The sequence below is a fragment of the Misgurnus anguillicaudatus genome, chromosome 9 (assembly GCF_027580225.2).
Source record: "Misgurnus anguillicaudatus chromosome 9, ASM2758022v2, whole genome shotgun sequence".
NCBI lineage: Eukaryota > Metazoa > Chordata > Actinopteri > Cypriniformes > Cobitidae > Misgurnus > Misgurnus anguillicaudatus.
In genome coordinates, this window is record NC_073345.2 from 30,575,101 (window position 1) to 30,647,189 (window position 72,089).

Below are 72,089 nucleotides of genomic sequence, written 5' to 3' on the forward strand. Positions count from 1 at the left end.
TGCTTGAGTCTCTGATCTGTGTCGAGCGTTACCTGGCTGTGGTTCATCCTGTAACCTTTCTGAAGTACAAACCTCTTAGATACAGACTGATGTGCTCTTCTGTTGCCTGTGTGGCAACATTTGCCTTTGGTGGATTTAATGTTGTGATTTTCTTTTTTGTTAAAGAGATTTATTTTATTTTCTTGATTACACCATTCCTCATCTTCCTTTTCCTCAAGTTGTTTTGTCTTGTGGCTGTTCTGAGAGCTCTGAAGCAGTCAGGACCAGGAGAGAGAGGAAGAGAGAGAGAGGAGGAAAACCACATGAAGAGAAGAGCGTTTTCTTTCATTTTAATAACTACTGTCTGTATGCTTATTATATATTTTACCTATTTTATTTTAATAGTTCTAATTACAACAAAAAGTCCAATATTCATGGTTGTTGGTCAAATTTGTTTTACTTTGGCTAGTTTGGTGCAGCCCGTTCTCTTTCTGTACCGGGTGGTGAAATTAAACTTCATCAAATGTTAATAATTTTGCTTGCATCTTCTGCCATTCATAAACTAATAAGTTATGGAAAAAATAATTTGTCTATTTAGAATCACCAATTTTGACGGTTAAAATGATAACACAACTTTTCTTCAGCACTGTACTTTTGTAATGTAGTATTTTTGCTTATATTAATGTTGTTTTATAACACAGGTCTGTTGAGTGCTTTTTTCTGATGGCGTAGAAATGTTCCTTGGGTGTGCATTATTTTCTTATAATTGAATGACCCGTCGTCAATTACTCTTTACTTATTAGGGGTTGTGTACTAAAATACATTGTAGATTTTGCAGTTCTAGATTTTCTCATCTTCCTTGATTAAACAGGATTTTTTTTTTGTAAAAAGCCCTATATGATTCAACATCATGCATGCTGCTTGATCACCGGCATTCATTATTTTGAGATATCTCTCTTTAAACTTTAGAGAGAGTGCACTACTTAGTCTATACTATAAGTACTATACTAATACTATAATACTCATACTGTAGTCTATTAAAATACATTTGGTGAATCATTTTCACTTTATGTGAAGGGACTGTTTATGCTGCATCTGCTTCCCCAAGCGCCGGTTGGGATTTGCCCTCCGTCTATGTGTGTGCGCACGTTTAAGTGCACACAGAAGTGCATACAGGAAGAGACGCGTTTCAAAAAGCAAGCAAACCTAAAATTTTTCTGTTCTTGACCGGACACATACATACAAAATGATCTTGAAAAAACACAGTATTCTTTTTCTAATAAAAACATTTGTTTACATCTTAAGTGTGTATGTATAGAGTAGAGGCAGAAACCAGGTCCGTGCTCATTTTAAAGAGACAGTAACCTCAATTAACCTACTTAAGTCTGTATCATTAATGATAATCAAACAACCCAAGACAGAGAGAAAATCACTTCTGTAGCTCTGCAAAAATAAAAAATATATATATTTAATTTACACAATTAGGACAGTGTAATTATTCATTTGATTCAATATCTGTACCTAATGCTAATTTTAAACCTTACTTAATGTTTTAAGGGGCGGTTTCGCGGACAGGGATTAGACTAGTTCTAGACTAAAATAAATGTAAGAGCTGTCCAAACTGACAACAACTTGCACTAACATATATAAAAATACAACAGTGTCCTTAGTTTTTCCTCAAAATGCACAAAAGTAATGTTTTTAGTAAGGCATGTTCAGGGCCGCCTTAACCTAATGTGAGGCCCTGTAGTCCGGTGGCGTAGTGAAAATACCGTTACCGAGGTGACAAAAGCACCAAATTTTGCATGGTGCCACCTTAGGGTCTATAGTGTAATTCTGGCCTAGGAGCCCTCAGAGAATATCTTTGTAACATGTCATATTAGAAGTATACATTTATCAATAAAATATGCTTAAAAACACAGCAATTTCCAACTTCCTGCACAAGATAAAGAATTCAAATGAATCCTAAAGGTGAAATTTTATATATTTATTTAAGAGTGTATAAACTTTAGCTTCAATACATGTCAAAGTATTAGCAGTGTGATCTTTATTGGCCCTGTAATTGATAATTATGAGTTGTTACAGTTGCATTTGCAAAGAGGTGAGCAGTCTAGACTTGCTTTGCCACATTTGCAGGTGGAACAATCGCCCTTACAGCAACATTTGATAAGTTCTCTGCAGGCTGTGGGGAATTCTAGAAGTGTCATCCAAACAGGTTCCCAAGACCCTGATTCCTTGGTCCATCCATAGTCCCTTGGAGAAGGAATATCTTGCTGTGAGAGTGTGCTGGTCGCCCAGATTCCAGTCTGATAAACTGCCCATCTGATGTGCTGCAGCAGAGTATCTTGGATCAGTGGCAGTTTCTCCATTGTCCTACTCCCATGGCAAAAGAGTTCTTTCCTCTTCTGGACAATAGAGTTTGAAGGACTGGACTTGTCATACAAGATGACAGTCAGTCTCTCAAGCTTTTGGAACTGCCATGAAGCAGCATCTAATTTTTGGAACGGATTTCTGGCAAGGTAAGCAAATACTTCAGTGGCTTCATCATAGGCTTGCCAGGCCTGCCAAACTGACTTCTTACCCTTCCCAGTGAAAGCAGATGTTGTATCACACCCTGAATAGGCATGGAACATCAACAGTGCTTGAGACTTGTTCTTACCCAGACTTTTACATATGCAATTGATATGGTAAAATCTGTACTTTTTGCCCATGCCAAAAGCCACCCAGATGTCAGTCAAAGGTTGAATCACAAGCAAATCATGAAATAAACCTGCAAGAATCACAATGACATCAGTGTCCACAGTACGCACATGGACAGTTTTTGCTCCTATCTCCAGGGCATGCTATATGAACCACAATCCGGGTGTCTGCCTCTTCATGATTGCAACTGCTCATGGAGCTGCTGGACCCAAAGGAAGATACATCTTGCCCTGATGTGATAAAAAGAGATTTGCCTTGGGGCCAGTTGTACTCTTCAGTCTTAGATGTAAGAAAGGCAAAAAGCTCTTTTTTTATTTATTGGATCACGTAGGAAATCCATCCAATTGCCTGGCAGCTTTGTTTGGCCAGACACTTTCCTGCGTACACCTTGACCTCTCTTTTGACGCGTGGACTCCTTCAAACTGTCCGAGATGTATGTATCCCATACAATATCCAACCTCTGTGTGTCCTGTAGCTGGCTCTGCAGGTAAGGGATGAAAACATTACTTGCATATTCATTAAATGTGTTCACTGTATTAGTAGAGAGACTGTGGACAATGACCGCTCCATCCAAGATTTTGCAGTCAAAGCATGAGGGTGGCTGTGATTGCCCAGGATGCTCAAGGCATTGAAGTAAGTCAGACTTTGTGCCTGGCAGGTGAAGCTTTCCAAAATCAGAGAGGGAAGGAGGGAAGGACTGTACTTCATGTGCAAAGAATTCATCCAAATCACTCTCACGGCTTTGCATTGCAATATACAGCTGCCCAAAGAATGTCACATTGTTTTGGAGCATTTTAATCTTCTTCCCGTGTGTAGTTAATGTCTTGCGTCGAGTTTGCTTGAAGAGTTGCAACGAATTCCTCTTGATTGGATCATGGATGGATTGGCTGCGCTCAGTAAGCACCTTTGTGACAAACTGTTGATATTGTTTCTTGCCTGTGTCTTCTAAGATGAACACTGTTTTAGCCACAGATTCATCTGCACAATTACGGCTGTCAAGAGTGACTAGATCTTTAAAATAATCCAAAAAAGGGTTGCCCATTCTTTTAATAGTTTCAGATAGGTTGGCTACATGTCTTTGAAATGTCTTTTGTGTGGAAAGACACTGTTCATGATGCTGGAAGTTCTTAGGATTATCTTTGTCATTTTCAGGAAGAAGGTCCTCTTCAAATTCTTTCAGCAATCTTCCCAACTCTGGTCCAGAGATCATCCATCGTCTGAAAGCATTTGGGTTTTCTGTGAGACCAACTGCACCACCACAACCTTTCACAATCTTATTCTCTTGTTCATGAGCTTGGTCGAAAGGTATTGCAGAGAACTTGTTGTATGTCTTTGAGAGAACCCAGTGTGAATGCTTTTCAAATTCATCCTTGATGGTGCTGGGCAAAGACTTCATGTCCCTGATGTGGACAGACACCCATCTTGCATAGTTTGTATGGTCTAAGGCAAAAAATAGAGGGATGAGTTCTTCTAAAACTTCTACATATAGAAGGAAGTTCTTCTCTCTGTGAGCTCTGACAAAAATGAGAATGAGGGTTTCATATCTTAGTATTAGATCCCAATACATGAAAGTTGGACTCTTTGTCTTCATGTCATTTCTCCAAGAGATAAAGGTATCTTCATCTTTGGGGCCAGCAATAAGCCTAAAAGCTTCCTGCTGTAGATTGTGAAGTGACAGTAGAGTGACTTGGTGGGCATGCCTGGTGCGAGTTAGGTGTGCTGCTTTCAGAAATGAGTCAGCCTTTCCAGAAGATGCTACTTCTGCTTCAGTGAGTGCTGTCGTCCAACCAGAGCACTCTAAGAGGTCGCCAAGTGTATTCCAGAGGGCCATTTCTGTGTGTAATCCACCTAGCATAACTACATGAACTCTTTCACCATGTGTGTCTGGCCATTTCCATTGCACTAACTTTGCCAGAGCGAAAAGAGGCTGGTCCAATGTAGTGACTGGGATTTGTCCAGGATTGAGAAATTCAATAGCTTGTCTAAGAACATTCATGCCATGTTTAACCATGGCTGGAGTGGCAGATTTCTCATAAAACAGAGGAAGAAGTGCACATTTTGCTGGGGGGTCTTCCACCAGTGGTTGCAGAGAAGAATGATATGCAGACCATGCAATTGCATCATCACTGGCCAGTTCTGTCTTCTCTAGAAGTGGCAGTGCATGATTGACCCAGTTGTTTTCCTCTTCTCTTGCATGATCCAGTAAGCCATTAACTGTAACTACATTACACTCTGGAACTGAAACAGAAGTGTTTTTCAGAGCTACAGCGGGGACAGTGGCAAATGTGTCAAGAAGAGCTTTATTTTTATTTTCAAAAGGTGGTATCATAATAGGTGGTCTCGGTACACCACAGTCATCCTTAGTTGGTAACTGAAACATGCTGATTCCTGTACCATGAAAGGAGCCTACAGAAGTGGTTGAACTTGGGTCATAGTCAAGGTTATCAAGGGCACCAACTGTGAAGAGCCCTTTCCGGAGACAAGCTGGAACCACGACACCATCAACTTCAAAGCGTTCACATGAGGCCTTAGCAAGCCAGTCTTCAATTTGAATAACTCTGTCATATGAAATGCTAATACCCATTTGGTTTAATTGCTGAACCAGTTGCTTGCTTCTGGTTTGTACATGTACATTAAGACCTATGTAAATAGGGAGTGGTGGTTCACGTTCAAGGCTGTGTCTGGTCATCCTAGCAGTAGGTGTTGCCCTTTTCTTTGTGTTATAAAGAATGCCTTGTCCCATTGTGAGGCAAGCCTAAGACTCACATTTTTCTTGATCTTTCAAGTTGGAGCCATTCATTATCATCGAGATAAGAGACTTTAGGCTTGAAGGAAGTGAGGTTTCTTGACATCTTTCTGGGAAGGAGCCAGTGAATTTGAAGCCTGTATGGTTGAATATGTCATTTCTAATAATCTTTGCAGCTTTTGCCAGGATGAGAGCGTCTTCATCAAAATCTCTCTTCCTGAGAGCTTCCCGTAGGTATATTTCTCATGCCCTCCTTGAAAACAAGAACAGTATTCCTTCCATCAAATTGTTCTTATGCATCTGGAAAGCGTTGAAGCAAATGATTTTTCAATTTGGTTTTGTTGATTTGCTTCCTGACACCCAGTTCCTGAAGTCGATTTACATACAAAGAGTGGAGCTCAGATAGCATAAAGAGAAGGACTCCAGAATCAACACATTTTTCAACGTAGTCCTGAAGTTCAATGAAAGCACGAGACTCATTCATTTTTTCATCTATGTTTTCAGGACATTGGTCGCTCTTACTAACATGTCCACGGTAGCGATTTCTCAGCTTTACAAGGCATGGTAAATGGAATTTGGCCTCAATTGCAAGTAAATCTCCTCCAATTACCCTTGTCATAAGCCTTGTGTCCTTAAGTTCAGTGATCATGGTTCGGATATTCCTGTCAGCATCAAATGTTGATACTTCATGGAGAGCACCTTGATCTATACCACCCTCACAGAAGAAGCACTTTCAAACATCCAGTAGGTGGCGTTTCATTGGCTTTCCCCCTCCAGATTCAACAGGATTTCCCATGTTCTTCTTTGTCGCTTTCATAAGCTTTGAATTGTTAAACTTTAGGTGGCAAGATTTGTGCCAAGAAGCAGAATGTGATGCAAAATTGCTAGCAGTTTCATCATTCCCAAAATAGAGTTTAGTTGGAAGATTGTCAATCGCCCTGAATTGCTCGACATTAGCAAGAAATGATCTATAGGCATCAGATTTATCACCACTAGTCCCAGGTGTCTGCAAGGGACATCTCAGGGATTCAGAGGTGTCTTTCTGGCAAATAATACACAGAGCCCAGTTCAGCTCCATGTTGAAGTCTTAGAAACTAATGTTATTTAAGCATAAAAGAACAAACAATTCAAGATATTCTGACCTGTACGTCTACAATAGGAACCAAAATAACGTGATGCAGCCTAACATAAAACTAATGACCAGACTATGTACTCAGAAGATAGAGATATGAATGACCTAGCTGAATTGAAAAATTAAAGAGAAAACCAAGATCTCTTAACATTGAAGCATTTTTGCTGGCTTTTTTAATAATTCCGCTTATATTATACAGGGCTTTTTGAGGTTTTTTTAGGTATAAGGTGTCTCAGCACTCTATTTTACACTTATTATTTGGAAGATCTACTGGCCGGAGTACAAATTAACAAAATTAAGCTTATGCAGTGGTCTTAAAAGCCCATTACCCTGAAAGTTTTACTTGAGAGGAAAAAAACAAAAAAAACTTTTTTTATGAATATAGTTTTTTAAGTGCTTTGACACTAAATTTTAATATTTCAGCTGGGCTCCTAGGCTGAAATCATTCAGGAGGTCCTAAAGAAGCTTCATGCAAAATTTGGCGCTTTTATCACCTCGGTAACGGTATTACTTAATATGTGCACTACCCAACTGGACTACTGGGGCTGAGAGGTTTTGTAGGCCCCCCATACCCTCGATTTATAGTCTTATTTTTTTTAAGTGTAATATTTAGGTAATCTACATAACAAAATGCATTAGTTTCTTTCGAGACATACAACAGTGAGTTTTCCCTCTTTGACCCAGAAAACACCGTGATATCATTATTAAAACACAAGACATTTTATTTAACAACCATACACAGCAACTTGTGGTGATAATAAAACCAAAATGTGTGAAAGTATATATGTTTATAAGCTTTATGTTTATATAGTTTTTGGAATATACAAATTTGCAGAAAATTCATTGCCACTCACTAACCAAATGCTCAGCACAGTTTTAAAAATATAAAAAGTAAAGTTAGTTTTAAAGTGAAAATGCATTAATGATAACAAAAGATAAGCCTTTATAGACAAAATCTTATTTTTTAAAGTGTTATTTAGTTTTTAGAATATTGAAGATATAGACTGCATTGTACTTAGTATTTATGCATACATAAGCATGTAAAACGAACAAGCATGAAAATGCACAAAACAGACAGGGAACATACCTGTATATATCTTTAGATAAGGAGATTATAAATATGAATGGTGCTATCAGGGGATGATCATGGAGTCTGTTTTGAGATGGTCTTGTCTCTCTTTACTTTCTAAGACTTGCACCTTTACCGTTGCGTCTCTTTCTCGTCTTTCTAAACCAACAGATGTGTATACTGTGAGCTAACGTCGCGTCAAACTACATCGCTCCAGCTGCGCACGCGTCACTGATATAAACGCGAGTAAACTTAAACTTTATAACAACTAAGAGCATTATGTGCGGGAACGCCTTTCTCTATTTGGCGGCAGTTTCTTGCGCACGGTTGGAAAGACTTCTGAGACTCGAGCACAGAGAGAGAGAGAGGGCGAGCGTGCGCGCGAAAAAGGGAGAGAGCGAGCACGCGCGCGAAAGAGAGAGACCTGCACCTCACTGGTCTAACATGCAGGAATGCCAAGTTGACAACGGGCACTTAATACATTACGCGGAATAGAAAAATCTGACTGTTACGTCTGACATTTTATTTCACGGTAAGTTACCACGGACCAATCAGCAGATATGTAACGTGCAGAGTGATTGACAGAAAACCTGACAAGTTACAAAACAAAATGACATTTTCAGCTCATCATGAACGCGAACTTCGGAGGCCCCTGAACTTCGGAGGCCCCTGGGCTTCAGCCCAGGTAAGCCCGTGCATTAAGGCGGCCTTGGGCATGTTTGTTAAAACTAGTTATATTTCCTAATTAAACCAAGGCCTAGTCCTGGCTTAAGCTAATCCCTGTCCGGGAAACCACCCCTAAATCTTATACATTTTTGTAATTTTTATTAGATTTTTTTACACCCCGTGCATCAAAAAAAAAAAAAAAAAAAACATTGGTGATTTGTCTGGATAAAAATTAGGATACTAGCATTACATCTCGACACAAACATTTACACTAAATGCAAGGAATTTTTATTATATATTTACACTCTAAACATAAATTTACAAAACATCGGCTAATAAAAGTCTAAATACTTAACATCTAAACTTTTTAAATCTAAACTCTTAATGCACAGTATACACTGTTCATACATCTGTATATCTGTATTTGACAAGATTTCTTTTTCGGAAACAAAAAAGTCAAGTGAAAATGTTGTTCTGGAAACATTATTGTCACGAAACACTAGCAAGAATCAGTGAATCTGTTTTTTAAACTAGTTTATTACTAGTGTCTAAAGCTATGATTTATCAGTCACATCTGTTGTTTTGAATCCTTTAAAACCCATTTGTAAGATGAGTATGTGCTTTTATGAGTTTGAATAAATTTGTTTTTACTCGTCGTATGTGGTTTCTATCTCATCTCAGCTGACATTACATCATGTTGGCCAATATAACTTTTTGTGTTAAGATGTAAATTTGCTGCCATTAAGAGTTGAAGTCGGATAGATTCCTTATTCAATCTTTGACAGTACACAGTGAAGAGATGAACATCTCCAGTCAGATCTCCTCCTATAATGAATCAAATCCTTCTGATTAGTTCTCTACCATTAGCACTGAAGTGGAAACTGAATTTGAAGTGTCTTCAGTCATATATCATCTGAGTTCTGTTGAGTTTTCCTATCAAAGGTAGTTTGATTAATTTTGATTTATTGATTCATTTTATCTATAGCACACAGCGAAGGGATGAACATCTCCAGTCAGATCTCCTCCATTCAGGAATCAAATTTTTCTCATCATCTATTTTTTATCAATGGCACTGAAGAAGAAACTGACTTTGAAATGTTCTTTGTTGGATATTTCATCAGCATTCTCATGAGTTTTCCTATCAACTTCTATGTGATCTGGCTCATTGTAAGAGGAACTGGAAATGGACCTGCGGCAGAAATCTTCCTTCTCAATCTCTCTGTATGTGAGATACTCTTGTGTGTGCAAACTTTCTTTATTTTTCTCAACAATATATTTCAAATTCCCTGGGTTATTGTGACTTTTTTAGATGGAGTTTTTGTCATTGGACATCCTTTGTTTGAGTCTATGATCTGTGTTGAGCGTTACCTGGCTGTGCTTCATCCTGTAACCTTTCTGAAGTACAAACCTCTCAGATACAGACTGATGTGTTGTGCTGTTGCCTGGGTGGCAACATTCGCCTTTGGTGGATTTAATGTTGTGATCTTGTCTTTTGTTCTTGAGATTTACATTTTTTCCTTGATCATATCGTTCCTTATCTTTCTTCTCCTCAAGTCGTTTTGTCTTGTGGCTGTTCTGAGAGCTCTGAAGCAGTCAGGACCAGGAGAGAGAGGAAGAGAGAGAGAGGAGGAAAACCATATGAAGAGAAGAGCGTTTTATTTCATTTTAATAACTACTGTCAGTATGCTTATTATATATTTCCCCTATATTATTTTCATAGTCCTCATTACACCTGAGGATCCAATATTCATGTGTGTTGGTCAAATTTGTTTTATTTTGGCTGGTTTGGTGCAGCCCGTTCTCTTTTTCTACAGGGTGGGGAAACTGAACTTCATCAAATGTCAGTAATTTTGCTTTCATCTTCTGCCGTTCAGGTATAAACGAATAATATGTTACGTAAATAGTCACTTGTCTATTTAGAATCACTAAATCTCATATTTAAAATGATATCACAAACTTTTCTTCAGAATAGGGATGCAGCGATAGGATGTTTTTGGGCCGATACCGATACCGATTTAACAACCTGATCTCACGAATTTCCGTGGCATAGTCACAGAATTTTGTGCTAATTTTTCCGTGGCGTTCTCGCGGATCTCCGCGTTTTTCCGTGGCCCTGCTGCGGACTGTCTTTTTCGTGGCGTTCTCGTGGATTGGTTGCTCAACTGTTTTGTCCTATTTTCTTGCCATTTTCGCTTCGGTTTAGGGTTGGATTTACATGAAATGACATCCCTACCCAAACCCAACTCTAACCCCAACGCCAGGCAACAATTGTTTAAAGTTTAGAAAATATAAAAGAATAAGAGATCCGTGAGAATGCCACGGAAAAATGAGCACAAAATTCTGTGACTATCCCACGGAACTTTGTGAGATCATGTTGTTTCAAATTCATCAAAAATCGGCCGATAAATATCGGCGGCCGATACATCGGTGCATCACTACTTCAGCACTGTACTTTTGTAAAGTGTTTTTCCTTATGTTTATGATGTTTTATTAGGGTTTGCGTACTAAAATACATGATATATTTTGCAGTTCTGGCATCATCTTGCTTGCTGACATAATTAAACTGGATAAATATAAACTGAGGTTTTTTGTAAAAAGTCAGAGCACTGCCCCAAATACATGGTTAACAAAACAAACTGACTTCAATAAAAAAGTACACCCAATTGTCAAATGAGGTTTTAGTGTATTAAATGGTTTTGTTCATTCATAGAGATGTATTGGTCATTAACTCTTTATACACTGAAAAAATGATTCATTGAATTCACTAAATTTTTTTAAGGTAAGTGGTTGCAATCAATTTATTTAAGCTACATTTAATCAAAAAAGATTAATAAAGTAAAATAAAATATAAAACTTTTGTTTAAATGTAGCTTAAATAAATTGATTGCAACCACTTACCTTAAAAAAAATTATTAAATTCAATGAATCCTTTTTTTCAGTGTAGATCTACTTTATTGTGTTAACAACTTTGGACAACACAGTCTGTCGATTAAAAAAAATGTCCCTTATGCTGTCTGTATGTGTGTGTGCATGTGTGCACCATAAAAAAAAATAATAACATTATAAAATAATAATAAACATTTTTTTTCAAAAATGTAAAAAAATGGATTTATCTCGTTTTGCAACGAAACTCTTCATATTTTGGTTGTGGTTTGTTTATCCATCATCCTCATCAACTCTACCCCATATAAACTCTGTCTGTTCTCCCCAATGTTGTTCAATAAAGTCAATGTTATATTTGATTATTGTAATGGTTCTGTCATGTGTTGTTGTCTTTTTCATTGATCATGTATTTTAATTTGAAGTTCTCATGGTAATGTTTTTTATTTTGATATTTTTCACTGTCAGGTAATATTCCGTTACAATATTACACAGAATGTTCTTTATAGGTATGATGATTTATTTAGATAATAGCGGTGGGCAAAAATGTATCACAATTAATTGCATACAAAATAAAAGTTTTTTTTTTGCATATTATTTTGAGTGTGTGCTGGGTGTTATGTGTGTGTGTGTGTATATATATTAACTCATCCCCCCCAGCCTTTTTTTAAGATGCCCGCCAGCATTTTTTGTGATTTTCACCAGTTTCACACAATGCCTTCCAGGAAAATTTTCTTCAAAAAATATATAAACATTCAAATATATCAAATGAAAGACCCTCTGCTTTCAAACAAACAATAAGCAAACAAAACACTGCACCATCTAGTGGATAATTGATGTATTACAGATTTACATAAAACCTCATCATTTTCATGCAAATGTTTTCTCTTAATTGACAAGATAACTCTTGATGTGTAAACTTAAGAGAGAGTTGCGCTACTCTGTCTCATACTGTAGTCGATTAAAATACATTTTGAGTCCGTCACCTCACCTTTTGCTCCTCTGCTCGCTGCCTCCCAGCCCGCACAGTCGACCCAGCCCGCGCAATCCGCGCAACTGCCCCAGTCTGCGCAGCCACAGCCGGAGCCCACGCAACCACAGCTGGAGCCCGCGCAGTCGACCCAGCCTGCGCTGTTGGAGACTGAGCATCCAAAGCCAGTGAGGTCTGCATGGCCTCTGCTGCGCCCTCGCCCCGCACCTCCTTAGACTGTATTGTCTTAGTATCTTGTGGACTTGATTTAGTTTTGTATTTATCTTGTTTTTAGCACCTTTTATTATTTTAATAATCTTGTGTGTTCCCTTTTGGGACGCCATGTGGCGTCCCTTGAGGGAGGGGTACTGTCAGGACTCTGCCTTAAAGTCTTATGTTGTATTTGTATTTTGTCATGGTGGCAGTGTTCTGTCAGTCCCAGGCCTTATGTGGAGGCTCATGCCTTGTTTATTTTCTTTTGTCCTCGCCCCCTCGTTCTACTGCTTATTAGTAATCATTGGTTTTCTCCCATCACCTGTTCCCGCTCGTTATTTTGTTTGTTTTTTTCTATTTAATGTCATTGTGTCCTTATTTCTGTGTAGGTTCATTGTGTTCTGTTCCTAGTGTTCGCTCAAATCTAGTTACCAAGTCTAAGTTTAGTGTTATCTGTCAGAGTTTCATGTTTCATGTTTTGTACCCCCTCGTGGGTTTTTGTCAATAAAGTGTTTTCTGTTTTCCCTCGACATTGTGTGCATTTGGGATCATTTGTCTACAATTCCTCACAGGTATATACTTATCCTAAAGGACAAGTTCGGTATTTTACACTCAAAGCCCTGTTTTCAGGTTGTTTATGATGAAATAGAAAAGTTTTGACTGAAATTTGGACATATGCTGCTGGTCCGAGAAATTTCAGTTTCTGTTGTATCAGCCCCCACCCTCACAATGGCTGTATAGATGCACTGGAACAATCCTTCCTAAAATGCATTAAACTTTCATTTACAATGACGTGAAACTCACCCAGTGGTCAGGGCTGTTCATTGATATGTTCACACGAAAATCGCTGCAAAAGATGCTTTCCAACAGGTTTTATCATAGTTTTTGTCCAACTCCATTGACTTGTATTAGATGTGCTGTGAGGTACGGTATTACTCTGCACCAGGAACGTTGTTTGTATTCCTGCAATTGGCAAAGGTGGATTATCGCCACCAACTGGGCTGGAGTGACTATTTTTCAAGCTGTCAAAGGAAGAATGTACGGGTGTGAGGCGTTTGGAAAAATAGGTCCACAAGTTTACAGCAAATGGTAAAACACCTGGAGGACTCTGAATTTTATTTCAAGACCGGTCAAGACCACAACTGATGGCACATCACAAATTTATTTTTTATCATTAATTTTATGCAGTTTATTTAGGTTTGGCATATGATGTTGGCATTGTTTAAGCATTTTTTAAGTTTCTCCCAATTACAGTTTTTCTAATTACTAAATTACTATTAGTACTAAAAACACCTGCATTGTGTGAAGTGGATGGCAAGCCATGGAAAGACAGTTCATAATAAATGGTTAAGTTGATTTCAGCTCTTTAGTGTTTGTTCACTTTTATTTGCTTATAGACAAAGATATACATATCTGCAATGCCTTTGATTATTTTATCAACTTCTCTGATGGCATACACACACGCACACACGCACACACACACACACACACACACACACACACACACAAGAAGTGCCTAATCATTTGTATATTCCACATTTTATCATTAGTTTTTTAATGCAGTGACTTGCACTGGTCTTGGTCTTGACTTGGTCTCGGCCTGTCTTGGTCTTGACTTGGTCTCGACCCTTTAAAGTCTTGGTCTTGTCTCGGCCTCGTCCTGTCTTGATCTTGGTCATGACTTGGTCTCGGTTTAGGTGGTCTTGACTACAACACTACTGTTTATACATCTGTATATAATCTGTATTCGACAAGATTTCTTTTTCGGCAACAAAAAAGTGAAGTGAAAACACTAGCGAGAATCAGTGAATCTGTTTTTGAAATACTTTATTAAAATCAGCTCTAGTACTTGTTTTAAATGTAAAATTGCAAAATTATTAAAAGAGCTGAGTTACTGGTATGTAGTTACACAAAGAAAAATAATGTTGAAGTGTCTAAAGCCATGATTCATTATTCACATCTGTTGTTTTGATTTCTTTCAAACCCATTTGTCAGATGAATATTTGTTTTCATGACTTTGAATACATTTGTTTTCACTCGTTGTATGTGGTTTCTGTCTCATCTCAGCCGACACTAAATCATGTAGGCCAATATAACTTTTTGTCTGATAGATTCCTTATTCACTCCTTGACAGCACACGGTGAAGAGATGAACATCTCCAGTCAGATCTCCTCCATTCATGGATCAAATTATTCTCATCATCTCTTTTCCAATGGCACTGAAGCAAAAACTGATTTTGAAATGTTCTCGGTTGGATATTTCATCAGCATTCTCATGAGTTTTCCTATCAACTCCTATGTGATCTGGCTCATTGTAAGAGGAACTGGAAATGGAGTTGCGGCAGAAATCTTCCTTCTCAATCTCTCTGTATGTCAGATACTCTTGTGTGTGGAAACTTTCATTATTTTTATCACCTATACGTTTGGAATTACTTGGATTATTGTGGCTTTTTTAGATGGAGTTTTTGTCATTGGTCATCCTTTATTTGAGTCTATGATCTGTGTCGAGCGTTACCTGGCTGTGGTTCATCCCGTAACCTTTCTGAAGTATAAACCTCTCAGATACAGACTGATCTGTTGTGCTGTTGCCTGGGTGCCAATATTTGCCTTTGGTGGATTTAGTGTTGTGATCTTGTCTTTTGTTCGTGAGATTTACCTTTTGTTCTTGATCACACCGTTCCTCATCTTTCTCTTTCTCAAGTTGTTTTGTCTTGTGGCTGTTCTGAGAGCTCTGAAGCAGTCAGGACCAGGAGAGAGAGGAAGAGAGAGAGAGGATGAAAACCACATGAAAAGAAGAGCCTTTAATTTTATTTTAATAACTACTGTCAGCATGCTTATTATATATTTCCCCTATATTATTTTCATAGTCCTCATTACACCAAAAAATCCAATATTCATGTGTGTTGCTCAAATTTGTTTTGTTTCGGCTGGTTTGGTGCAGCCCGTTCTCTTTTTCTACCGGGTGGGGAAACTGAACTTCATCAAATGTCAGTAATTTTGCTTTCATCTTCTGCCGGAATAGTTTATTGTGTAAATAGCCGCTTGTCTATTTAGAATCAATAATTCTGATGGTTAAAATGATAACACAAACTTTTCTTCAGCACTGTACTCTTGTAATGTTGTGTTGTTGCTTATGTTTATGATGTTTTATTAGGGTTTGCGTACTAAAATACGCATATATTTATATATTTTGCAGTTCTGGCATCATCTTGCTTGCTGACATAATTAAACTGGATAAAAATAAACTGAGGGTTTTTTTTTTGTGAAAAACAGAGCACTGCCACAAATACATGGTTAACAAAACAAACTGATTTCAATTTTAAAAAAAAAGTACACCCGATTGTCAAATGAAGTTTTAGTGTATTAAATGGTCTTGTTCATTCATAGAGATTTATTGGTTATCAACTCTTTATAGATCTACTTTATTGTGTTAAAAACTTTAAAAATTACAGTCTGTTGCTTCAAAACAAATTTGCTGTCACTAATGTTGTCTACGTGTGAGTGCGTGTGCGTGCATGTGTTTGTGTGTGTAAATAGGAAAGTTTACTGGATGTCTTTCCTCTAAATTATTACTGTATGATTTCACATCACGCATACTGCTTGATCACTGGTGTTCAGTGTTTTGAGATATCAATATAATATCACATAATAATCCTGTTCTGCGTGAGATTATATTTTGGTTGTGGTTTGTTTATTTATTATCCTCATCCACTCTACCCCTTAAAAATTCTGTCTGTTCTCCCCATTGTTGTCTGTTAACCATGCCATGCCAAGTTTATGGTTATGTTAATGTTTGCTCACTTAATAAACTGCACTTTCAATTTGCCTTCAGGGGAGATTTATTACAGTTTGCTTATTATTTTAAATTAAAGTTTATTCTCATTTCTGTCTCTCTCATGTCTTTTCCCAGCACTAGTGCAAAAAAACAAAAAACCCACCAAAAATAACTTGCGTCATTGAGATGGGTTTTCACAGAATGGATTACGTACAGTAACATTGCCATGTTTATGTGCAAAACAAGAATAAAATCAGAAAAGGGCATTTGAGTAAAATAGAGATGACAGCATCTACAAGAAGTTATGTAATGATCTCAGACATGATCCTTTTTTAATCCATGAATGGCTTTTAAAAATGTCACCGACCACCAATGAAAACTACGCTAGCTAAGAAAAGTAGTAAAGCGAAGTAAAGGACTTTTAACAAGCTAACCAATTTGTAACAAAGCGGTTACACTACAAACAACAAATCATTTTATTAAAAAAGCAGAAACAATACAAGTTACAAGCATAAAATAAATAAAAACTGTCATTTTCCAGATAAATGTTGTTAAATAGTTGCAAGTTTCGTAGCCTCTTATGTAACGGCTGAGATTCCACAGGGGGGGGGGGTATTTGTTCCTCAGACATTGCACAATAAACGTGACATCCGAATATATTCAGTATAAATCGTGAATGAAAAGTGAGATTCGAATGGATGTCCGTTAGTGACTTATTGTATACAGTATTTATATCATAATTCGGTCAGAAACGTCAAGATTGTGAGATGAACAAATAGTTTTGGATTAAAAGGCTTGGATTCCATTTCCTTGGACTTTGGGGGATTTATGAACAATATGTTTTGGACAATTTCACCGGATAAAGGGAAGATTTTAAAGGTAATTAAATATCCTAAATCGGCGTCGCCCGGTTCAGGTAACTAACAACTAGATTACAGTTTTATGACTGCTATAAATCATATGATGCTTTATGTGTGCGCTTAATGGAATCCCGAAAGTCTAAGCTTTCAAACGATGTGCCGCATGACTGTATATTTGAAGATTTAATGCTTACAATGACGTTTATGCAGCCTCACGTGCAAGGGACCCATACAGAAATGTAATATATGTCAATATATGTAAATTACATATATAATATCAGTGCCCATGTATGTCTGCTGCATATATTAAATATGCAAAATTCATATATGTAAAATACATGGACATATATGGAAAATATATTTCAAAATATTGCAAAAATGGCCGTTTTCATATAAGTGCCATATATTTTCCCATATATGGACATACATGTGAAATATATGTAAGACACATATATGTATACATGCATATATGTACTTATTTCCATAGTACATACTTTCACTTATATTAGGGATACAAATATGCTTCAAATATGATGACACCATGTACTTTTACTTATATTAGGGATACAAATATGCTTCTTATATGATGCCACCATGTACTTTCACTTATATTAGTGGCACAACTATGTTTTTTTATACAGCCTACACATATATTTGTACTCATTCTACAGAACACACAATTCCAAGTCTTTTCAAATACAAACTTTACTGCATTTTTTCAGCACAGACTTGACAAGTACAAACAAGTACAAACTTTTCAAGTAAAAACTTAAACTTCATTTAACATCAACTTCAGACTTTATTTTCTTTTTAAAGCCTTTTCAAAGCGCTCACTTTTTTCCCTCAGTATTACATTTTCAAACTTCTAGGCACATTTAAAACATTCCCAAACTCACTCGCTGGGGAAAAACACACTCATTTTTAGTTAACATTTTTCCTGGACATTGTCAGTCTTAGCTCTGCCATCTTCCCATTCAGGTCTCTTCCAATCTGGCCAGCCAAAACGAGTACTTTGACATAACTGCATCTGAGAAGGTACATTTTAAAGAAAAAGTTTTAGGTATTAAGCAGACAAAACACTGGTGGATAAACTTATCACAAAGATAAAAAAACTTTATTGCAGTTTCTTCTAGTGCAAGTCAGTAAAATTAAGTGACAAAGTACGTGAATAGGCAAGTAAGGCCACACTTAGTGCAAGCATGCCGGCCAGTTTTGCACCAATTTAATTTGCAGGCGAGATAGGGTCAGTGCCAAACACCACCCTCCTCCACCACCTCTCATCAAAACTATTTTTTACGCAGAATGTGAATTTGAACACATACATTGAAAATTCTTGAATGCACTAACTGCAGCCCCATGAATGATTGTCCATTTGTTGGCAGATACCTCCACGGGTGTGGTTCGAAAGCAGGCACTAAGCCGAAAGGGGTGGTGGTAGCACAGCAGTTAAGGAACCTGGCTAGTATGCTAGCCTAGAATTTGTGAGTTTGAATCCTGGTCACCACCGTTGTGCCCTCGAGCAAGGCACTTAACCCCAAGTTGAACTTTGTAAGTGTACAAACAGTTTAATAAGAAGTAGGGCTGTCACTTTTTATTCGATATTCAAATATGCATTCAAACATGACATGAAATATCCACTATAAATAAACCATCCGTTTTTTTAAAAATGCCATTTGTAGCGCATTTTTTACAGTATAACACCTCGTAATAGGGAGGAAGCTGAGAATGAGACCGACGGCAACTGTGCGCAAGAGAGGGAAGATGTGGCTCCGGCTTCTGCAGACTTTTTTTGCTTTTCCTGTGGAAATTTTTTGGATAATTCTGCGGAATGATTTTAAATATTTAAAAAATACATAAGATAATTTAAGCCGTAAATATTACCAAATTGCATCTAGAATAATTACTTTTTAAAGGCTTACAATGAAAATGAAAACACCAAACCAAACAAGTGCTCTGAATTAAATTGGACCAACACGAACCAGATAGATAGAATTATAGTTTGCATATAAAATTACATATATTATTGTTTATAGTGTTATAGCAGAATAAAAAGCTTGTGTTAAAGGGACATTCCACTTTTTTTGAAAATATGCTAATGTTTCAGCTCCCCTGAGTTAAACATTTGATTCTTACCGAGAAAATATACTCTCAAACTGGCATAATAATCAGTGACTTTGCTGATGTAACATGGCTGCAGCAGGCGTAGTGATATTACACACTGCCCGAAAATAGTCCCCTTGGTTACCTTCAATGACAGGGGACTATTTTCGGGCAGTGCGTATTATCACTACGCCTGCCGCAGCCATGCCACATCAGCAAAGTCACTGATCATTACGCCAGAATGAGAGTATAGGTCTAACCATATCTGCAAATAAAATAGCAACTTTTAATTTCCGTCGGTCTTAGTACACAATGTAATTACAGAAGAGTCAAGTTTTAAATAGGAAAAATATTGAAACAGATCACGACCCACAGTTCGGCTCGCATGCGATTTGCGGATTAATATGCAAATTTAAATAGGGTGAAAGTTGATCATTTGCACGTGTTTCAAAGGCTTGCAAATGTTAACACTTAAGTGATTTTAAACAATTTAACCGCAAAAAGGCGCTAAAATAAAAAAAATTCTGTACACACAGACGCACATGAATTTGAAAGTGTCCGGCCGAACTCCAATCAAACATGATTATCCCTACGCCCTTCAAAGATCAGAACTCTTAATGTATAAAATACATTTGGCGAATAAAGCACTGAAAAAACATGTGGAGCGACTGTTTATGCAGCATCTTCTTCCCGAAGCGCCGTTTGGAATTCGTCCTCTGTACTAACCGGTTCAGGAACGTCAACTTTAGGGTTGAACCAAAAACCGGAAACTACTGTTTCTGTTCGGAACGAACCAATTGGGAAAAAATTCAGGTTCAAAGCCATGATGTAAACTTTATATTAAACAACAACAGCATTTGTCTTGTAAACTGATTTAAAATGATCACGTGCTGACTGTCGCATGTCACATAGACGACAGAGTGAAGTAAGATCTGCTTAACTCAGCGGTAAGTTTTATTTCTCAAATATCAATGGTTTGTGTTCTCTATCATTAAAAACGGTCAAGCAAACAGCACGCGCAGGGTTAATGCATATGCACGCGCGCATACATAGGCTACGTATGTGTGCTTGTTGTCAGTGACAATTACTTTTCACAAACACGCTCAAGCGCGGGATACGTGTGCTTGATTTTTCTCGAAAGTGACAGCCCTAATAAGAAGATCCTTTATAAAGACATTACGCGTATATAGACAGGAGCCATCTTAGAAAACAGTCTCGATAAGTCGAGCAACGAATGTCGTGCTATATACATTTGACACCCCTATAATCCCTCCCACTCTGAAGTGTTGCTGAACTCAATGGAAAAGCTAACCACACCAAAGTAAAGTGAGCTGACTCGACCTTACCTGTAGGGTACTATGCAATGGAAAAGCGCCAAAACCCCTTTAACCATAAAACAGGGTTAAAATGACGTGCTGTCTCTAACTACAATATAAAAACGTAAGATTTACATTACCATAACATCTTCACTCTGAAGAGTCGCTCAGCTTCTTCTAACTCAGTCAAGTCTTTTAGAGAGAGTGATAGAGGTAATGTGATTAGTAGCTACTGAATACACTACAGTTTATACATTTAATACATTACTTAATTACTTGCCATTTACCTTTCATTATGTACCGTGACTGGATAATCCATCCATTCTCTGATCTTTAATAAAAAAAATACAAAGATAAACTTAATAATTAACACCTGTCACCGGTATCAACTGGCAGAAATTCACTCTTACCATACAGCATATGCGAAAGAGCTCAGGAAATCACTCTGATGGGCCTACTAGGGCTGGGCGGTATGACAATATATTCCGTTACCATGGAATAAAATGTCAGACGTAACAGATTTTTCTATTCCGTCTATTCCGCCGAATGCAAATATGTGGGCATGGCTAACTCTGCCCTCCCACATGTTAAAACAGACTTCATGATCATCACATCATAGCATCTGTCATATTTATAATATCTAGAGCTTCGTCTCTCATATAGGATAGGTAGGCTATTTATCCTGTCTGTAGGTTTTTGCATATATACCTGTTCATTTTACATATTGCCTATTTTTAATGTAATGTATGCATAAATACAAAATACAATGAAGGCATACTATAGCTTCAATAGTCTACTAAATTAAAAAAATTATCAAGACTTAATCTGTTGTTATCTTCTGGGCATTTTCACTTTAACATTATTAACTTTAAATTCCTCATAATTTAAAAACTGCGGTGGACATTTAGTTAAAAGCTAGAGTGAGTTGCAAATTTCTGTACATTTTTATAATAAAAAACAATATAAACTGAAAAATATTTATACCGTGAATATACCGTTCCGTGAAATAAAATGACTCATTCCGTGGAATAGATTTTTGGTCATTCCGCCCACCCCTAGGGCCTACAAAAAGAGAATAAAAGGGAAAAACACTGCGATTAGGCAAGGTTTAAGCCAAACATTAGTTGTAATTTTGGTGAGGTAGTATTGACTCCAGCCATGTCAAGCGATAAGTGCTTGGCCTTGCAATGTCTGCTAAACACAAACATAACCCTCTCACTAAAATAAAAGTATAACTCTTACATAAATATAAATATAAGGAATGTCAAAATGCATTAGATATGAACCTTTTAAATATATTAACTAAAGCACACCACCTGTTGCCAGAAAGCTGTTTTTATCTATCCGTGTGTCTCAATCAGCTCCCTTGTTCAGTAGTCAGGGCACTGATCAGGGAGTCAGCCATTTTAAGGGCTGTCTCAATCTCAAAATCCGTTTAGTGCACTGGAACGTTCGTTCCCTAAAAATTCCAACAATGAAACGCAAAAACCAGTAAGCATCAATGGTCCCTATGTTCCCTTACCGGAAATCACATGACCTTTTCTGAAGCTCGCCAACCGAACATCACGTGATCCAACTCAATAAACTTTATGAAATGTTACAGAACTTTTATAAAAGACAAACATTTGTTTAGTTGTAAATATAAACACACATTGCTACACAGTAAGGGACCACAATCTACTCAATATTTAAAATAATAATATTGATTTAAAATTGTAAATATATTTATTACATTTAAAATGTAATTGCCTCCAATTTTAGGCACAGATATGTAAGAGAATAATGACAGCATTTTTCACAATGTACTGTTTTTAAAATTAAGTCGGAGAGATGTTGGTTTTGCTGGTTGTTGATGAGTAACAGCTGTGAGAGATTACAACGCGCGAATAATTTACATTCAGATGTAACAGTTACACTACCAATGTCTGTGAAAATGTCTGTAGGCCTACACGTTATTTTTCTAGAACAGTAATGACTAACTAGATAGAAAAGTTTGAAGACAAACTTTATGTTGGCTTGACAAAACCTGGCCTGAACGTTTAAAAAAGTTTTAGAGAAGCTTAAAACAAGTTTAGTTTAGTAGTCTAACTTTCTGTAAACATGATTTAACAAAAACTTAGCATGTTAACATGATTTAGCACTAAGTTAGCATGATGTTAACATGAATAAGCATGAGTAAACATGATGCTAACATGAATTAGCATGAAGCTAGCATGATGCTAACATGAATTAGCATGAAGCTAGCGTGATGCTAACATGAATTAGCATGATGCTAACATGAATTAGCATGATGCTAACATGAATTAGCATGATGCTAACATGAATTAGCATGAAGCTAGCATGATGCTAACATGAATTAGCATGAAGCTAGCATGATGCTAACATGAATTAGCATGAAGCTAGCATGATGCTAACATGAATTAGCATGAAGCTAGCATGATGCTAACATGAATTAGCATGATGCTAACATGAATTAGCATGAAGCTAGCATGATGCTAACATGAATTAGCATGATGCTAACATGAATTAGCATGATGCTAACATGAATTAGCATGAAGCTAACATGAATTAGCATGAAGCTAGCATGATGCTAACATGAATTAGCATGAAGCTAGCATGATGCTAACATGAATAAGCATGATGCTAACATGAATTAGCATGATGCTAACATGAATTAGCATGATGCTAACATGAATTAGCATGATGCTAACATGAATTAGCATGATGCTAACATGAATTAGCATGAAGCTAGCATGATGCTAACATGAATTAGCATGAAGCTAGCATGATGCTAACATGAATTAGCATGAAGCTAGCATGATGCTAACATGAATTAGCATGAAGCTAGCATGATGCTAACATGAATTAGCATGAAGCTAGCATGATGCTAACATGAATTAGCATGAAGCTAGCATGATGCTAACATGAATTAGCATGAAGCTAGCATGATGCTAACATGAATTAGCATGAAGCTAGCATGATGCTAACATGAATTAGCATGAAGCTAGCATGATGCTAACATGAATTAGCATGAAGCTAGCATGATGCTAAAATGTATTAGCATGAAGCTAGAATGATGCTAACATAAATTAGCATGAAGCTAGCATGATGCTAACATGAATTAGCACGAAGCTAGCATGATGCTAACATGAATTAGCACGAAGCTAGCATGATGCTAACATGATTTAGCATGAAGTTAGCAAGATTTATTATGAAATTAGCATAAAGCTAGCAAGAAACTAGCATGAAGCTAGTATGACTTAGCATGAAGCTAGCATAAGGCTAACATGACCAAAAGACCCAACGACCATGTCTCTATGATTTTCGGATCCAGAGATATAAGGCTTTGTTTATTATGTTGCTAGGGTGCTCGTATTTGGTTGCTAGGGGCGTGGCTTAATACCTCAATAAGAATCCTCAGAGACTGATTGGATGCCTGAGTAAAATGAGCCCACCCCCATATCTCTATGACACTCTAAAGTGAAGATATTCAATCTGGGACACTTTTATTCCCTTATATGGGCATGTTTCCTGCCCCATTATAAGTCAATGGGGAAATTTGGGTGCCTCTTACACCCCAGGGGTGAAACTTACACCCCAATGTGATGTATGTTCTTACAGAGCCTGCCAGCCTCTTCAAATGTGGTAACCCACAAGTTTCTACAAATTTCTCGCTTGCAGCTATGACCCGTCAAAGTTTGTTGCAATGTTAAGTCAATGGAAAATTTGGGGTCTTTGAGCGCCCCGTTTAGGAATTCGGTAGGGCCCATCAGTTAGAAAAGTCATAGCAACAATCTACGTACCAGTCTTAAAAGTTTTGTAAAGTTTTGTGGGTGTAGCTTGAAAGCTCTAGGAGGAGTTACTGTGAGAAAAAGTTTGTACCAGAAGAATAATAATATTAATAATAATAATAATAACTAGATAGGTACATTTCCTGAAGAAAATGTGAAGTGGTGCTTGCCGTGGCAAATTTCGGGGGACAAAATCTTCTAAGAATGATTATACTCCCAGTTACCAGTAAAACGATCCAAACCCTGTGTCTCTACGATGTTCTGATGCGGAGATATATGGCTTTGTTTACTCTGTTGCTAGGGTACTGTATTTGGTTGCTAAGGAAAAAATTGGCATCCCATAATGATTACACTCCGAGTCATGAGTCAAACGGTCCAACACCCGTGTCTCTACGATGTTCTGATGCGGAGATATAAGGCTTTGTTTACTCTGTTGCTAGGGTACTGTATTTGGTTGCTAGGGAAAAAATTGGCATCCCATAATGATTACACGCCGAGTCACGAGTCAAACGGTCCAACCCCCGTGTCTCTACGATGTTCTGATGCGGAGATATAAAGCTTTGTTTACTCTGTTGCTAGGGTACTGTATTTGGTTGCTAGGGGAAAAAATGGCATCCCATAATGATTACACTCCGAGTCACTAGTCAAACGGTCCAACCCCCGTGTCTCTACGATGTTCTGGTGCGGAGATATAAGGCTTTGTTTACTCTGTTGCTAGGGTACTGTATTTGGTTGCTAGGGAAAAAATTGGCATCCCATAATGATTACACTCCGAGTCACGAGTCAAACGGTCCAACCCCCGTGTCTCTACGATGTTCTGATGCAGAGATATAAGGCTTTGTTTACTCTGTTGCTAGGGTACTGTATTTGGTTGCTAGGGAAAAAATTGGCATCCCATAATGATTACACTCCGAGTCACGAGTCAAACGGTCCAACCCCCGTGTCTCTACGATGTTCTGATGCGGAGATATAACTGTTTGAATTTTATGTTGCTAGGGTGCTCAAAAGTGGTTGCTAGGGGCGTGGCTTAATACCTATGTAAGGATCCTGAGAGACTGATTGGATGCCTGAGTAAAATGAGCCCACCCCCATGTCTCTATGACACTGTGGTGCAAAGATATCCATCTGGGCATTTTATAATGGCAGTCTATGGGAGATGTTGCTAGGGTGCTCAAAAGTGGTTGCTAGGGGCGTGGCTTAATACCTATGTAAGGATCCTGAGAGACTGGTTGGATGCCTGAGTAAAATGAGCCCACCCCCTTGTCCCTAAGGCGCTGTAATGCGAAGATATCCCATCTGGAAATGTTTTATTCCCTTATATGGGCGTGTTTCCTGCCCCGTTATAAGTCAATGGGAAATTTCGGGCTTCTCTTACACCCCAGGGGTACAACTTACACCCCAATGTGATGCATGATGAGTCTACCACCCTCTTCAAATGCTGTAACCCACATATTTCTACAAAATCCTCGAGTGGAGCTATGACCCGTCAAAGTTCGACGCAATGTAAAGTCAATGGGACGTTTTCGGGAGGTTTTTCGCGCCCCTTTCGGAAATCCTGCACCCGATCGCTTATAAAAGTCATAGCACGCCTCTCCTCAATAATCCGGTCAATTTGAGCCCTCTTTCATGGGTCTATGATAAATCGTGCGGGACGAGTTACGCGCCGAAATTTTGTCCAGATATAAAAATAATAATAATAATAATAAGTATGAGCAATAGTAATAGTGATGCTTTGCATAAATGCAAGCACCACTAATAATAATAATAACTAGATAGAAAAGTTTGAAGACAAACTTTATGTTGGCTTGACAAAACCTGGCCTGAACGTTTAAAAAAGTTTTGGAGAAACTTAAAACAAGTTTAGTTTAGTAGTCTAACTTTCCGTAAACATGATTTAACAAAAACTTAGCATGTTAACATGATTTAGCACTAAGTTAGCATGATGTTAACATGAATAAGCATGAGTAAACATGATGCTAACATGAATTAGCATGAAGCTAGCATGATGCTAACATGAATTAGCATGAAGCTAGCATGATGCTAACATGAATTAGCATGAAGCTAGCATGATGCTAACATGAATTAGCATGAAGCTAGCGTGATGCTAACATGAATTAGCATGAAGCTAGCGTGATGCTAACATGAATTAGCTTGAAGCTAGCATGATGCTAACATGAATTAGCATGAAGCTAGGATGATGCTAACATGAATTAGCATGAAGCTAGCATGATGCTAACATGAAGCTAGCATGATGCTAACATGAATTAGCATGAAGCTAGCATGATGCTAACATGAATTAGCATGAAGCTAGCATGATGCTAACATGAATTAGCATGAAGCTAGCATGATGCTAACATGAATTAGCATGAAGCTAGCATGATGCTAACATGAATTAGCATGATGCTAACATGATGAAGCTAGCGTGATGCTAACATGAATTAGCTTGAAGCTAGCATGATGCTAACATGAATTAGCATGAAGCTAGGATGATGCTAACATGAATTAGCATGAAGCTAGCATGATGCTAACATGAAGCTAGCATGATGCTAACATGAATTAGCATGAAGCTAGCATGATGCTAACATGAATTAGCATGAAGCTAGCATGATGCTAACATGAATTAGCATGAAGCTAGCATGATGCTAACATGAATTAGCATGAAGCTAGCATGATGTTAACATGAATTAGCATGAAGCTAGCATGATGCTAACATGAATTAGCATGATGCTAACATGAATTAGCATGAAGCTAGCATGATGCTAACATGAATTAGCATGAAGCTAGCATGATGCTAAAATGTATTAGCATGAAGCTAGAATGATGCTTACATGAATTAGCATGAAGCTAGCATGATGCTAACATGAATTAGCATGAAGCTAGCATGATGCTAACATGAATTAGCATGATGCTAACATGAATTAGCATGAAGCTAGCATGATGCTAACATGAATTAGCATGAAGCTAGCATGATGCTAACATGAATTAGCATGAAGCTAGCATGATGTTAACATGAATTAGCATGAAGCTAGCATGATGCTAACATGAATTAGCATTAAGCTAGCATGATGCTAACATGAATTAGCATGAAGCTAGCATGATGCTAACATGAATTAGCATGAAGCTAGCATGATGCTAACATGAATTAGCATGAAGCTAGCATGATGCTAACATGAATTAGCATGAAGCTAGCATGATGCTAACATGAATTAGCATGAAGCTAGCATGATGCTAACATGAATTAGCATGATGCTAACATGAACTAGCATGAAGCTAGCATGATGCTAACATGAATTAGCATGAAGCTAGCATGATGCTAAAATGTATTAGCATGAAGCTAGAATGATGCTTACATGAATTAGCATGAAGCTAGCATGACGCTAACATGAATTAGCATGAAGCTAGCATGATGCTAACATGAATTAGCATGATGCTAACATGAATTAGCATGAAGCTAGCATGATGCTAACATGAATTAGCATGAAGCTAGCATGATGCTAACATGAATTAGCATGAAGCTAGCATGATGTTAACATGAATTAGCATGAAGCTAGCATGATGCTAACATGAATTAGCATGAAGCTAGCATGATGCTAAAATGTATTAGCATGAAGCTAGAATGATGCTAACATGAATTAGCACGAAGCTAGCATGATGCTAATATGAATTAGCATGAAGCTAGCATGATGCTAACATGATTTAGCATGAAGTTAGCAAGATTTATTATGAAATTACCATAAAGCTAGCAAGAAACTAGCATGAAGCTAGTATGACTTAGCATGAAGCTAGCATAAGGCTAACATGACCAAAAGACCCAACGACCATGTCTCTATGATTTTCGGATCCAGAGATATAAGGCTTTGTTTATTATGTTGCTAGGGTGCTCGTATTTGGTTGCTAGGGGCGTGGCTTAATACCTCAATAAGAATCCTCAGAGACTGATTGGATGCCTGAGTAAAATGAGCCCACCCCCATATCTCTATGACACTCTAAAGTGAAGATATTCAATCTGGGACGCTTTTATTCCCTTATATGGGCATGTTTCCTGTCCCATTATAAGTCAATGGGGAAATTTGGGTGCCTCTTACACCCCAGGGGTGAAACTTACACCCCAATGTGATGTATGTTCTTACAGAGCCTGCCAGCCTCTTCAACTGTGATAACCCACAAGTTTCTACAAATTTCTCGCTTGCAGCTATGACCCGTCAAAGTTTGTCGCAATGTTAAGTCAATGGAAAATTTGGGGTCTTTGAGCGCCCCGTTTAGGAAATCGGTAGGTCCCATCAGTTAGAAAAGTCATAGCAACAATCTACGTACCAGTCTTAAAAGTTTTGTAAAGTTTTGTGGGTGTAGCTTGAAAGCTCTAGGAGGAGTTACTGTGAGAAAAAGTTTGTACCAGAAGAATAATAATAACTAGATAGGTACATTTCCTGAAGAAAATGTGAGTGGTGCTTGCCGTGGCAAAATTCTGGGGAACATATATGATTATACTCCAAGCCAAAAGTAAAACGATCCAACTCCCGTGTCTCTACGATGTTCTGATGCTGAGATATAAGGCTTTGTTTATTCGGTTGCTAGGGTACTGTATTTGGTTGCTAGGGAAAAAATTGGCATCCACTAGTGATTACATGCCGAGTCACAAGTAAAATGGTCCAACCCCTGTGTCTCTACGATGTTCTGCTGCGGAGATATAAGGCTTTGTTTACACTGTTGCTAGGGTACTGTATTTGGTTGCTAGGGGGAAAATTGGCATCCACTGGTGATTACCCGCCGAGTCACGAGTCAAACGGTCCAACCCCCGTGTCTCTACGATGTTCGGATGCCGAGATATAAGGCTTTGTTTACTCTGTTGCTAGGGTACTGTATTTGGTTGCTAGGGAAAAAATTGGCATACCATAATGATTACACGCCGAGTCATGAGTCAAACGGTCCAACCCCCGTGTCTCTACGATGTTCTGATGCGGAGATATAAGGCTTTGTTTACTCTGTTGCTAGGGTGCTGTATTTGGTTGCTAGGGAAAAAATTGGCATCCCATAATGATTACACTCTGAGTCACGAGTCAAACGGTCCAACCCCCGTGTCTCTACGATGTTTGGATGCGGAGATATAACTGTTTGAATTTTATGTTGCTAGGGTGCTCAAAAGTGGTTGCTAGGGGCGTGGCTTAAAACCTATGTAAGGATCCTGAGAGACTGATTGGATGTCTGAGTAAAATGAGCCCACCCCCATGTCTCTATGACACTTTGGTGCAAAGATATCCACCTGGGCATTTTATAATGGCAGTCTATGGGAGATGTTGCTAGGGTGCCCAAAATTGTTGCTAGGGGCGTGGCTTAATGTCTCTGATACTATCCTGATAGACTGATTGGATGTCTGAATAAAATGAGCCCACCCCCTTCTCTCTATTACATTGTAAAGCGAAGATATCTCATCTGGAACTTTTTTATTTCCTTATATGGGCATGTTTCCTGCCCCATTATAAGTCAATGGGGCACATTTGGGTGCCTCTTACACCCCAGGGGTACAACTTACACCCCAATGTGATGTATGTTCTTACAGAGCCTACCACCCTCTTCAAATGTTGTAACCCACATGTTTCTACAAAATCCTCGAGCGGAGCTATGACCCGTCAAAGTTTGGCGTAATGTTAAGTCAATGGGATTTTTCGGGTGGTTTTTCGCCCCCCTTTCGAAAATCCTGCACCCGATCGCTTATAAAAGTCATAGCCACCATCTCCTCAATAATGCGGTCAATTTGAGCCCTCTTTCATGGGACTACGGCAAACCGTGCGGGACGAGTTACGCGCCGAAAAAGTGTGCAGACATAAGAATAATAATAACTAGATAGGTACATTTCCTGAAGAAAATGTGAGTGGTGCTTGCCGTGGCAAATTTCTGGGTAACATATATGATTATACTCCAAGCCAAAAGTAAAATGATCCAACTCCCGTGTCTCTACGATGTTCTGATGTGGAGATATAAGGCTATGTTTATCCGGTTGCTAGGGTACTGTATTTGGTTGCTAGGGAAAAAATTGCCATCCACTAGTGATTACCCTCCGAGTCACGAGTCAAAAGGTTCAACCCCAGTGTCTGTACGATGTTCTGATGCGGAGATATAAGGCTTTGTTTACTCTGTTGCTAGGGTACTGTATTTGGTTGCTAGGGAAAAATTGGCATCCAGTAGTGATTAACCGCCTAGTCACAAGTCAAACGGTCCAACCCCCGTGTCTGTCCGATGTTCTGATGCGGAGATATAAGGCTTTGTTTACTTTGTTGCTAGGGTACTGTATTTGGTTGCTAGGGAAAAAAATGGCATCCACTAGTGATTACCCTCTGAGACACGAGTCAAACGGTCCAACCCCCGTGTCTCTATGATGTTCTGAGGCGGAGATATAAGGCTTTGTTTACTCTGTTGCTAGGGTACTGTATTTGGTTGCTAGGGAAAAAAATGGCATCCACTAGTGATTACCCTCTGAGACACGAGTCAAACGGTCCAACCCCCGTGTCTCTACGATGTTCTGATGCGGAGATATAAGGCTTTGTTTACTCTGTTGCTAGGGTACTGTATTTGGTTGCTAGGGGAAAAAATGGCATCCGCTAGTGATTATCCTCCGAGTCACGAGTCAAACGGTCCAACCCCCGTGTCTCTACGATGTTCTGATGCAAAGATATAAGGCTTTGTTTACTCTGTTGCTAGGGTACTGTATTTGGTTGCTAGGGAAAAAATTGGCATCCCATAATAATTACACTCTGAGTCACGAGTCAAACGGTCCAACCCCTGTGTCTCTACGATGTTCTGATGCGGAGATATAAGGCTTTGTTTACTCTGTTGCTAGGGTACTGTATTTGGTTGCTAGGGAAAAAATTGGCATCCCATAATGATTACACTCCGAGTCACGAGTCAAACGGTCCAACCTCCGTGTCTCTACGATGTTCTGATGCGGAGATATAAGGCTTTGTTTACTCTGTTGCTAGGGTACTGTATTTGGTTGCCAGGGAAAAATTGCCATCCCATAATGAAAACACTCCGAGTCACGAGTCAAACGATCCAACCCCCGTGTCTCTACGATGTTCTGATGCGGAGATATAAGGCTTTGTTTACTCTGTTGCTAGGGTACTGTATTTGGTTGCTAGGGAAAAATTGGCATCCCATAATGATTACACTCCGAGTCACGAGTCAAACGGTCCAACCCCCGTGTCTCTATGATGTTCTGATGCAGAGATATAACTGTTTGAATTTTATGTTGCTAGGGTGCTCAAAAGTGGTTGCTAGGGGCGTGGCTTAAAAGCTTTGGGAATATCCTGATAGACTGATTGGATGTCTGAGTAAAATGAGCCCACCCCCTTGTCTTTACGACATTGTAAAGCAAAGATATCCCATCTGGAACTTTTTTATTCCCTTATATGGGCATGTTTCCTGCTCCATTACAAGTCAATGGGAAATTTCGGGTGCCTCTTACACCCCAGGGGTACAACTTACACCCCAATGTGATCCATGTTCTTACAGAGTCTACCACCCTCTTCAAATAATGTAACCCATATGTTTCTACAAAATCCTCGCTCGTACCTCTGACCCGTCAAAGTTTTTGCAATGTTAAGTCTATGGGATAATCCCCCATTGACTTTTCATTGGGGCACTTTTGGGCACCTCTTACACCCCAGGGGTACAACTTACACCCCATTGTGATATATGTTCTTACAGAGTCTACCACCCTCTCCAAATGTTGTAACCTACATGTTTCTACAAAATCCTCGAGTGGAGCTATGACTCGTCAAAGTTGGGCTCAATGTTAAGTCAATGGGATTTTTCGGGTGGTTTTTCGCCCCCCTTTCGAAAATCCTGCACCCGATCGCTTATAAAAGTCATAGCAGTCGTGTCCTTAATAAGCCCGTTGATTTGAGCCCTCTTTCATGGGTCTACGACAAACCGTGCGGGACGAGTTAGGTGCCGAAAAAACGTGCAGATGTAAGAATAAAATATAATAATAATAACTAGATAGGTACATTTCCTGAAGAAAATGTGAGTGGTGCTTGCCGTGGCAAAATTCTGGGTAACATATATGATTATACTCCAAGCCAAAAGTAAAACGACCCAACTCCCGTGTCTCTACGATGTTCTGATGCGGAGATATAAGGCTTTGTTTACTCTGTTGCTAGGGTACCGTATTTGGTTGCTAGGGGGAAAATTGCCATCCACTAGTGATAACCCTCCGAGTCACGAGTCAAACGGTCCAACCCCCGTGTCTCTACGATGTTCTGATGCGGAGATATAAGGCTTTGTTTACTCTGTTGCTAGGGTACTGTATTTGGTTGCTAGGGAAAAAAATTGCCATGCACTAGTGATTACCCTCCGAGTCACGAGTCAAACGGTCCAACCCCTGTGTCTCTACGATGTTCTGATGCGGAGATATAAGGCTTTGTTTACTCTGTTGCTAGGGTACTGTATTTGGTTGCTAGGGGAAAAAATGGCATCCACTAGTGATTACCCTCCGAGTCACGAGTCAAACGGTCCAACCCCCGTGTCTCTACGATGTTCTGATGCGGAGATATAAGACTTTGTTTACTCTGTTGCTAGGGTACTGTATTTGGTTGCTAGGGAAAAAAATGGCATCCACTAGTGATTACCCTCCGAGTCACGAGTCAAACGGTCCAACCCCCGTGTCTCTACGATGTTCTGATGCGGAGATATAAGGCTTTGTTTATTCGGTTGCTAGGGTTCTCAAATTTGGTTGCTAGGGGCGTGGCTTGGGAGTGGCCATTGATGTGCCCAATTGTTACACCCCTAGTCACAAGTAAAACGGTCCAACCCCCGTGTCTCTACGATTTTCTGATGCCGAGATATAACTGTTTGAATTTTATGTTGCTAGGGTGCTCAAAAGTGGTTGCTAGGGGCGTGGCTTAGTAAGTATTCAAGGATCCTGAGAGAGTGATTGGATGCCTGAGTAAAATGAGCCCACCCCCATGTCTCTGTGACACTGTGGTGCAAAGATATCCATCTAGGCATTTTATAATGGCAGTCTATGGGATAGGTTGCTAGGGTGCCCAAAATGGTTGCTAGGGTAACCTTACACCCCATTGTGGGGTACGTCCTGAAAGAGTCTAGCACCCTCTTCAAATGTTGTGACCCACATGTTTCTACGAAATCCTCGCTCGGACCTATGACCCGTCAAAGTTTTTCGCAATGTTAAGTCTATGGGATTTTCGCCCATTGACTTTTCATTGGGCATTTTTGGGCACCTCTTACACCCCAGGGGTACAACTTACACCCCATTGTGATCCATGTTCTTACATAGCCTACCACCCTCTTCAAATGTTGTAACCCACATGTTTCTACAAAATCCTCGAGCGGAGCTATGACTCGTCAAAGTTGGGCGCAATGTTAAGTCAATGGGATTTTTCGGGTGGTTTTTCGCCCCCCTTTCGGAAATCCTGCACCCGATTGCTTATAAAAGTCATAGCACACCTCTCCTCAATAAACCAGTCGATTTGAGCCCGCTTTCATGGGACTACGGCAAAGCGTGCGGGACGAGTTACGCGCCGAAAAAACGTGCAGACATAAGAATAAGATATAATAATAATAATAAGTATGAGGAATAGTAATAGTGATGCCTTGCATAAATGCAAGCACCACTAATAATATCCCTGAGCAATAGTAATAGTGATGCCTTGCATAAATGCAAGCACCACTAATAATATCCCTGAGCAATAATAATAGTGATGCCTTGCATAAATGCAAGCACCACTAATAATAATAATAATAATAATAATAAGCTTAGATCGAAGAACAGTATGTTGGCTTTGTCAAGCCAACATAATAAGCTTAGATCGAAGAACAGTATGTTGGCTTTGTCAAGCCAACATAATTAGGCTTTAAACAAACTAGACAGCAAGAAACGTATGCAAAATATATTAAATATTTTAAACTTACTTCTAAAACCCCGCTGTGCTGTTATCATCTTCTCACTTCTGTCAGATTTTCCCGGTCATTTTTGTTCTTCTGCGCTGTTGGCCTGAGTGGCGGTTGGCAACTGAAGGGTCATTAGCGCCTCCTACTGGACTGGGTGTAGCGCATTCAATAGGCAGTGGATGAAATTTTTATTATATGCTATGTTCTTTTGACTATTTATTATTAATTAAGCAATACATTTAACACGATTTAATAATAATAATAATAATAATATGTAAATTCGCTAAACAAACACTTTTTTAGGTTATTTATTTATTTATTAACTTTACAAATCCCTGCACAAATAAAATAAAAAACTAAACTAAATTAAAATAATAAAATAAAAATTAATAATGTAATTGATTTGTGATTATTAATAATAATCAGTATCAACTTATCACTGTTTGTTAATATACACAGACTTAGTTGGCAGTTTTCTGATGATGGTAAACTAGATAAAATAGCCGTTGATTCCCCATAATGATCATACATTTCAAATCTTCTTGAACACTCACTTACATATTTAAAGATTATCTGACCAGATATTTTTAACTTGCTGTATAAAAGCAAAAACTGGTCTGATGGTGATCCTGGGGGGGGGGGGGGTATTTAGGTCACAAAACTAACAGGACTTCATAATATAGTATTTTTAATACAATAATGCAGTGTTTTCTTTGTCATTTTTGACAAATACATCCACAAAGTACCATAACCATATGCCACAGCTTTAAAAATGCATCAGTATCACATGCATGTATGTTTACATACATGTATTAAATATGTGGAAAACAAATATGTATGTCACATATTTATAATTAATGTTGTCCATTTATTCGAGAAACCAATAGTATACTGTAATATATGCAGATATATTGTATCATATATTGATGACCCCAAATATTTTTTTCACATGTTTGGACATATAAATGTTCATATATGTTGCAGGCATATATTGTGTTCTCAGATAAGTCAAAATATATGTATAGATATGTGGAAAACAAATATGTATGTCACATATTTATAATTAATGTTGTCCATATATGTGAGAAACCAATACTATACTGTAATATATGCAGAAATATGGTATCATATATTGATGAAACCAAATATTTTTTTCACATGTTTGGACATATAAATGTTCATATATGTTGCAGGCATATATTGTGTTCTCAGATAAGTCAAATAAATGAAGAGATATGTGGAAAACAAATATGTATGTCACATATTTATAATTAATGTTCCCCATATATGTGAGAAACCAATACTATAGTGTAATATATGCAGATATATGGTATCATATATTGATGAACCCAAATATTTTTTTCACATGTTTGGACATATAAATGTACATATATGTTGCAGTCATATATTGTGTTCTCAGATAAGTCAAATATATGTATAGATATATGTCATACTATGTAAAATATAAGTTCATATATGGCCATATATTACATTTTTGTATGGGGAGAGGGTGTACCGTGAACGGCACAGTGTTCCTTATCAGGTTAAGCCATTATTCATTATTCCCATCTGTTGTTTTGATTTCTTTAGAGATTAATCTGAAACCATTTGTCATACTTTTTCTGTTTTTAGGATTTTGAATAAGTTCGTTTTTATTTATTTTGTGTGGTTTTGTTATTTTCATCTTAGTTGAATGATGTTTGACAGCATAATTTAGTTTTTTAAGTGTGTTAATATTGTAAATAGTTTTTCTTATTTATGGAGATGGATTACTTATCTTTGCATAGATCTACTTTATAACACTTTTTAGCAAAGTCAGTCACTTTAAATCAAATCTGATGTCACTAAACAAAAAGGTAAAACTGAAAACTGATTTGTTTATATCGACAGCACACAGTGAAGAGATGAACATCTCCAGTCAGATCTCCTCCATTTATGAATCAAATTCTTCTCATCATCTCTTTTCCAATGGCACTGAAGCAAAAACTGATCTTGAAATGTTCTCGGTTGGATCCATGTATATCATCTGCATTTTTATGAATTTTCCTATCAACTTCTATGTGATCTGGCTTATTGTAAGAGGAACTGGAAATGGACTCACGGCAGAAATCTTCATTCTCAATCTCTCTGTATGTGAGATACTCATGTGTGTGCAAACTTTCATTCTTTTTCTCGCCTATATATTTCAAATTCCCTGGATTATTGTGGCTTTTTCCGATGGACTTTTGGTCATTGGTCATCCTTTATTTGAGTCTCTGATCTGTGTCGAGCGTTACCTGGCTGTGGTTCATCCTGTAACCTTTCTGAAGTTCAAACCTCTCAGATACAGACTCGTGTGCTCTGCTTTGGTCTGGGCAGCAACAATTATCTTTGGTGGATTTAATGCCATGACTTCATCATTTGTCTTTGAGGTGTACTTAATTTTCTTGATCATACCGTTCCTCATCTTCCTCTTCCTCAAGCTGTTTTTTCTTGTAGCTGTTCTGAGAGCTCTGAAGCAGTCAGGTCCAGGAGAGAGAGGAGGAGAAAGAGGGGAGGAAAACCACATAAGGAGAAGAGCGTTTTATTTCATTTTAGTAACTACTGTCAGTATGCTTATAATATATGTCCCCTATATTTTTGTCATATTCCTCATTACACCTGATGATCCAATATTCATGTGTGTTGGTCAAATTTGTTTTACGTTGGCTGGTTTGGTGCAGCCTGTTCTCTTTCTTTACCGGGTGGGGAAACTGAACTTGATCACATCATGTCAATAATTTTGCTTGTATCATCTGCTGTTCAGGTATAATCGAATAACCTATTTAGAATAACTAAATCTAATGGTTAAAATTATTACACAAACTTTTCTCCAGCAGTGTAATCTTGTAATGTAGTATTTTTGCTTATGTTGACGAGGTTTCATTAGAGTTTGTGTACTAAAAAACATGATATACTGTATTTGCAGTCCTGGCAACATCTTGCTTGCTGTCAAATGAAGTTTTAGTGTATTAAATATTTTTGTTCATTTATGGAGATGTATTGGTCATTAACTCTTTATAGATCTACTTAGTTGTGTTAACAACTTTGAAAACACCGTCTGTCGCTTCAAACCAAATTTGCTGTCACTAATGCTGCATGTCAGTGTGTGCGTATTTGCGTGCGCATTTGTGTGTGTTTGTGCATGTGTGTTTAAATGGGAACATTTACTAGATGTCTTTTCTTTAAATTATTACAGTATGATTTGGCGTCATGCATGCTGCTTGATCACTGACATCCATTATTTTGAGATATAATATCACATAATACACCTGTTCTGTGTGAGAATATATTATGTTTATGTTTGTTTATCCAACACCTTTGATCAATGACCGTTGGCATCTTTTTTCCATAAAGTGTACACCTGTCTCACTATAGGCTAGAATCTCATTTAATATTCATTTAAAGCATGTCTCCAACAGGGGGTCTGGCGCCCCAATGAAAATGAAAACTATGAAATAAAAGCTGAACTTTACATTTTAATTAGATTTTTTTGTCACTATTATTACATGAGCATTAATAAAAATATATTTAAAAAATGTATTTGCAGATTCCTTTTCAAGTTTGCCTTTTAATTTTAATATAGTCAGTCTTGCTTTGATATTGTAGTGAAAATAAAATGTCAAATAATCAAGTGCATTTTATTTTTCAATTTGATAGGGAAGATGTATTCTCACCTTGAAAATGAAATAATTAAAATTTCAAGTTTTAGTAATTGGGTCAAATTGACCCAATGTTGGGAAACCATGGGGTATAATAACCTACAGTAGCAGTTGGGTAAAAACAACCCAGCATTAGGTCACTTTAAATCAGTGGTGTGTTCTGTCCAATATTTACCCATTATGGGTCACAACCCTCCTATTTTTAGAGTGTGCTTTTTGTATAAATGAAATGTTGCATTAAAGTGGCCATATTATGAAAAACTCACTTTTTCTGGGTTTTGGGGTGGTTCTTTGTGTCTCTGGTGCTTCCACACGCATATAAACTTGGGAAAAAAATCCATACATTCTGTTTTGAGTGAGATACAGGTTTCTGAATGTCCTCTGCCTTGAGTCTCAGATTGCATGGTTTCAAAATCAGCTCCGTTGTGACATAACTAGCCTTGTCGTCACATTCCGTTTGAATTTTCCCGCCCACCACCCCACTACCCAGGTCTCCACCCACCAGGTAACTAGAGAGCAGTCACTTCGCTGATATCCTCTATACTGTTATCATGTCTCACTGTAATAACAGTGCTATTTGGATATTATGTATTATACTTTTAAAAACAAAGTTTTAATGAGTGTTTATGTATTTACTGGAACCTAAAGTGTAATCACATATACAGTGTGTTACGACGTAAATAGTCCTCAGATTGTAGGAGATATTCTATTCTATTACAAGACGTTCATGCAAAATCTGATGTAAACAACAGACTATATATCTATATTTCAAGGATTATACGCATTTATGGACAAAAATTGTTATTAGATGTATTTTATTGGACTTTCATGGATTATTCACACATCTGAAACAGACTGGATTCGATTTGCGATCGTTATATCAACACAAAAGGTAAGAAGTCAGGTTTATATTTTGCATGTTGTCATCTGGACTTCTGTCACAAAATACTACATTTATGATGCTAGAGCATCTGTATCTCAAAACAGAGACCATACACTGATGCTAAACCCGTAAGTTATACTTTTTAACGTTGTATAGTAATGTTCATATTATTAATGTTTGCAGACAGTAAGCTATATAGATATTGTGATAGCAGCGTAAACTGACATCATCCCACCCACGAATTGGTGCAAGTCGAGTTTTCGAAAATTAAAAGAAACATAACTGCTCTATTTTACAATTCTACATGAACTTACTAAGTAATAGTGTTTTGCCAAACTAACCAGGATTGCGTTTCCCAAAACGTAAAATTGCATTGCAACCAACAAAGTTCCTAACTTATTTAGCAACAATGCTTTTGGGAAACTCACCCCAGGACAGGGCCTTACCGACCCGGCTTTTTCGACAAGCCTAACGAACCCCCAAGTCTCTATCACTTTCCCAAGATAAGGTGGACCTCCTGCTAGCTTCTAGCAATTAGCATGCTGTCCACAAGCAGTATACATCCCCCGCCGGGTCTTAATTTCTGTAATTTGCGAAAATAATACATTTGAAAATGTTTTATAGCGGGAATATGTTAGCATTGTCCAGGGAAAAACGAGTGTATTGTTGAGACTGCTACATCACAATTTACTCTGGAATCATTATGTGTCATGAGTTTCTTCTCCTGGAATGTACTTATTAGTGATACTTTTATGCTTGATTTGTTCTGTTGGCAACATAAACCGTTAATAATAATATATAATATATAAAAATAATAATACAGTCTGTACTGCTCGCGATACCATTGCGCATGCGCACATGACGTTAGTAGTGGGGCGTTGCCAAAGGAACAGCAGCTCATAAATATGTTATGACCACCTCGAAACAGCACAATCTGAAATGCCCTGAAACAGAGGCTCCTAGAGATGGTTAACAATCTTTTCCTACAAGCTATTTCGAGCAAATAACTTTTGAAACATGCTTTATGGAACTCATACACCTATTTAACTTGTGGAAAAGCAGTCATAAGATGGGCACTTTAAACAAAAATGCATTAATAGGCTAATAATAAAAATTAAAACAATTAAAATAAACATCCCACATTGATTTGAAATTGTTTTAAAGTGTGATATACTGGTGGGATTACAATGTTTTTTTGTTGTATAGAAGTGTTATCCCTGCAGATCTGCAATTTGTTTTTTTAAGCAAATGTCATGTCACTTAGATCATTTGAATACCAGCACTTTGGAACAAAAAACACTGAAAATTGTACATCACTCAAAGTCTGAAAGCAAGCAGTCCAGATGTAAGTGACAATAACTGTTTGTAAATAATTCATATTGCATTTTTTATTTTATTTTGTCAATCTAATGTTATTTAGAATAGCGTTTTGGCATTGTGGATACTGGAAACTGTACACTTTTAACATGTGTGATTTACAGTCATTTTAGTCTGGCATTTTACTCTCCCAGAATGATGTGTTGGACTTTTGTGTTTCTCTCGCTCATAGATTGCACTTCTACACACAGTGAAAAGATGAACATCTCCAGTCAGATCTCCTCCTTTCATGAATTAAATACTTCCGGTTACTTATTTTCCAATGGCACCAAAGTAGAAACTAATTTTGGAATGTTGTCGACAATATATGCCATCGGTTTTCTGCTCAGTTTTCCTATCAACTCCTATGTGATCTGGCTTATTGCAAGAGGAACTGGAAATGGACTTGCGGCAGAAATCTTCATTCTCAATCTCTCAATCTGTGAGATTTTCCTGTGTGGGGAATCTCTATTGCTTTCTCTCACCTCCAGATTTCAATTTCTCTGGATGTCTGTGAGTTTTATGGATGGACTACTCATCATTGGTCGTCCTCTGTTTGAGTGTCTGATCTGTGTCGAGCGTTACCTGGCTGTGATTCATCCTGTAACCTTTCTGAAGTACAAACCTCTCAGATACAGACTGATGTGTTCTGCTGTTGTTTGGGTGGCGATGTTTGTTTCTGCCGGATTTAATATTGTTTTGTTTTTTTTCACTGCTGTTTACGCCCATTACTTGATTGCATTGTTCCTCATCTTCTTCTCCATTCAGTTGTTTTGTTGTTTGGCTGTTCTCAGAGCTCTGAAGCAGTCAGGACCAGGAGAGAGAGGAAGAGAGAGAGAGGAGGAAAACCATATGAAGAAACGAGCGATTCATCGCATTATTATTACTAATGTGACCATGTGTATGATATATACACCCTATACTATTTTTCTATGTATATCTGCTTTAGATCAACATAAAATATACATGTCTATTGTTCAGTTGTGTTTTGTTTCGGCTGGTTTGGTGCAGCCTGTTCTCTTTCTCTACCGGGTGGGAAAACTAAACTTCATTAAATGTCACTAACTATATTCACATCTTCTACCATCATTCTCAGATATACAGAAGTATTGTAAAAATAGTCACCTAACTGTTTCAAATAACTATTTGATTGTTAAATCACTACACAAACTTCTTTACCGCTGTAATCTTTAACGTATAATTTTTGCTTATGTTTATTTAGCAAATTTATTATGAGCTTATTTGCTGACACAGGTGGAACTACCTGGAACTATGTTCGCCGTGCGTTTCCCAGAAAATAATTGCACTCCTCAGAACGTTCATCAGCCAATCAGATTCAAGCATTCAACGGACCCGTAGTATAAACTTGTGAAGCACTAAAAGGCAATCTTTTTAAAAACGCTGACGAGGAAAGAGTTAAGCATGCTTTTAAACATATTTGATCCACACTTCAACAGTTGCAAGATATAAATGTTAATGATTAATGTTAATTTATGAAAATAAACACCACAGTCTTTAATCATCAGTCTTTCATTCCATCTGTGTTGCTTGGGAACTGCACTCTGTTGCAGCCACACTTGATTCTGAGGAACTACTTTGTTTGTTGGAAAAGTAATATTTGTAATAGTATAATTACAACCTTTGGTGTAATTTGCTTTGTTTTTTTTTTTTGCTGTTGTCATTTTATGAAATCCTGCTACTGTATGCATATGAAGTAACCATTTTATAAAAGCAACTCCACTTTGTGTCGTGCCTAACAATGCCCCTTAGCTGTTTTAAAATGCACTGGTAATCCACTGCTTCTTGGGGCTTAATGCTTTATGGTTTCACTCAGTAATGGATATTGATTACAAAATGACTATATTACCCTCATGGCTATGGGTGTCACCGCGCTTCTATGGTTCAAGTCCTACCTCTCAGGTAGGTGATTTCGGGTACCCTGGAGAGGTGACGTCTCCGAACCCCAACGTCTTGATACTGGGGTGCCTCAAGGCTCTGTGCTTGGACCACTGCTCTTTTCAATATATATGACATCCCTGGGTTCTGTCATTCAAAAACACGGCTCTACTACCACTGCTATGCGGACGATACTCAATCCACTTGTCGTTCCACCCTGATGATCCCACGGTTTCTGCCCGCATCTCAGCATGCTAGGGACATCTCACTCTGGATGAAGGATCACCATCTCCAACTTAACCTTGCGAAGACAGAACTGCTTGTCATATCATCTGAACCAAAATTTCAGCACAACCTTTCCATTCAGCTAGGTTCTTCGATCATCACGTCTTCCAGGACAGCTAGGAACCTGGGAGTGGTCATTGATGATCAGCTTAGCTTCACGCATGCTACACATGCCAAGCTCTTTTCCTGGCCAGGCTGGACTAATGCATGTGCTACTTGCTGGACTTCCAGCCTGCACAACCAAACCCTTAGGATTCAAAACGCAGCAGCAAGAGTGGTCTTCAATGAGCCAAAACATGTCACTGCTCTCTTTGTCAAGTTACACTGGCTTCCTATAGCAGCTCGCATCAAATTCAAAGCTCTGCTCCTGGCCTTTAAAACCACCACTGGGTCAGCACCCCTTACCTTTGCTTGCTTATACAGCCTTATGTACCCTCTCGATCCCTGTGCTCTTTCACTGAGCGACGGCTTGTAGTGCCATCCCAAAAAGGAAAAAAAAACATTAGCGCGTACCTTCTCAGGAGCAGTTCCACAACTGTGGAATGATCTGGCGGTCGCAACACGAACTGCTGACTCTGTAGCTATCTTTCAGAATCGGCTAAAAACCCATCTCTTCTGCCATCACTCCCTAATAAAGGACTTACTATCTTTCTCTATTTTTCTTTTCTCTTTATCTCTACATTTTGAAAAAAATTACTAACCAACCCTTGGCTATGTATACTGTGTTGGACTTGATGAGACTGTGCACTTATGTATTGCTGTTCTTGTGTTGCTATAATTGCTTCTATGGTGTTACCGTGCGACGGCATGAAAGGCTGCCATTAGGTGTCATGTTGGCGTGTTGATGATGTACAGGCACTGTGGTTTGACCCTGTCCAAACATCCACACCTGTGCTCAGGGGTGGCAGTGTCTTTTAAATTATTATACTATACCATATAAACAGATAACTCTACCTTTTAAAAATGGCGGCTGATGACTTCTCTTCCAAGGGGGTCAAATTCAAAATATGTGTTCAGAGTGTCATATGTGATACTCGTCATGTCAAAATATGTGTTCGGTGCATCACGTGAACCTATGTGCATCATGCGTCATGTCAAAATACGAGCCTGCTGCACATGCTTCGAAAGGGTTTATGATAAAAGAGACGCTCACAGGCTCGTATTTTGAAATGATGCTTGATGCACGATGGGTTACATATTGTGACATGCTTCGCATCATGTGCCCTCGAAAAAGAAGTCACTGACTGTCACTGCCTATAAATACAACTAATATAATCTATTTAAAGGTACAATATGTAATTTTGCCAATAGAGGCCGCCATACAAAAATTCAATTCAATTCAATTTTATTTATATGGCGCTTTCAAAATTGTTAATTGTTTCAAAGCAGCTTTACATGAGTAGATGTAGGTGAAAACACAGAATAATCAATAGATAATAAAAGAAGGCAAAACAAAGGCGCAGCTTGATGAGGCTGTGAATGAGCATTGAATTATGTGAGTTTTAGTGTTTACCTCCATTACAATTGAAAATCAGTCCGACGTGTTTCAGAAATTATGGATGATGTAATAAAACAAATATTTATAGCGTCATCTTATAGCATCACTCTTGCGATACTGCCTGCACAGTGCTTGCATGAAGTCAAAACTGTTCTTTGAAATAACCAAACTGATTTCTTTAACTTTTGTTAAACTAATTTTAAAAGCACTGAGCTGTTACACTAGAATAATGTTGTTATATTAGTAGTGTTGTTACTTTTGCTTATGTTGTTTCATGATATTATTGCTTTTTTTTAATTCAGGCACATAGAAATGTAAAATCATTGCTAATCCTTTGCATCCATTTTGATTTTGTTGTTTTTGGTGTAATCCCATCTGTCAGCGGTTTTCAGTAATGTGAATGAGTGCATTTGTTGTTTTAGTTTATATGTGACTATTGAAAGCAGGTGGTTATTATTTTTGGGTGTGATTTTTTTTAGCACCAGGTCATGTTGTTATCTTAATGGTAAAAGACTTATTTAAAAGTGTTGATGAAATGAAGAGTTTCGTTGCAAAACAAGATTAATCCATTTTTTTTTAATCAAAACATGTTTATTATTATGTTATCATGTTATTATTTTGTTTTATGATGCTACTTAGCTGTATTTTTTAAGTTATGAAGGTTTAAATCAAAACAAACCAACTGCATTTGCATTGAAATTAATTGGAATGCACAACCAAAAAATTAGATTTCTGAACAATAAAAAAACCTAATTCATCTCGTTTTGCAACGAAAATCTTCAAATATTCGTTGAAGTTTTTAAATATTTAGTTGCGTAAACCGTCTGAAACAAAATACATGTAAAAATTATGTCACATTTATCACACATTTGCCTACTGTTCAGGCTTCCTGCTGGATAATATTGTGCAAGTTGCATTATCTAATCGTACAAGAACACATCGTATGAAAAAGCAAAGAGCTCAGCTTAAGGTAAATAACTAAAGGATTTTATCTATTTATTTAAAATTGAATTTTTATACGAAACACGCTGTTTTAATATTGTTTGAAAGTAGTGTCCTGCTGGTGCAAAATTATGTTGTGTGTCAAATTAATTTGTGTTTTTATGTGTTAACAAGTTACGATTAAATGATACTGAGTCATATTATAATGTATATCAGTCATTTTATTTATTATTTGAAAGATTGCATTATGAATTACTGATATATATATATATATATAGTAGTTTAAATCATATGTACGTGTGTACTAACACTTCCTTAAATTCTCATTTGTAGATCACAGTTTTGTTTTTTTGCCTGAACTCAATGAAGAGATGAATGTAACCTGTGAGATCTCCTCCATAAACAAATTCAATTCCTTCAATGATTCAGCCTGTAACAAAACTATGGAAGATAATAATTTTGAGTTGGACTTTATATATGTGAACATAATTTCTGTTTTACTGAGTTTTCCTATCAACTCCTATGTAATTTGGCTCATTGTAAGAGGAACTGGAAATGGACTTGCAGCTGAAATCTCCATTCTCAACTTCTCAATCAGTGAGATTTTCTGTAGCATGCAATCTCTTTTGATTGCATTCACCATTGAATTCACAAGTGTCTGGGAACCTGTGGATTTTTTAGATGGATTTGCAATTACCGGTCGTCCTTTATTTGAGTGTCTGATCTGTGTTGAGCGTTACCTGGCTGTTGTTCATCCTGTAACCTTTCTGAAGTTCAAACCTCTCAGATACAGACTCATTTGTTTTGTTATTGCCTGGATCACATGTTTTGTTTCCTGTATATTTAATTTGATCATTTTGTTCTTTTTGCTGTTTCGGTTGTACTTTATTTCTTATTTGGCACAGTTTATCCTCTTTCTCTCCATTCAGATGTTTTGTTGTTTGGCTGTTCTCAGAGCTCTGAAGCAGTCAGGACCAGGAGAGAGAGCGGAGGAAAACCACATGAAGAGAAGAGCGTTTCATCTTATTCTTATAACTACTGTGGCCACCTTTGTCATGCATGCTCCTGAAATTACTTTAACATTTCTTGAATGGAATCAACATGGCATACGCCATGTCGGCATCCTCCTGTGTATAAGTTATCTTTGCTTTCTTTTTGCTGGTTTGGTGCAGCCTTTTCTTTTCCTCTATCGGGTAGGGAAACTAAATTTCATGAAATGTCAATAATTCTACCAGAAAAGTTGTGTCATTGCGAAATGTCTGCAAATGCTTTGCATGTGCAACAGTGAGGAAATTGCATGAGCAACAAGGTGGACAACTTTAAATTGATCAGAGAATTAATAATATATTGAAAGTTGATTTTAGTGAAGCTCTAGGAAGCTATATTTATTTAGAAAATATACAAAGGTCTGTAACAATATTGTGTGTGTACTGTAGGAACTGAATAAAAGAAAAGTGCTTCTGATACATAATTCTTCTTACTTTCATTGATCATTGAGTCTTGATCTTGTATTATTAGCTATTATTATTTGTTTAATGGTGGGTAACTGCAACGTTAAGGTGCATTATCGCCACCTTCTGTGTTGGAGTGGCTTCTGTGGTGATAATGCACCTTAAAGGGACATTCCACTTTTTTTGAAAATATGCTCATTTCCAGCTCCTCTAGAGTTAAACATTTGATTTGTACCATTTTTGGAATCCATTCAGCTGATCTCCGGGTCTGGCGCTAGCACTTTTAGCATAGCTTAGCACAATCCATTGTATCTGATTAGACCATTAGCATCACGCTAAAAAACAATGAGAGAGTTTACATATTTTTCCTATTTAAAACTTGACTCTTCTGTAGTTACATTGTGTACTAAGACTGACAGACAATTAAAAGTTGAGATTTTCTAGGCAGATATGTCTAGGAACTATACTTTCATTCTGGCATAATAATCAAGGACTTTGCTGCTGTAACATGGCTCCAGCAGGCTTAGTGATATTACGCACTGCCCGAAAATAGTCCCCTTGGTTACTTTCAATAGCAGGGGACTTTTTTCGGGCGCTGTGTAATATCACTATGCCTGCTACCACCATGTTACAGCAAAGTCTTTGATTATTACGCCAGAATTAGCTATATTTATTATAGTTTTTTTTTTAATTTTGAATATAGATATTTTCTTGCAAAATTGCATCAATTACTCTCAAAAGGCCTTTATTAACCCACCGGAGCAGTTTGGATTACTTATTTGAAAGATGAATGCACTTTTGGGCTTCAAAATCTCCAGCCCTGTTTATTACAATTTAAAAGCTTGGAAGATAGTCTAATATAACATTTTTCTGAAATAAATTATTGCTTTGCAATTCCAGTGGAGCTAAAATGTGACATTTTTAACACATTTTATATGCAGACAAATAAATATGCAAACACTTTTTTAATCATTTACATCTGCTGTTTTGACTTTGATTTTTGTTGTTTTTGTGTAATCCTATGTGCCCACAGTGTATCTGTTTTCAGTATTTTGAATAAGTGTGTGTTGTTTAATTTGGATATGATTATTGAAAGTGGTTGGTTATTTGGGGAGATTATATATTATATATTATATATATATATATATATATATATATATATATATATATATATATATATATATATATATATATATATATATATAACAACACATATATGGACATATACATATACAGTAATGTGCAAAAGTCTTAGGCCACCACCGCCAGACTTGTTGTTGTAGAAGATTTAATGTCTAGAAGTTTTATTTTTCAATCTATTTTATTAAGATACAAACAGAAAATACAAGAAATATGTACAAAAAATTAAACAAAATCAAATTTTCAAATGTCTTCCTTAGGCATCTTCAGTGTTTAGTGTGACCTCTCTTGGCACTAAACACATCTTGAGCGTTCTTAAGGAGACTAATTTCTTTAAAATAAGAAATTAGGATTTAATTTTATTTAGGTTTTAGAGATGCTGCAGTTTTCTGCTACTGCTCGTGGAAGGGAAGTTTACCCTAAAAAACTTGACACTTCAGTTTACATTTTTATACATTATCTAATTCTGGCATGGCGGTTTAAGACTTTTGCGCACAGTACTGTATAAAGGCTAAAAATGCCTTAAAAGAACACAAATTATACCTGCTGTGTTGGCTGTATGTTAAAACGGTTTACATCATTCGAATCACAAAAATTTTAGCTTTCCAAAGATTTGTGACATGTTTAGCTTTTTGTTGTATTTGATGACATTTTCTGTCAAATAATGTGGTGTCCCTCCCATGGTTTACTGGAATTTTAAGGGTATATTCAACATTTAAAAAATGATGTCACACATTTGCATAACTAAGTTTCAGATTTCATGCTAGATAAAAATGTGAAGGTTGCACTAAACTACACATCTTATGGAAAAGCAAGCAGCTCATCTATAGGTAATCAACTGAAGGATTTTAATACAAAATAGTTGTTTTAATATTCATTTAACTGTTGTGTAAATATGCATTTTGGTGCATTTTGTTAAGTCACAGGATCTTCTTGTGTAAGCAAGTTAACATAAAACTTAAGAGTCATAAATATGTATAATGTTCCATTGAAATTTGCATTTGAAAATGCATTATAATGCATATGTTTTAAAAGATATTGAAAGATATGCTGGACAGAAAAGTAAAAATTGTATTTTATATAAGAGTTTTGTAATAGTTTTGATCAAACATTAAATGTTTAGGTGAACTAACAATTCCTTGAATTCTCATTTATAGATCACAGATCGATTGCACACATTGAAGAGATGAATGTAACCTATGAGATCCACTATGATAAATTTAATTTCTTCAATTACTCAGCTTGTAACACTGAAGTGAAAACTGCTTTTGAAATGACCACGGTCGTATATATCATCACCATTCTGTTGAGTTTTCCTATCAACTTCTATGTGATATGTCTGATTATAAAAGGAACTGGAAATGGACTTGCAGCTGAATTTTTTATTCTCAACTTCTCTATCTGTGAGATTTTCTATTGTGTTGAATGTCTCTTGGCATCTTTATTCCAAAAATGTAATACAGCCATCAGGGTTTCGGATTTTTTAGATGGATTTGCCATCACTGCTCGTCCTCTGTTTGAGTGTCTGATCTGTGTTGAGCGTTACCTGGCTGTGATTCATCCTGTAACCTTTCTGAAGTACAAACCTCTCAGATACAGACTGATGTGGTCCACTGCTGTCTGGGTCACCAGTTTTGGATTCTGTATTTTCAGTTTATTTACTTGGTACTTTTCACTGCTTTCGTTGTATTTCATTTCCTATTTTGTACAGTTCTTTATATTTCTCTTTATCCAGATGTTTTGTTGTGTGGCTTTTCTCCGAGCTTTGAAGCAGTCAGGACCAGGAGAGAGAGAGAGAGGAGGAAAACCACATGAAGAGAAGAGCGTTTTATCTCATTCTTATAACTACTGTCAGCACAGTAATCACATATGGTCCCCAAATTACTTTAGACATTCTTAACTGGAGTCCTCATCAGGATTCTGACATACTGCAGTCTATTAGTTATGCTTGTTATCTTTTTGCTGGTTTGGTGCAGCCTCTGCTATTCCTGTACCGAGTCACAAAACTGAACTTCATTAAATGTCAGTAATTCTAATTTCTTTGGATTTTTTGTTAAAAGTTACAGATTGCAGCTTTAATCGTTACAATAAAGTTTTAAAACATCATTGAAAGATTGTGCCCGTTGGTTGTTATGATATGTGTCCCGCCCCTCCTCCACTGTTATTGGACGGCCTAGTGAGAAGTGACATTGACGAGCTGAAAATAAATCAAGACTTTTAGAGGTATCTTACTTAGCTTATACCCATATCAGAGCATAATGAACAATTTTGAAACAACAAAACACAGTATTTGTGGGCCCACACACACACACACACTTACACATAAACATTCACACCCCCTTTTTGTTGCAGGCCCGTGCCGTCGCTCGTGTGCGTTGTGGCCATTAAACAAAAACTTACACTGGCCTCTTCACTCCTAAGAGCAAAAATAAAATGAAACCAAATACCTTAAGGTGCAGCTGTCCGCCGAATTCGTTATTGTGGTTTCCCTTCCATTTTTTTCCCTCGTGATAACCGTCTGCAGGTTCGCGTGTCCCGCGACTCCAAATGAACATCACCACTCACAACAACTCAAAGCGCTTTTCCGTCTCTGTCATTTTTATCTGGATACACAATTTATCACTCCGAAGACACTCGCGTGTTGCTCTGTGTCCGACAGAAAGTTCTCAAATCTCTCACATCTGTTCCGCCATCGTGATAGAAGTGTTCAATGTCCGTCAATCTCCTCTTTCCAACTTGAATTAAACAACTACCAGTCTTCTCTTAACAAGATGCTTAACAAATTATTACTAATTGTCAGTTAGTAAAACAAATAAGAAAAGTGCCATAAGAGACAACTTAATCCAATGTGGATTAAAGCATTCACCCTGTCGATCTGCCAGGTGTTTTTTTCTTTCTGACGCTGATTTTCTTAAACAACCAATAGCTGTCCTAGTTGTTTGTACAGAGGGCGGAATCAACTTCTGCCCTGCGTTCCAGTTCGTTTTATTTATAAACTTCCCTCGCTAACTTCCCTCAGTCTTGTTCACTTGAATTTACGTCATTGCTTACATTGTACAAGTGCCCACTACTGCTAGAACACTTGAAGTGGGTTCAAATGGATCGTCCTAAGCCCTTGATCACATGGAAAGTGGAGACCGCCCCCACTATGTGCAAAGCGCGAGTTGCTGAAGTGATGTCACAATCGTGTTGCATTGTGGGATATGAAGCTGCATGAAGTGTACATATGAAACAGACTCGCTCCCTCTGTCTAAATCGAGGGAGCGAGGGTCTGTCCATACAAACTTCCCTCGTCCACTTGACGAAGTGGAACGCACTTCAAAATGGTGACACGGATTCCCCCGAGGGGAAGTGCTTAGGGAAGTTCGCGAGTGTGTGTCTAACACTGGAGTGGAACGCACCCCTGATCATCCAATGATTAAACAGACAATCAAACATGTTGTCAAAAAAACACGTTTTGCACCATGTACATTTCAACCACACTTTACTTAAATATATATATAAATAATAGCCTACTCTTAAAGAGCCCAACCTCAATTTGTATATGTTTTTGTAAATTACCAAGACCTACACCATACAAACAAAATACACTTCTTAAACCACATTCATTTGAAAATTCACATTCACATGAAAATTTTACCCTAGGTTACACTTACATTGATGGACAGCTACATGACACACTACAATACAGGTCAGTTTTGATTTTGGATCTGTGTGGCTCTTTAAAAGTAAATTCATAATTTTATGCAAAATACAATATCCGCCGTCTTATTCTGTCATCTTTTCTCCCTTTTTCCCAAAACACAATAAACGGCACTCCTCCTTATCTGGAAAATGCAATAAATCCTCTCCACAAATTACAGCTCACCAATCCACGCATTGTAAACAAACAATGGTGGCGCGTTGTAAACACTGACTCCTAGTTTTCCTTCCTTGTACTTTGTGATCAACAAACAAACAAAAACAACATAATACTTTGATGGCATTGCTAGACCTGTGGTGGTTTTCTGTGACGGGGAAGAAACGTAAGCCATCAACAACTAATAATTTACGCGAGAAGCACTCTGGAGACAGAAAATTACGGTTGCCTGTTCTCTTGACATCATCAAGCATCTCCACATTGACCTTAGGGGATCTTATGAAAAATTTCCATTATTTTACGTGAAGCCAACGAAAATTGAGCAGGGCCAAAACATTTTACAGCTGATTGCTGTCAAAAAAGTTCAACGTCCCAAGTATAACTGCAGCAATGACAGTGTTCTTAATATCACAAAGTAAGTGTTTTGATTAATGCCATTAATGTTTTTTTAATCAGTGTATACCACTAGTCAACTAAATGAATATAACATGGCAAATATGAATGCACATATATATATATATATATATATATATATATATATATATATTAGGGCTGTCAATAGATTAAAAAAATTAATCTAGATTAATCGCATGATTTCATGAGTTAACTGCGATTAATCGCAAATTAATCGCACATTTTTATCCATTCTAAATTTACCCTAATTTAACACTTTTCAGGTTTTTAATATTCTAATCATATATACATATATAGATGCTTTATGCAAATGTATGTTAACAACAGCCTGTTTACATTTTAACAGAATCACCAGCCATTGTTTTGTATATGAATTTTCCTTTCAGAAGATTTTTCTTTCTCCATTTTTGTTTGCTGCTGCATCATTTGTGACATGTGCTGGCAAATTGAGTCGGAATTAGCAAATTTTAAAAAAAAATAGTTGTTCATATTTTGACATTCTCTATTAAAACATAGAACAATGCATGATTTGTTGAAATATAACAAAATATGACAGAACTACACGTGACAGAACTACAAACATTTCCACATCCATACATTAAATTACCACATCAATACCTTAAAATCACTGGTAAAACTAATACATTTAGCACACACAAAGCAAAAACATCATCAATGTATGTTCAACTTTTTTTCCTTTTGTTTGATTGACATTGAGACAGACTGCTTAAAATCTAAGTGATCTAATATAATGTTACACATCAGATAGTTTTACCCAACAGTTAACCAAACATTTACTTAAGACATAACAGATTATAGAGCCTACCTGCGTGAATTCTTATCAAAACAGATATTTGTAAAACTGTAATTTTGTGTAGATGTCTATATATCCGGGTCGCGCACTCGCGCGTCTGTGTTCACGCGCTTCAGATATCAGTCAGTCAGCGTGAGGGGATCGCTTTTGAGTCTTGTCGCTCTTAATAACTCTTTAACATTAATCAGGTACCGAACTTTATCTCTCTTAATGACTCTTTTAACATCAAGCAAGTCCTGCAGTCTATTTTCTAAGTCATGCATAAAAGCGAAACCAAAATGAATTGAGACGCATTTTTGTATTAGATTAAGCATTAGGAGGACGGTAACATTACACCTCTCAGACGTATAAATAAAGATCATATCAGATGTCCAACGAGCATTTAGAGCATTGGATTTGGTAGACGATTTGCTTAATGTTCTTATTTCTATGAAAACCTTTTACTCATTTAGAGAGAGTCACATTTGTCTGCGTCTCTGTTCATTCAACTATGGGCTGGACCAAGGGTCAAACAGAAATTGCGCGTTGCGTTAATCTCCGTTAATAAAATTAGTGGCGTTAAAATGAATTTGCGTTAACGCGTTATTAACGCGTTAATTTTGACAGCCCTAATATATATATATATATATATATATATATATATATATATATATATATATATATATATATATATATATATATATATTCAATAGATTTATAGCATTTTGAAAAAAAAACTTGTCATGGAACTTCATTAAATGTCAGTAATTATACTTTCTTTACAGATTGCAGCTTTAATTGTTACAATAAAGTTTTAAAACATCATTGAAAGATTGTGCCCCTTGGTTGTTGTGATATTTGTCCCGCCCCTCCTCCACTGTGATTGGACGGCCTAGTGAGAAGTGACATTGACAAGCTGAGCTTTTCACCTCAAAGTTGAATGTTCATAAACATTTATGTTTTAAAGATATTTTGGACCATCTAACCCCACCCTTACCCTAAACCCAACCACATTTCAACCATATAAAACACAACACGCAAGTAAAAGTACAGTCAGGTATTTATTGCATAAAACAGTATAAAAGTATTTTAAACTATTTGTGTTGCAAACCTTGTGAATTGAAGTCATACGATTACTTTTTATGAAGAACTCAGTGATCAAAATGCACGGTCAGATCTTATTCAAACATAAACCAGCATGACGTAGTCGATCACAAGAGCCAATAGCACTTCACATCTTAGCTAACCTAATGATACAATCGGTCTCGAGCAGTGATCAGTGATCAGTTTTCGTTTCACTCACTTTGTATACAACAAAACAATCCACTCACTCTGTGTCCGTCCGACAAAACAATCCATGTACTCCGTTTTCTGATTAAATATATTCCTTTAATCTTGTGTATCATTTAAAACAAACATAAAAAATATACAAACCATATATGACCAAAGAGCACACTACCGCCGCAAGCTTCACAACCTGTGCCCCAATTCAAGGGCTGTGACCTGCTAAGCATGCAACCTAAAAAGGTGAGCACTCTGTCTTTCAAGGTGGAAGCCTCAGAAGTCCGCGAAGAGAACTGAAATGAGACGGTCTAACCTTAGGAGGACCCATAATTTGCGTCACCTGCTGCATGTTTACCGCGCCTGTCAGCAGGACACAGCGGAGACGTTTCTGACTTATTAAAATAAATATGAAATCAGAAAAATGACTTTTTTTATTTTAGAAAATATGACACGTTGAAACAATTGTCTCAAAATTCTTAAAGAGACAGTATACAATTTTAACTCTTTAATTATATATTTTTAATGTAAACATACAGAATATTTGTCTAAATGGTCTAAATGATATAAATAAATAAACTAAGCTTACATATTAAGATATTTTCTAACGAAAATATTCAAAGGCTGAATCTAAAGCAAAATAGGCTCCTACAGTATGTAAAATAGCCCATCCATATAATTTTTTTGTTTGACTGTTCAGTACTGTTCATATTTACATTTAAAAAGCAGACATAAAAGTAACTTAAAAGTTACTTTCCCTAGTAACTTATTACTTTTGATATACAGTAACTGGTAGAGTAATTCAATTACTTTTGAAAGAAGTAACTAGTAACTGTAACAAATTACTAATTTTCAGTAACTTGCCCAACACTGGTTTCGAGACACACAAGAGCCAATACCTTTTCACAATCATAGATGACGAAGCATCGCTTCTTTTGGCAGCTTTTTAATCGCACTACACCGATCTGATATTTACAGCGGATTTGTTATCACTTTTGCATGTTTTCTTCAAATAAATCGATCGCTTGACCTTGGTACACTTGGAATGTATAAGTACATTTTTAAAAAGTTTTGTATGCTGTGATCATATTATGTAATAAATAAATGGGTACGTTATTTGCCCTAAATGCCTAAACAGTGTAAAGTTTAATAAAATACAATTAATCCTGGCAGTTTAAATTAAAAATCATATCCCATTACATATCATCATAGCAAATTTATAACCCCAAAATATCATTTTATACCATAATATATTAAATTTCACCTGAGGCGCTTATTTAGTAAATGCATTGGTCGTACTTGGTGAAATGGACAAATGACCAAAGCAATCGTATGGGTTGGAGAATAGGTTGGATTATTTCTATTGTTTTGTCTAAATGCCTGAGGACACAGGGATGTCACAATCACATAAGATCAAAGGATGACAGGAACGTGACAGCAAATACAACATTCATCTTTTGCTATGTTGTTTTTGATTTGAGCAAGTATTTGTTTTCATTATTTTGACTAAGTTAGTTTCCACTCGTTTTATGTGGTTCCTTTTGATCTCACAGCTGACCTGAAATGATCTTGCACGACATAACTTTGTGTTGTTTTGTGAGTTAAAATGTAAATTGTTTGGACCAGTTGTGAAGAATAATGACTCATCGCCCCTTTATATAGGCCTATCACTTTATTACTCTTGGACAACACAGTCTGATTGTTTTTGAACCAAATTTGATCTAATTGATTCCTGATTTATTTATTCAACAGCGCAGTGAAGAGATGAACATCTCCAGTCAGATCTCCTCTATTCATGAATCAAACTCTTCTGATCACTTCTCTGTCAATGGCACTGAAGCAAAAACTGAATTTGGGATGTGCTCTGTTGAATTTCTCTTAAGCTTTCTGATGAGTGTTCCTACCAACTCCTTTGTGATCTGGCTCATTGTAACAGGAACTGGAAATGGACTTGCGGCAGAATTCTCCATTTTCAATTTCTCTGTCTGTGAGATTCTCCTCTCTCTGGAATTTCTCTTGAGGTTTTTCACCTTCACATTTAAGATTTCCTGGATATTTGTGGCTATTGTAGATGGACTAGGCATCACCGGTCGTCCTCTGTTTCAGTGTCTGATCTCTGTCGAGCGTTACCTGGCTGTGGTTTATCCTGTAACCTTTCTGAAGTTCAAACCTCTCAGATACAAACTGATGTTTTTTGGGGTTGCATGGGTGGCAACATTCGGCTCTGGTTTGATCAATACTGTGGTGTGGTTTTATGCCTATGACTTGCATTATATTTTATGGTTGCCACCGTTCCTCCTCTTCCTCTCCATCCAGATATTTTGTTGTGTGGCTGTTCTCAGAGCTCTAAAGCAGTCAGGACCAGGAGAGAGAGGGATAGAGGAGGAAAACCATATGAAGAGAAGAGCGTTTTTTTTTATTTTAATAACTACTCTCAGCATGGTTACCGTATATGCTCCATATGTTTTTTTAATTGCTCTTATTAAATCAGACAGTGAAAGCATATTTTTTTGTGTTGGACAGATTTGTTATACTGTGGCTGGTTTGGTGGAGCCTGTTCTCTTTCTGTACCGGGTGGGAAAACTGAACTTCATTAAATGTCAATAATTGTACTTTGATTTACAAAATCTCGAAAATACCACCCAGCTGCAATTTACACACACACACACACACACACACACACACACACACACACACACACACACACACACACACACACACACACACACACACACACACACACACACACACAAAAGATGTTTAAAGGTTCGTTTTGCTTTAGCATTATAGTTTAATGCTACATATTTATGTAAGTTTTTTTGTTCAAACACAATTGCAATCTGTAATACTGACATAAATGGGTAACTCTTTGACATAAGTTCATCTTTTTATTTATTTATTTTTATTTATTATTATTATTATTGAGAATACTCAAGTTTGCTCAGTTTACCTAATTAAGATAAGTTGGTAGTCCATTTGTGTTGGGACAACATCATAGAGACAGAGCGCAGCGCGTCACAACCTGAAAACCACGCCCACCGGGGGGGAAAGCAATCCAACCGTCTCCATTGACTTTGTATTGCGAGAAGCCGCCTCCTTGTCATTTCTGGCTTATAATAAAAAACTGAATAATGCCTAAAAGCTGCTTTGGGACAATATGTACAGCTAACAAGCCAAAGAACACAGAAATAAGTTTTTATAAGCTGTCGAGTCGTAAAACCCAGTCTTTAAGGAGAATAAAGTGGATCGCCGATTACGTTTCCCCCTATTGGACGCAGTTTTACTAATAGGAGTACTATGAAAAGTTGCCTGTTTCCATTTCTGTGTCTAAACGCTCGTTTTTTGAAGTCGACAGCTTATAAAAAATTATTTATTTATTTTTTTGGCGTGTTAGATGTACACCTTGTCACACAGCAGATTTTAGGTATTATTCTGTTTTTAAGTTTAATCTGTAAATAAGTTTTTATAAGCTGTCGAGCGTTTAAAGACACAAAAATGGATACAGGCAACTTTTCATAGTACTTCTATTAGTAGAACTGCGTCCACTAGAGGGAAACGTAGTCGGCGATCCACTTTATTCTCCTTAAAGGCTGGGTTTTACGGCTCGACAGCTTATAAAAACTTATTTCTGGGTTCTTTGGCTTGTTAGCTGTACATATTGTCACACAGCAGCTTTTAGGCATTATTCAGTTTTTTGTTATAAGCCAGAAATGACAAGGAGGCGGCTTCTTGCAATACAAAGTCAATGGAGACGGTTGGATTGATTTCCCCCCCGGTGGGCGTGGTTTTCAAATTTGCATAACGGCGCTCTGTCTCTATTGACTAATTTAAACTATGATGAGTTCTCTGAGTTCCCAGCATGCTTTGCTCTCATAAGAAATGAAGACAGTAAATGTTTAAATTAAGTACTAAACTGTTTTAGCAAGATGAAAGTTATGGGTACATGCATTTTTTTTGTTATGTTGAAATTCAGAGGTTTTCTGTTACATTTTAGTTTTTTGGGGGGTAACCATAGTGGTAAAGTGTTATTGTTTCGCTTTGTTTTAAGACAAGCATGTTATTATTTTTCTGTCATTTATGCAGCTTTACTTTATGAGTAAGTCCAGCCTGATCTCACGAGAATCCGTACATATTTTACGAGTTGGCTTATTTGTATGAATTCATATGAAGTTGATTGTGCAAAAACATACGATTCTCATGAAAAAAAAACAACGAAAACAAACCACTAACCCCAACGTCACAGGGGTCAAGGCAAATTGTACAAAAACAAATGTGATCGCATGAATTAGCCAACTTGTAAAATATGTACTAATTCTCGTGAGATAGCATTAGTAAATCATATGCAAATGCTCATTTGCTAAATTTGCTTGTTTTATTTGCTGGTGCTTCCTGTCAGCGCCATTCATTACAAGGTAAAAATAAAGAAATGTTTTTATTTTTTTTAAGTTTGTCCAACAAAAGCAAATTAAGTTAGTTGGCTCAATAAAATAAGTTGAGTGAAATTTGTTTATGTTCAGATAAATCTATTTAATTGTGTGGAAATAGATGGCATAATTTTTTTAGGTGCACCAACAAGCTTCATTTTTTTAGTGCAGTAAGTTTGTAAGAACTTGTCAGATTTTATTATAACTCTTTCAAAAATAAAAATATATATAGTAGTGATTAAAGAAACAATTTTTCACTGCACGTTTTTGTCTTGTATTTTATCATTATTATGTAAATCAATCATATATTAATTAAGCATATTTAAGCAGCCATCCACCCTTCTCTTACAACAATTATTTTAACATACCTCCAACCAGTGTTATTTTTAAAAGTTATGCATTACAATATTAAGTTACTTCCAAAAAAGTATAATTGCTTTTTAAATAATTGCTTTTGAATGCTAATGGAGTTAAAAGGGTATTTTAAGCTTTTCTTTGAAGCAGTTAAAAATCACGTGTCCACAGAGTATCTGTTTTCAGTATTTTGAATAAGTGTGCGTGCTGTTTAATTTGTATATGATTATTGAAATTGGTCACGCAAATGTCACACGTTTGCATAGCAAAGTTTCAGATTGCCTTCTTTATAAAAATGTAGTAATAGGCTGCCCTAACTACACAACCTACACATCTTATGGAAAAGCAAGCAGCTCAACTCTCGGTAATTAACTGAAAGATTTTATTCATGTATTCATTTAAGATCAGATTTTAATATAAAACAAGCTCTTATAATTTTCATGTAACTGTGGTATAAAGATGCATTTGATGCAGATAGTTGCATTTTGTTAGATCAAATGATTTTCTTGTTTAAACAAGTTAACAATAAATCTTAAGAGTCATACATTTTTAAATTTGCATTAACAATGCATTATAATGCATTATACCACGGTGCTGTTGAATGCTTTATTCTGATTGGTTGAGAAATGTTTCACAGGTGTTGATTATTTTTTTCTGTAAACTGCACATCTAACTTGTCAAATGCCTTAAAATAGGCAACAGAGCAATGTTTGTGGTAACTGTGGTATAAGCAGAATAATTTACTCAGGTCCCTGGAATTATTTGAAAATAATGCACACCCCTAACTGCATTACCACCTTGAATGTGCATTATTTTTTAATAATTCAACAGTCCATCGTCAATTATTTCTCACGTATGCTTTATAAAATGTTGCTGCATGGCAGGGGCGGACTGGGACATTAATTCAGGCCAGGGCCACCTTTGCTGCTGCCTTCACCATGTACATGTAATTTACCGGACTTACTAATCTTATAGGTTCATATTATTAGTTGTTAAAAACAGGTAGACTACCAGGCGAATTATAAAGTCACTGTGTTCATTTGACTGGGAACAAATTTACGCAGATGATCTATAACAAGAACAAGATGCTATGTCTATGAACCCACAAAAACTAACTAGGAATACAAAATGTATACTACTATACCACAGCTAGACAAATACACAGTTGGGTTACACTTTTTAAAAGTTCAAATATTTCTATTTTAAATGAAATGAAATTAATTTTAATTTTAATTTTAATTTTAATTTTAATTTTAATTTTAATTTTAATTTTAATTTTAATTTTAATTTTAATTTTAATTTTAATTTTAATTTTAATTTTAATTTTAATTTTAATTTACTTATATTAATAGATTTTTAAAAAATACCTGCATATGCGCTGCACTCTTAGAAAGGATGTGTTAATTTTTTACACATCATTGTGTGGTAAGCTTTTAACACATTATGTGCAATTTTAACACATTATGTGTCATTTTGTTTTGATTTTGTGTTACATTATAACACATGTTGTGTTAAAAGTAACACAAAATGTGTTGTTTCAATAATAACACAGAGATGGGTGAATTCTGGGACAACGCAGTTAGTATGTTGTCCCAGAATTAACACTAATGTGTTGTTTTTAACACATTCGTTCTAAGAGTGTGCATATTCATCTGATAGAGCTAAAGAGGCAATGCGTTGCCAGCGTTGGGTCATGTGTTGGCATTTTTACATCGCAATTGCCTGATTCGTAGATTTTTAGCGGTCTGTCATTTATTCATATCAGCCTATCACATGTCAACCTGAGCTGACTGCATGTCAGGCCAGAACAACTTTCAGGCCACCGGGAAATCTCTCAGTGCTTCAGGTGGCCAGTCTGCCCTTGCTGCATGGATTGAAAAGTTAAATGTCATGGAGATACTTCATAATACTTTTAATCAAATATATTTATTACAATATCAGAATGTTCACGCGGACTAACAATTCCTTGCAATTCTCATTTATAGGTCACGGATCCATTTCATACACTAAACTCATTGAAGAGATGAATGTAACCTGTGAGATCTCCTCTACTGATGAATTAAATGTCTTCAATTACTCAGCTTGTAACAACACTGAAGAAGTGAAAACTGCTTTTGAAATGTCCACGGTCGTATATATCATCACCATTCTGTTGAGTTTTCCTATCAACTCCCATGTGATATGTCTGGTTATAAAAGGAACTGGAAATGGACTTGCAGCTGAATTTTTCATTCTTAACTTCTCTATCTGTGAGATTTTTTATTGTGTTGAATGTCTCTTAAATTCTTTTTTCCAAAAATGTAACACGGCCATGAAAGTTGTGGATTTTTTAGATGGACTCGCCATCACTGCTCGTCCTCTGTTTCAATGTCTGATCTGTGCTGAGCGTTACCTTGCTGTGGTTCATCCTGTAACCTTTCTGAAGTTCAAACCTCTAAGATACAGATTGATGTGTTGCACTGCTGTCTGGGTCACAAGTTTTGGATCCTGTATTTTCTATTTTCTCACGTTGTTCTTATTCCTGATTCAGTTATATTTTATTTTCTATTTGGTTGAGTTCTTCCTCTTTCTCTTCATTCAGTTGTTTTGTTGTTTGGCTGTTCTCAGAGCTCTGAAGCAGTCAGGACCAGGAGAGAGAGGAAGAGAGAGAGAGGAGGAAAATCATGTGAAGAGAAAAGCGTTTCATCTCATTCTTATAACTACTGTCAGCACAGTAATCACATATGGTCCCCAAATTACTTTAGAAATACTTGAATATAGTTTTGATCAGGATTTTGAATTACTAAAGCCTATAAGTTATGTTTGCTTCCTTTTTGCTGGTTTGGTGCAGCCTCTGTTATTCCTGTACCGAGTTGGAAAATTAAACTTCATCAAATGTTGTTGGTAAATATCAAGTAAGTTTGTATTTTGCAATTGTGTACCTATATTATAGAAAAAGTTCTCAAGGATTGATAAATAATTTTTAAAGAAACAGTATTTAGGATTGTGGCCAAAACTGGTACTGCAATCACACAACTAGTGGCCATTACACAACATGACAACAAAAACATCAGTAGTCACTTTTTTAGTAACTAATATCCGCGCGTTTCATTGGTTTAGTGTAGCCTTTGCTATTCCTGTACCGATTGGGAAAACTTAATTTTATTAACTCATTCCCCGCCAGCCATTTTTTTAAAAGTTGCCTGCCAGCATTTTTTGTGATTTTCATAAAACTTTCACAAAATGCCTTCCAGGAAAATTTTCTTCTAAAAATATATAAACATACAAATATATCAAACGAAACAACAAACCCTCTGTTTTTTTTGTGACCGCATCATAAATTTCTGTTTATGTTTCATTGTCACGGATTGGTTACTCAACTGCTTTTTCCTACAGTATTTTTAAACCATTTTCACTTCGGTTTTGGGTTAGATTTGGTGTTTGCGTTAGGATGTCACTTTAAGTATTGGTTTATACAATTTTTCTATTTTTTTTATATTTTCTGATTTTTAAACCATTGTCATCTGGCGTTAGGGTTAGAGTTGGGTTTGGGTAAGGATGTCATTTTACGTGAATCTAACCCTAAACTGAAGCGACAATGGTAAGAAAATAAGACAAAACAGTTACCAATACGTGACAATGATACAGAAATTCGTGATACGAACACAAAAAAACACGAAAATTTGTGACAGTATCAAGAAAAACCACAGAAATTTGTGACAGTATCAATAAAAAAAATCTAATATGTACAGTTGTGTTCAAAATTATTCAACCCCCAATGCTGTTAAGGGTTTTAGGGAATTTAGTGTACATTTGTAATTGTATTCAGAATGAAATCCTACAATGACTTCTTAAAGAACCATATGCAACTAAAATGACATCAATTGGTTTTGTAATAAAGTAGTAAATGTTTCTTTTGTGAATTCTTCATTGACACAATTATTCAACTACTTAAAGAACTACCACTCTGAAGAACAGAGGTTCATTGAAGTGTTTTCAATCAGGTATTGAAAACACCTATGGATGTCAGGGAACAGCAATAAAGCCTAATAAGCAGCAATTAGGCAGCTTTAAAATGACTGTGATACTCAACTCCTTCTAAACATTTACTGGTGTGTTTACAAACATGGTGAATTCAAAAGAATGGTCCCGGAAGACAAGAGAAGAGGTGATTAATCTTCACAGGAAGGGCAGTGGCTGTAAGAAGATTGCAAAGATGTTAAACATACCAAGAGACACCATAGGAAGCATCATTCGCAAATTCAAGGCAAAGGGCACTGTTGAAACGCTTCCTGGTCGTGGCAGAAAAAAGATGCTAACTGCGACTGCTGTGCGCTATCTGAAGCGTAGAGTGGAAAAAAGTCCCCGTGTGACTGCTGAGGAACTGAGAAAAGATTTGTCAGATGTGGGTACTGAAGTTTCTGCTCAGACAATATGGCGCACCCTGCGTACTGAAGGCCTCCATGCCAGAACTCCCAGGCGCACCCCCTTGCTGTCTCCAAAGAATAAGAAGAGTCGACTGCAGTATGCCAAAAGTCATGTGGACAAACCACAGAAGTTTTGGGATAGTGTTCTGTGGAAAATTTGAACTGTTTGGGCCCATGGATCAACGCTATGTTTGGAGGAGGAAAAACAAGGCCTATGAAGAAAAGAACACCTTGCCTACTGTGAAGCATGGTGGGGGGTCAATCATGCTTTGGGGCTGTTTTGCTTCTGCAGGTACAGGGAAACTTCAGCGTGTGCAAGGTACCATGAATTCTCTTCAGTACCAGGAGATATTGGATGACAATGTGTTGCAGTCCGTCACAAACCTGAGGCTTGGGAGACGTTGGACCTTTCAACAGGACAATGATCCCAAGCATACCTCCAAATCCACTAGAGCATGGTTGCAGAAAAAAGGCTGGAACATTTTGAAGTGGCCATCGCAGTCACCAGACTTAAATCCGATTGAGAACCTCTGGTGGGACTTAAAGAAAGCAGTTGCAGTGCGCAAGCCTAAGAATGTGACTGAACTGGAGGCTTTTGCCCATGATGAATGGGCGAAGATACCCGTAGATCGCTGCAAGACACTTGTGTCAAGCTATGCTTCACGTTTAAAAGCTGTTTTAACTGTAAAAGGATGTTGTACTAAGTACTAAGATTGAATGTCACTTGGGGGTTGAATAAAACTGAAAATGATGTGAGCACAGAAAAGACATTTGTGGTTATTTCATTATAAATGTTATGTTATATTTGTCTGACCTACACATGCCTCTTTGATGTAATTGTAAGCAGGATGACTGAATGATCAAAATCAATGTCAAACCGGCCAAAGCAATCAATTTCAGTTGGGGTTGAATAATTTTGAACACAACTGTACGTGACTATGTACATACAGTATTGTTCAAAATAATAGCAGTACAATGTGAATAACCAGAATAATCAAGGTTTTTAGTATATTTTTTTATTGCTACGTGGCAAAAAGTTACCAGTAGGTTCAGTAGATTCTCAGAAAACAAATGAGACCCAGCATTCATCATATGCACGCTCTTAAGGCTGTGCCATTGGGCAATTAGTTGAATTAGTTGAAAGGGGTGTGTTCAAAAAAATACCAGTGTGGCATTCAATCACTGAGGTCATCAATTTTGTGAAGAAACAGGTGTGAATCAGGTGGCCCCTATTTAAGGATGAAGCCAACACTTGTTGAACATGCATTTGAAAGCTGAGGAAAATGGGTCGTTCAAGACATTGTTCAGAAGAACAGCGTACTTTGATTAAAAAGTTGCTTGGAGAGGGGAAAAGATATAAAGAGGTGCAAAAAATGATAGGCTGTTCAGCTAAAATGATCTCCAATGCCTTAAAATGGAGAGCAAAACCAGAGAGACGTGGAAGAAAACGGAAGACAACCATCAAAATGGATAGAAGAATAACCAGAATGGCAAAGGCTCAGCCAATGATCACCTCCAGGATGATCAAAGACAGTCTGGAGTTACCTGTAAGTACTGTGACAGTTAGAAGACGTCTGTGTGAAGCTAATCTATTTTCAAGAATCCCCCGCAAAGTCCCTCTGTTAAAAAAAAGGCATGTGCAGAAGAGGTTACAATTTGCCAAAGAACACATCAACTGGCCTAAAGAGAAATGGAGGAACATTTTGTGGACTGATGAGAGTAAAATTGTTCTTTTTGGTTCCAAGGGCCACAGGCAGTTTGTGAGACGACCCCCAAACTCTGAATTCAAGCCACAGTACACAGTGAAGACAGTGAAGCATGGAGGTGCAAGCATCATGATATGGGCATGTTTCTCCTACTATGGTGTTGGGCCTATTTATCGCATACCAGGGATCATGGATCAGTTTGCATATGTTAAAATACTTGAAGAGGTCATGTTGCCCTATGCTGAAGAGGACATGCCCTTGAAATGGTTGTTTCAACAAGACAATGACCCAAAACACACTAGTAAACGGGCAAAGTCTTGGTTCCAAACCAACAAAATTAATGTTATGGAGTGGCCAGCCCAATCTCCAGACCTTAATCCAATTGAGAACTTGTGGGGTGATATCAAAAATGCTGTTTCTGAAGCAAAACCAAGAAATGTGAATGAATTGTGGATGTTGTTAAAGAATCATGGAGTGGAATAACAGCTGAGAGGTGCCACAAGTTGGTTGACTCCATGCCACACAGATGTCAAGCAGTTTTAAAAAAGTGTGGTCATACAACTAAATATTAGTTTAGTGATTCACAGGATTGCTAAATCCCAGAAGAAAAAAAAATGTTTGTACAAAATAGTTTTGAGTTTGTACAGTCAAAGGTAGACACTGCTATTTTTTTTAACACACCCCTTTCAACTAATTGCCCAATTGCACAGCCTTAAGAGCGTGCATATCATGAATGCTGGGTCTTGTTTGTTTTCTGAGAATCTACTGAACCTACTGGTAACTTGTTTGCCACGTAGCAATAAAAAATATACTAAAAACCTTGATTATTCTGGTTAGTCACATTGTACTGCTATTATTTTGAACAATACTGTAAGTGCAGTAGTGAATTTGCACATGGTTTGATTTCACCACACGGCATCTTTAAGTTTAAACCTCACTGTTATGTTCTGGTCTTTACCTCGCATATAAGTCACTTTGAATAAAAGCATGTGCTAAATCCTCAAATGTAAATATGAATATACTGTATGTTGCCTATAGGTGGCCAGATTTTGCTTTGGTGGATTCATTATTTTGACCTCATTATTTGACTTGCTTCCTCTTTCTGTCCATTCATTTGTTAGAATGCCTAAACCCTAAGCCTGAAAACTTTCATCTGTGGTTATGAGTATTTCTTTTAGTCTATTATTGACCATTCACAGTAAAAACGTTCAAAATGTGTTACGCTGCCGGACACCAGCATTGATGATTTACGTGTGAAGCTGTCTATTTCGATTTGCCCGGAAATGGCCATCATTTGTTCTTGCGTGCATGTTTATGACATGTACACACATACCAAAGGTCTGTGTGTGTGTGGTACTGAGTATAAGAGAAAAGTGCTCATAGTTTTAAAATACATTGTTAAAACTTATATAACACACACTGTTTCTCAGCAAATTTTAGTCTATTGTCTTTTTGTTGATGACGTAAGGATACTGCGGTTCATAGTCAAATTATACAAAGTGAACAGAGAAAAACAGGTGTTATTGAGTGATTGAACTGTGGTGGCCAAGAGTTTAAGCAGCCTATTTTACTAACAAAAACCTGCTAACTACACACAGTGACTATGGGGTGGTTTCCCGGACAGGGTTTATCCTAGTCCCAGACTAAAATGCATGTTTGAGCTACGTTAATTGTCCTGTTTAATTTGAACATTTATTGGTGACATTTTTTTGTCTTGAGATGTTTTTGTAAGGTTAGTTTTTTTAAAACATCTTAAATGACCTAATAAAAATAAGGCCCAGTCCTGGATTAAGCTAAACCCTGGGAAACCGCACCTGTTTTAATAGTTATTAAAAACTTGTAACTGGTACAAGCACTTCTTGTATTACCGTCTACCTTTGATAAACCGCTTTAATGTTTCCAAAGTCACTTTGGATTAAAGTGTCAGCTAAATGCATGTAAATGTTTTTTTGTTTTAAAAAGTGAGGGCAGTTTTAAAAGCATTATGCTGTAGATGGATTTGTCTCTTTCAAAATAAAGTGATATATAGTCATGTTAAAAATTAAAGTTTGGCTGTTTTTTCAAAACTATTGCTTTCTGATGCCAGTACAGTTTTAGAAATGTAACATTAATCCTTTCAAATACAGATATATAAAAATGCAACACATAAATGCATCGTGAATCCTTTATATGACCTTGCTTTGGAGTGAGATTCTTGTAGTGATTTCCATTTGTAGTATTATAACGTTTTGCTCATTTTAAATGGCAATGTAACAGGAGATATGTTGTATTCATTTGCTTTTTGATGTATAGAGCCTTCCATTTAGTTCTGCAACAACACAGTATCAACATGATGTCACAAATTTGCATAAAAGGTTTCATGTTGCCTGAATTTCTGATTTTCTACTCATTTAGATTTTCTACTCATCTTCTAAACACATCTTATGCTAAAGCAAGCAGCCTTCAGGTAATTAAAGAAATTGTTTTATTTGTCTATTTATGTAATAGGCTATGGCATTGCAATACAAAACAAGCTGTTTAATCTTGTTCGGCAATAAACAAAAGATGTTTTGGTGCAGATAGGTGGATTTTGTTTTAGGCAAATATGTTTTATTGTGTAAATAAGTTATCTTGAGAGTCTTGATATATGACATACCTGTATAATGGGTCATTTTTAAAGTTTGCATTATAAGATGATATAATATGTGACCATGGACCACTTTAAACAAGTCATAAGATCAATTATTAGAGTCAATTATTTTAAATTGAGCTGTATACACCATGAACACTGAATAAGCTTTACATTGATGAATGGTTGTTATGACAGGACAATATTTGGCAGAGATAATGATTTAAAAATCTGAGGGTGCAAATGAAAGTTGTCCAAATGAAGTCCTTAGCAACACAAATTACTAATGATAAATACATATTCATGTATATTTGAAGATTTTTGTTCCAAAGCGCGATAAACAACCTTTTTTTATAGTTACCGCCAAAATCAGTATTGTATCTGGTTGTTATTAAGAAGTAAATTCTGAAAGGTGCCCTTCCTCTGTCGTTTTTATTGTTTTATACTGTTGTCTGAGGTCTACTCATGACGTTCGCATGGTTTTTACATTCAAAAATATCAAAAGCAATAAGTAATAGGCCATTTTGTACCCTGGTTTTGAGGCTGGTTAGAGAAATGATCAGTTTTGATGGGCTGGCTGCATTGACGACTTGGAAGTAAACGCCCACTGCTATGATTGGATAACAATTTTTCATAGTCAAACTAACTTTCAATACTTATTTAACTCATTCACCGCCATTGACGAGTTATCGCGTCATTTATGAGTTCATATGTAACTTATAAATATGCCTTCAAAGTGAAATTATCCACCAGATGGCGCCAAACCGAATTTATCAAAAACGGAAGTTAAAAAGATTTAATGATTTATTTTAACTGCCTTTATGTTTGATAGTCATTCTGAGTCTGATGTCTAACATAAATTCCTTTACAAAAACGCAATTTTTAAGCTTTTTGCTCAAAATGTTGTATTTTTGAAGAGAAATATCCATATTTCAGTGGTTAAATTAAGTAGAAAAAGTAAATATATAATGAAACGTTTTTCCCCATTTTGTTTGTTTGTTTGTTTGTTTGTTTATTGTTTGTTTGAAAGCAGAGGGTGTGTTCTTTAATTTGATATAATTTGTATGTTTATATATTTATAGAAAATAATTTTTCCTGCAAGGAATTTTGTAAAAATTTGGTTAAAATCACAAAAATGCAGGTGGGCAACTTTTCTCAAAAAGGCTGGCGGTGAATGAGTTAATCTCGTGTGTAATCAGTGTCTTTCTCACACACACACATTTTATCATAAACCCTTTCCACACACACACACAACCAAACACGTGTCTTTTATCGTAAACCCTTTCAATGCGCGTGTAGCAGCGTGCGCATGCACAAATACAAACACACACACGTGTCTTTTATCGTAAACCCTTTCGACGCGCGTGTAGCAGCGGGCGCACAAACAAACACACGCATGTGTCTTATCATAAACCCTCTCGACGCGTGTGCAGCATGAATCCGCGTCCCTCGGAAGAGAAGTCACCGGCCACCACTGTGACACTGTGACACGCCATTCTGTCCAGATCCAATATTGATGGAGTAGCATTGCTTTTTAATCGCAGTCTCTCTTCAAATCCAGCGTTCTTCTGAACATCCAAACATGTAGCAACTGTTTACCTCGTTTAATAGGAATGGTGTCTCTCGACGAAAAACAATGGCCCGAATATGGTACGGTTGACGTTTAGAAATCCTTGTTGTAACTGGTTATGAAAACTTAACCAATCACAGCGCACCATTCCACGCATTGTAAACAATAATGGCGGTGCTTTGAATACACACAGAATCCAAGTTTTTCGCATCTACTTTGTGATCAACAAACAAACAAAAAAGTTATTTTGATGGCATTGATAAACCTGTGGTTGGTTTCTGTGGCGGGAAAGAAACGTAAGACATCAAAATCTAATAATTTACGTGAGAGGCACTCAGGAGAAGGAAATATGCCAGCTGCTGGTTGTTCTCACACAACAGCAAGCTTCTGTCAAGCCAGCCTGGTCTCATTGTTAGTACGTAGTATTTACATGTAGCTTTTAAAACAAAAAAAAAAAAAACACATATTTTTTGTACATTTAAAAAGATGCTAAAACGTACAATGTAGACGTATTTACAACATTTAAATGTAGCATTGGCGGAAATGCCGGAAAAATGTCACGTGGCAAGCAAAGAGCCAATGAGCTTTTGATATCACTGCCGTAAAGCAATGTGTTGTAAAGCTTCTTGAGGCGCGACATTTGAATTCAAATTTATTACGAATGCGTGATCTGACTTTACGGTTGCTGATGTGAACTCGGATCAAGATCGCTGGATGAAGGGCTGAATTTGGATCTGTTCCTCGCAATCGTGTGAATTTTAAAGATGTGGATTACAGCAACTGAATAAAAGTAACATCTTTTCTGAATTTATGTTGTATTTTGGTGTAATTATTGCTTAATAGTAATAATAACGTATTGCATAGAAGACAGCATAGGAGAAAACGCGTTTTTGTGTGTCATGACAAACAAACTAAATATTAAAAAATAGTTAAACATATACAGAAATGTTTTTCATTTTAAAGTTTTAAAATGTTCAATATTGTGAAATTCTCTGAATATCATAATCTTTTCATTAGGTAAATGGATAAACTGTCTTAAATAAATAAGTCAGAAAATATGACTGAAAAAGTGTCATTAATATGAGTAAGAAACGCCAATGCCCGCGATTTTAATATTCATGAAAATAAATATTTTACATACAAATTTGTACGTTGGTAAAGCTGTAAATACGTATTAGTCCAGTCAAAACGTCGATATTATATGTTTCATTGTGTTTTAAACACAAGTAAATGTACGTATGACCACACTGAAACGTAAAAATACAAACGTATTCTCATGAGATCACGTTGGTCATGCTAACACATTGACCCCAGGGGATCTTATAAAAAACTTTCCATTATTTTACTCGAAGTCAACAAAAATTGAACAGGACCAAAACATTTTACAGCTGATCGCTGTCAAAAAAGTTCAGCGATGACGTACCAAATGCGATAGAAGCAATGTTCTTAACTCTTTCGCCACCATTGATGAGATATCTAGTCAATTAAGAGAAAACGCTTCCCCGCCAATGACGAGATTTTCCGCAACTTATACAACCCGGAAGTAGCGCCTCGCGTGAAAGAGAAAGAAGTCCGTGTATGTTTTAAAGATCGTTCCGCATCTGATCTCTATCAAAAGTCCTTCACAAAAATTGAATTATCTCAGCTTTTTGCTCAAAATTGGGTGTTTTTGAAGAAACCCATGTTTGATAGGTGATTACAAGAGAACTAATGAAGGTAGGATGAAACTTTTTTTTTTTTTTTTTTTAAAGCGGAGGGTCTGTTCTTTCATCTGATATATTGTTTGTTTATATATATAAAGAAGAACATTTTCTGGAAGGCATTAAACTTTTGTTAAAATCACGAAAAATGCTGCTGCTGGCTGGCAACTTTTTTAAAAACGCTGGCGGGGAAAGAGTTAATATGACAAAGTAAGTGTTTTGATTAATGCCATTAATTGATTGATTTAATAGATTTATTTTTTACGTATCATGGATTTATTGCATTTTGCAGGGGGGGGTCTGTTTTTACAATAAATCTTTGAAAATCAAATTATGGATTTGAATTTTTTATGTTTTTATAACCTAAATATGCTATATGAAAGTTTGTAACAGAAAATAGTGGTTTTCATCATGTCACTTTCTTGGTATAGAAAACACATTTTTACCCAAATTAGTCAAACTGGATTTATTGCGTTTTGGAACCAAACTCTTTGGATTTTTACAAAATATCTTCATGGAACATAATCTTTACTTAATATTCTAATGATTTTAGCATAAATCTATAACTTTGACCCATACAATGTATTGTTGGGCTATTGCAAAAATATATCCATGCAACCTATGACTGGTTTTGAGGTCTAGGGTCACATAGTTTCATCAAGTATTCTGTACCAGAATATTTTGGTGTACTAACACTGAATTCTCATTCATAGATCACAGTTCAGTTGTATCCACATTGAAGAGATGAATATAACCCGTGAGATCTCCTCCACAAATGAATCAAAGTCCTTCAGTTATTCAGCCTGCAACAACACTGTGATAGAAAATGGTTTTAAAATGGAGTCTGTGGCATATATAATGACAATTCTGTTGAGTTTTCCTATCAACTCTTATGTGATCTGGCTTATTGTACGAGGAACCGGAAATGGACTTGCTTTAGAATTCTTCATTCTCAACTTCTCTGTCTGTGAGATTTTATATTGTGTGGATTGTTTCTTGGCTTTTATCTGCTCTACATTTGAAACTTGCAAGAGAGTTGTGGATTTTTTAGATGGACTTCCAATCACCGGTCGTCCTCTGCTTCAGTCTCTGATCTGTGTCGAGCGTTACCTGGCTGTGGTTCATCCTGTAACCTTTCTGAAGTACAAACCTCTCAGATACAGACTGATGTGTTGCACTGCTGCCTGGGTCACATGTCTTTGTTCCTGTATTTACAACTGTATTGCTATGTTCTTTTTGCTTAATCAGTTGAGCTTTTTTTCCTTTTTGGCGCAGTACCTCGTCTTCCTCTCCATTCAGTTGTTTTGTTGTGTGGCTGTTCTCAGAGCTCTGAAGCAGTCAGGACCAGGAGAGAGAGGAAGAGAGGAAAACCAAATGAAGAGCAAAGCATTTTATCTCATACTCATAACTACTGTCAACACATTCATCACATATAGTCCCCAGATTACATTAGAAATTCTTAACTGGTATTCAAATCAACATTCTGACGTGCTTGTGTCTATTGGTTACATTTGCTATATTTTTGCTGGTTTGGTGCAGCCTCTTTTATTCATGTACCGAGTGGGGAAACTGAACTTCATCAAATGTCATTAATCTAAATTCAAACTTACTTAATATTTACCAAAATTATTTATTAATTTGTTAAGTGTATTAGGGATAGCCACATATGTCCGTGGCATAGTCACATAATTTTTTGCTCATTTTTCCGCGGCATTCTCACAGATCTCCGCATTTTTTTACC

At 36.9% G+C, this 72,089-nt stretch overlaps 1 long non-coding RNA gene across 1 annotated transcript; it reads right to left on the bottom strand.

Annotated features, from left to right (window-relative positions):
- Window positions 1-17,676: 17,676 nt before the first annotated feature.
- LOC129429125 (uncharacterized) lies at window positions 17,677-34,280 on the bottom strand. Its single transcript, XR_012371205.1, has 5 exons — window positions 34,124-34,280; window positions 21,390-21,467; window positions 20,693-20,736; window positions 20,546-20,597; window positions 17,677-18,016 (listed from the first exon to the last, which is right to left on the bottom strand). It is a non-coding gene; the product is annotated as an uncharacterized lncRNA (long non-coding RNA).
- Between the last annotated feature and the right edge of the window lie 37,809 nt (window positions 34,281-72,089).